Below are 72,089 nucleotides of genomic sequence, written 5' to 3'. Positions count from 1 at the left end.
TCAGAATGGTGCTTGTGTGGACATGCTGGAAGAGAGGGGGCACTTCCTGCTCCCGTCTCCTCCAACCCCACCAATCCGGGACTTCCTCCTTTTCTCATAGTCCATGGTATAGGTAGAAGTCATGCCCTCCCTGATACAAAGAATTCTCTCAAGTCATGCCCAAGGATCCTGCCACCTCCCCAGAGGACGTGCTTGTCAGAGTAAGATATATAGTGTCCCATCTGGAGACCATAAGTAGGGCAGTTGTCCACATTGCAGGAATCTATTCTCAGTCTGGGCCTGAGAATAGACTCAGAGCAAAGTGCTTGGGTTTTCTCTCCTTGTGACTTGGAAGGATCATGTGTTTGGTGTGTTCCCTGATATAGTCCTTGTCACCATGGGGAAGATAGATTTAGTGTGAGGCCTGTGAGAGGGCTGTCACTAGAACCTCACTGCGAGGTTGCCTCAAAAACTCCAGGACACTGGTCACAACCTAATCCTGTCTATTTTTACAGGTTCAGTTTGTGGAGTGGTGATAAGAGTTATCTTTCTGATGCAAGACAGGATCAGATGGGCCTGCCAGGTAATAAATGGCCTTGAGCTTCTGATATGTGAGAAGTCACACCACCACCCTCTCCCCTCCCAGATGGCTGCGTGTGTGGCTGAAGGCTCACCCACCTTGTAGAAACAGGGTGTCCTTTGTTAGAACCAGACAACTTGTAGAAGGAGCCCAGGAAGGGGGAGTTTTCCTTGCTCCAGAAGGAAAAGAAGCCAGGTCTCAGGTAAAATCTTGCCTAAGAGTTACCATGTCCACAGCAACAACCAGAGCAGACCTCAGTAATCAATCCCAGTTCTTTTTCCCACTGAACCCCCAAATTATCCATGGTAGACCATCCCTGGGAACCACTACCAATCAATACTAGTTGCTTCATAGAAGGAAATATTGAAATATATGAGTCATCCTCGGGCCTGAGAAACATTTTAAATAGAGACTTGATTTGGAAAGAGGGTCAGATGGTGCCAAGTTCAGAGGATGGTGGGAAACTTAGATAGTCTGGGTGCATTGTAATGGCAGAGAAGAACTGAATGTTGGGTTTGGGACACTCAAAAGAGTAGATGGTGCCATCATGTTTAAAACAGAGTTAGAAGGACTGCCTCTGTTATCATGGGACCCTGGGTAAATTCCTTCACTATTCTGGTCCTCAAATGTCTTACCTATAAAATGAGTGACCAGCACTAGATGTGATAGACAGTAATTCATGTTATCTTCTATAGCATGGAATCCAGTGACCACCACCGGCAGTGTCCATGGTTTCCTCTTCTTAATCATGTGAAAGAGACTGATAGTAATTTCCCAATGTCCTTCCCTCCTTCTTCATCAAAGAACTCCAGTTTTTAGTGAACAATAGCCACTCAGCCAAAGGCTGAATTTCCCAGGATGTCAGCAATGTCCCATCTGATGAGATATAAGAGGAAACATCATCAGAGAACTCTGCTTAAAAGGGAAAGACTGATGAATAAGATCGTCTCTTCTTGCATAGACTACAAACTACATGGGGTAGTTTGAGAGAAATAAGACAACACTGGAACAACTAACTAATGCATGATAAAGACACAAATGTCTTTGACGTGCAACAGTCTTGCCAGATGCTTTAGGCAGCCTTCTGGGGAGAAGAAAGCCATTGGAAAAGTTTTAATTTATCCATTCAATAAATACTGAGTATCCATGACATTCCAGATTCTGCTGAATTAATCAAATACAATATTTTATCTCAACATTCACTCCTAGCCTAACAATTGCACAGTGTTGGCCTAACATTTAAAAATCATATTTAACATTAAAATACAGATTTTCAGCTTCTATTGAATAATGGAAGAGATGGCAACGGGGAATTTTCATTCCCACTTGACAAGCACTTGCAGGAGCTGAATGACAATGTCTCCTTTCAAGGGGGTTGTGCTTTCCAGTTTATGACAACCGCCACCACTTCTCATCTTCCTAAACCAAACTATGCTATCAATTGTATCACTTCCTGCCTGGATTTGTAGGGCCTTAGGGAGGGTGAGCCCTGCCATAGAAGCTGGAATGCAAAGGAAGTCATGTGTTCCCTTCATCACTAGAAACAACACTTATTGAGAATACTAGAAAACTAAACCTGAATTATAGTAGACTATAAAATCTAGTTTGAGCTCCCATGTTATTATTTAGGGATCAGGGAGAAAGGAAAGAGAGGAGAAAAGATGAAGAGGACCTATTCAAAGAACAATGAAACCTATTTTGGCCTTTAAAAAGGGGGAGGCATAAAATTCTTCCTACCATATCTATTTGGATGCCTGGGGCATAGGTACAATAATGGCTCACGACCTTTTGGACATGATGGTAAAGTTTACACACACCCTAGAGATAAGGATCAGAGATGGGGAATCAGAGTCCCTGGTGATTTCATGGAACAGTCACAACTAGTGCTATGTGACATAATAAAACCTTTAGGGTATTTTGTGTGTTCCTGTCTAATCCTACTGATTACAAAGTTCAAGTCCAAATCGCAGATCTATCTGCATGATCTTCCTGGGACCCCTAATTTTCTGCAGGAGCACCATTCAGGTGCAACTCAACCAACAAAGCAATTTTCTTATCTCTAAAATGAGAGCATAGACTAGAAAATCTCTAGGGATCTCTGAGTTACTTTTCCAATTGATTACTAGTACCCAGTGCTCAGGCACATGATGATCCTTAACTGACTGACACTTAGGGATCACAGCAGCATCAATAATAGCCTAAGATGTCTAGAAAGGACTCATGTAGGTGGTAAGGCTGTTATGTGTGCCCCTGGTGACTACAATCTCCTCTCCAGGGAGTACCTTTATGATAAAAAGTTCCCTTATCCTCGCTCAAGATATTGCTCTTTCCAAGAGGGTGGTGATGCCCATCACTGACCAGACATCATCCATCTACCCAGTCACTTAATCATTCATTCATTCATTCATCATGAGGAAGGACCTGCTATGTCCTGAGCTCTGTGTTGAGCCTCTACTCTGCTCTACCCTGACCAGGGGATAAAGTGAGGAAAGAGATAAATGGAAGAAAGGATATAAAATCCAAGTCCCGGTTTTACCTCTGTCATCCAGTTAAATTCTAGGTTCAATTCATTTCTCCCAGAAAACTTGCCAGATTCCTCCAGCCCCAAGTTCAAACCAGGCATGCATAGCTCTGGTAGTTTGCCAGAAGAACAGGAAGCCACAGAACAAACACAGTGCATCTTTCTAAAGTATCAAGATAATATAAAGATTAGAAAAGAGGATGAATTAAGTAACAAGACTTGTCATTGATTTAAAACAATAATTTAGATTGAACTATGGACAGACATAACAGAAAGCAAAGATGGGGAAAATTTTTTGAAAGAAATAAGATTCTAAGGGACAGACATTTATCTTCTTTGGTCACTATGGGAACCATGAGAACCCACTCATTCAAACCCCTTGTTCTGTTACTTACCACTTGATAGTTCAGTGTCTTCAAGAAAACATTTAACCTGTGTGTGCCTGTATTCTTTTTCACAAAAGGAAATTCCATTGTTAAATAAGGATGTTAACTTTGCTTACTCCACTGTTTGAGTGTAAGGGATAGAAGTGATTTTGTCTGGAAATAATTAGCATGGAGAATCAGTAAATATTTATTTTTTTAAAGTAACAAATACTTGATGTCAAAAAAACCCCAAATAACTAATATGTGTTAAGCATCTACTATGTGCTAAGTACGGTAATAGGTGTTACAGAAGTACAGAAGATAACATCTTGCAATTAAGTGCCTTCTTTGTGTCAAGCACTGAAACAATGCTTTCACATACTTTTTCATTTAATCAAATGCACGCACACACACACACACACACACACACAAATACAATCCCTGGCTTTCAGGTACAAAGAGTTGTGTGGAGAGAACAGAGTGCTTGTTGCTTAAAACTTCATTTCATTGGATTATCATGGTTATAACAATAATTTGTGCTGCCCCAGAGCATCTTCTCTTTAAACTCATGCCCTTTAATTTATAACAATGCAATTTTTAATTCTTAGGGGATATGTGCTATCAATTACAAAATAAAGGGTCTAGTGACAACATGAGAAACTGACGGCCACCAAAACTCCTCCAGTTCTGATGTACTTAGCCATCTGTCTGCCTAAGGTGATACAGGAAACATGTTTGCACCTGGGCTCTAGAGTCAGACCACAGGTCACAGCTAGAATGAACTAAGTAACCTTGGGCAAACCACTTGACCTCTTCCCAACTCCATTTTTTTTCTTTTTCTTTCTTTTTTTTTTTTTTTTTAGTTGTAGTTGGACACAATACCTTCACTTCATTTATTTGTTTATGTGGTGCTGAGGATCAAACCCAGGGCCTCGCTAGGTGAGCACTCTACTGCTGAGCCAAAACCCCAGCCCCCAACTCCATTTTTGTGATTTGTAAAATAGGAGTTAAAATAGTTCCTTCCTCCCTCATAAGATTGAATGATTGTTGCTTATCTGTTAAGCAGAAGGAAAAAAGTTGCCACCTCATACAATTGAATGAGATAATACATCTAAGCCCTTCGCACATTGCCTGGGACATGGTAAGTGTAAAACAGTGAAGTTGTGGATGTTAACATAATAATTATTATTAGCTACTTACTGTCCTGAGTAACCTTGTTCCAGAGCTAGCACGCTGGTTCATTCTGCTACTCAGAATGATTCATCTCTTATCATCTCCCTTGGGATAAATATGAGGAAACCAGTGGGAGTCAGTGAAACATGGAAGCATATTAGTCCTCAGTCAGAATAATTCATCTTTAGGGATAATAACAGAACCACCCCTTACTGAGCAGGTTCTGTCCTGGCCCCCTTCAGAGGAAGCTGTCATTCTTTATGAGCCCCCTCATTCTTCCTCCAGAATCTAGAGGGAAACATCTCCCCTGACTTCAAGGGCCATGACCCACTTATGATGTTTCTCTGGGTAGTGGACATCCAACAAAATGACATCATCATATATGATCATACCTCACCCACACAGTTTGTCCATTCTAATTCTTTTCAGGGCATTTGCATGTGCATCTGTGTGTTTTTCTTTTTCAGCCCAAATGAATTAACTGTCCTTTAACTTATTAGGATGCACATGAGATATTTTTACTGCTGGAATGCTTCATAGATACAAAATCATTCTCCTTCAAAAACAGAAAAAAAATATCATTAACATGCATTTGTTCCAGAGACCCTTGGTTACCAGTAGAAATGGGGATCAGGTCCGCGGAGTTGAAGAATGAACATAGAGAATGCCGAGATAAGCAAGTAAACAAAAATTTATAAAAGAGAAGGCCAAGGTTCAGAAGTGTAAGAAAGTTCCCAGATGGAGAGTATGGGAGGGGTGAAGTGCCACCAAGGTCTCTTGGCATCCCTTCTTTTAGAATCACTGAAGGGAAGTTGACTGACCCCCTGTAACCTGTCCTTGAGATTTTGCATGCAGACTCAGCTTTAGTTGCATTGATGCAGTCTTTTGTCCCTTTGAGGAAACAGATATTGTTGTTGGACAAGCTAGAGCACATTAAACGGGGGAACACACCTCAAGCAATGGTCTGACATCCGTCCTTATCAACCCCCATCATTCTTTCCTACTCTGATGGACTATTTCCCCTTCCTCACCTTCAGAATTGAGGAAGAAGCTACTGGAGAAAGAGCTCATGGCAGTTGGCTCTTGTACAAGTGAATTGACATTGGACATCTTAACACTTCTGAGATTCAGTTTCCTCTTCTGCAAAAAGAAGATATTGGACCCCATGATCCTGAGGCTGCTTTATTTATCCATAATCCTGCTCTTGCTGTAGGTGTGCCAGGTGCTGGGACAGCACGGAGACCTAGACAAGGTCTTGCTCTGATGGAGCTTATGTTGTTGTCATGAAGATAACAGACAAAATATCTGTGGAATAATGATAATGATATGATAATGATAATGATAATGATAAAGAATAATGATAATCAACACCTTGGGTGGGGAAAGAAGAGGCACTCTTCATAGGTTAGAGAAGGCCAGAAAGGAGACACTTAGCCTGAGAACTGAATGAAGAGAGCGAGTCCTCCATGGGCATTCTAGGGGTGGAGGGCAGAGGGAATTGTTATAAAAGTTGTAGAATTTTCTTCAGGGAAACAGTCTGGGTCTCTAACACAGGAGCCAATGAGCTAGGCCACGTGAGGATATGCTGTCTTTACACACACTCTGATATGATAGACTCTCCAGGACCTGATGGGGGCATGAGCTGACTTCTCCCCTGCTAATATTCATGAGTGCCTACTGCATGCAAGGCTCAGCGCCTCTAAGTCTAATCAGTGCTCAGAGCCAAGTGTCTGGAGGCAAACGCAGGCATGCGTGCTGACCTTTCTGAGCAGCAATGACAATGATAAATGAAGGGGGATTTGGATGCTCGCCCTTGACTATAAGAGGAAACAGGCGGACTGAGAACTGGGGCTCATGTTCTGAAGCTTAAGTTTCACCCACTGTGCAGTTTCTGGAGCCGTTTTCTGCTGAAGAGAATGGCAGGAATGTGATCTTAAAGGCTGCTCTACTGAACTTACAGGCTACTCAGCTGTTGTACCAAACCTCTGAGCTGGGGGCACCAAGGTAGCATCTTTTCAGGGCAGGCTGACCTGGCAAGCCCCGAGGCAACTGAGGCAGCAGAAAAGTCTGTGATAGCAATCAAAATACGTGGGCCACAATCCTAGCAGAGCCCATAGGAGCCGGGTAACTTTTCCAGCCATCATTATAGAAACAGTGAGCATGTGCCAGAGGCCAGGCATGGTGGGGACATTATTTATCCATAATATTTATCCTCTTACACAGCATCCATTTAACCCTCAGAACAACCCGTTGTGGGGAAGCACAACTATCATCCCTAAAATACAAATGAGGCTGCAAGAGATTTTGTAACGTGCTCAAGGTCATTCAATGGCAGAGATGGGCTAGTTTCAAGTTGCTGTTTCATACTCTTAGGAACGAACTCCTCCATTAAATGGTAATAGTAATCACATATGTTCTCTGCCCTCCTGGGGTTGGTGGGAGACTCAGGTGAGATAAGAAGGTGCTTTGTAAACATTAATGAGCTGTGCCAGGGTCTGTTGGTCCTTGCACTCTTTCTAGCAGCACTGCTGTGTGCAGTTACCTGCTCCTCACCCCCCACACACCTACTCTTAGCCCTCCCTCTCCTGTAGTGAACACCCACCCACAACACTACTGCAGCTACCCTGAAATTCCTGCCCTTGCTTCCCCCTGGGGAGACAGTCCATCCTCTCCACAGCTGTACTTCTCCCCAGGCTTGCTGGGAAGTCTTGGCTCCAGGCCATCAGGGGTGGGGAGAGCACGTGGAAAAATGAGATGTTTTTCTTTCTTGGGAAGAAAGCCAAACTGCAGTTCACTGGAATTCTATAAATTATGCACCCAGAGAAGATTTAGTTTACAAAGAAAAGAGGGGGAAAAAAATCCCTTACTATTTGCTCAGGGATCTGGGTTGGCCGAGCCAGAGCCAAACCCCACATATTTGGCCTGACTCGCTGTGTTTGCAAAACAGCCTCATGTTCCAGGAGACAGCCCAGGAGGCCACAAAACAGCCAGGATTCTCTGCAGGCCTCTCTCCAGCCGACTCCCCGTCCCCTTGCTCCAGCCTGGGTCTGTCACTTGGTTTCTTGGTCCTGGAAGCTTGGAATTCAAGAGGAAAGTGGGCCACTGGGATCTCTCTCTCTGTACAGATGCTTTCTTAGTCCCTATTCCTTCAACCCTGTGAAACCCAACTGTCAGGAGAGCTGGCCAGAGGACACTACCTCCAGGGAGCCTTCCCTACCCAGAGGCTGCATCAAGGTTCTCTCCCAGGGCCTCCCACAGCACTGAGGCCATGCCACAAGCTAGTCTTCCACAGGCTCTTAGAGGGCAGGAACCCTGTCGGATTTACTTAACTGGTATCCTCAGTGTGGTATTTCAGTGAAGAAATCAATGACCTACTACCTCTAGCCACCAGTGGATCATCCTGCAGCTTTTCCCCAATTCAGATCCAGAATTCCTTTCAGGAGAAGAGAGACATCCTGGCTGTTGTGTTTGTACAGTGTTGTATTTTGTTTCTGTTTCTCTAGCCTTGTCTCCACTCTTCCCAGTCCCCACTAAATGGAGTGAATGGCTTGCCATTTCTCACCCTTCGGTTTCTGCCTCAATGCTTGGCTCACCCTGACCCCTCAGCACCCTCCTAGTCAGGCTTAAAGAATCGGTCCAACCTCCTCACAGCCAGAAGGTGCTTTAACATCCCCTCCCCCCACACACAGCAGATATCCCCCTGCCCGTTGGTTAGAGACCCGTTATCTTTGGGTCCCCAGACTCCAGGCTGCTGGACTTTAGTGCGTGACAGGTTGCAGCTGTTCAGTACATGCCTGTTGAATTAATTCATTAACATGCAGAAGATAAGAATAGCATGCGAAGTCATGGAGCAGAGTGTGAAAAAGATCTCAACAGATGCTATGAGTAAAGAGGAAGAAGCAATTGCTGTGGGCTGGCTAAACGTGGGTGGGGGAGGAGACAGTGGAAGGAGAAGCTGACGTGGGATAAAAGTACAAAAGCAGGATGCAGACTGTCCATAGGGGAGCAGGGGGCAAGTGAGAAAAAAATCTAGGCTTTAAAAAAGCAAATTGCATTAGGGCCTACTTCTGTTTAAAATGCCAATGGCTTCTCCTTGTGTTTAGGAAAAGATCCAAACATCTTATTGAAGCTTAAGGGTTGCATGGATCTAATTCAGCTGTTGGGCTTTGGAAGAAAAGGAAACTGAGCCCCACAGTGACTTTTTCAGTGAGGTTATGAATTTTTTTTTTAACCTTTAGAGATTTTCAGCAAATCCTATGCAACATTTTTACCATAAATGTATTTATTTGCCTTTGTTTCAAAATCTCTAGTCCAATTTTCCAGACCTTTTTTTCTTATGTGAACCAAGTCCTGCGAGCCTGCATTTACGTAACACAGTTGAGCTCTTTGTTTTTTCCATCATGACCCATTTGAAAGTTGCCCTATTTAATGCTGCAGGAACCTATTCTGGGGTTGTTTATCTTTTAAATTGCTATGAGACCTTAATGTAACAGGCTTCGATCAGGGTCTCCAGAGAACAGCAGGAAAAGAAGAGAGATTTGTATTCTCCTTCCCTAGCTGCAGAGGCCCCTCTTCCCCCCAGAACTGGGCCAGGGGTGACTTGGATGTGTTCCTGCCCACACAGAACTTATGGTCTGAGAGAGGAGAGGTGTGTGCTTAGTACCAGGTGATGATAACAGGCACTTTGCCTCGTACACTCCCCAAAATTGTATGCAGTAAATATTATTACCCTTATAAATGAGAAAACTGCAGTGAGAGACAAAAGACTCACCCAAGTCTAGCACCAAGTGTCAGAGTGGAAACTTACGCCCAGGAATGTCCCCACCACTGTGCTTTGCCTCAGTCTAAGGAAAAACAGGATTAGCTGTCCAAAGGAGGAAGAAAAATTGCTTCAAATGTTCCAAGAAAAGATGCCTTGCAACTCATCTAGTTTATCCCCCCCTCCCACCACCCCAAATGAGGTCAATGCAATAGCTATGTGTACCAGGCATTTTTGCAGAACTCTATTCCTCAAAATAACCTCCAAGAAGTCAATTCAATTCCATTTTATAGTGGGAGTCTTTAGAGATGCCCAGAGAGCCTAAAGAATTTATGCTGGGTCATGCAGTTAGAGGCAGAGCCAATATTCCAACCTTGACAGTCTTGGTGCAAAGCCTTCCCCCTCACTGCTCCCAGCTTTGAAGAAGCGACAAGCATCAAATTTTCAGTTTATTACCTATAACCCCAGGAAGATCACTAAGAAAGGACCTTGTAAATTGTGCTCTACAGAGAAGAATTCATACTGAGGCAGGAACTTATAGACAAATACAGAGGAGTATTTCATTCTCGAACAAGGCTGACAAGAATGGACCCTGGAGACAGAGCCAGACAGATCTCCTGGTACATCACTGCAAAACACAGGAACCCTTCCATCTGTCGTCACCAGCCCCCAAACCCCCACAGGACCTGGGCCAAAGTCAAATTATCTAAAGGTATGACTGATACCAAACCCATTCTAGATTTAATGAAAGCTTCATCATGTAGTCAAGGAATCCAACAAAAAAATAAAATAAAACCCTACACCAGGGGCCATCCAAGATGGGAGCCCACAAAGAATAGCAACAGAAAAGTCAGAGAGACCAGGAAGTGAGCTGACAGAGTAAGACTGGTTCCACCCGCCTGAGTCAGAACAGACTGGTGTTTGCAACACAAAGTCTCTTCATAGTCCAAGAAAACTGAATGTACTTGGGACAGTGGAGATGCAGTCAGAGAGAGGGAAGAAAAGGGGAACAAATTAAATAGCCCCTTTGACCTCACCATGCATTGCACTCCGTGAACACATGCCCCTGAGTGAATGTGAGAAGGTCTGCTATGCATCTCTGAGATGGGTCCTGGAGGCCTGCTCTTAGAGTCCCCCATGACATTTAAGATGATTGTTATGTTTATAGACAAATATTTCTCCTCCATTAGAACCTCTACATGCAAACCAACCAGCTCCTCCAGGGCTCATCTAAATAAAGTGTGAAAAAATGGAATGCTAGAAATAAGATCTTTGTGGAGGACCAAGTGAAATTCTGCAAAGGGTTATTTTCTCAATGCAGAGTCCTGGGGAATTTTGACTGCATAAGGTTTTAATCTTGTGTACTGTCTTTGGACACATTCCCAGGTTGATGAGACTCCATTGTCTGGATGCTCGATGTCGTGGGGCATCTTCTGAAGGCTCAGGCCCAGAAGCCAAAGTCTGGCATGATATATGGTTCACGAAAAGTGGTTTCATTTTAAAAATAAAGACAGCTAAGTTCCCGACCACTAGCAATTATAGTGTGGCAGGCTAACCCAACTGGGGAATATATTTGTGGAGGCTTTTCAGGAAACAAAGAAAGGCATTTTCTTTTCCCTACTCCTTTCTCCTTTATCCCTTAACTTCAGGAAATCTAAGTTTCTCTTACACCTACGGAGACTTTAGGGGTCTTTGTGTACTACAACCTAGCCCTGTTGGCAGATAGACAAGGCTGGGACAGATGGAGGTAGATTTTGTTGTTGTTGTGTCATTTAAATTATTTTAACATAAATAAAAATGGTACATATTTATGAGGTTTCTTTATGGTGAAAACATTCAAAATCCTTCCTTACAGATTTTTAAAATATGCAGTACATTATCATTGTCTGTTGTCACCTTGTTTTGCAATAGTGCACCAGAACTTCTTACTCCTACCTAACTATAACATTGTACCCACTGACCAATCTCTCCCCATCCCTCCCTCCTCCGTCCCTCAAGCTGTGTGAGTCAGCTTTTCCTCACTGTGACCAAAATACCCAACAAGAACAACTGAGGGAAGAAACAGTTTATTTTGGTTCCTAGTTTCAGAAATTGAATCCATGATTAGTCCAGTACATTGCTCTGGGCCCAAGATGAGCCAGGACATCATGGCAGAAGGGTGTGGCAGAGGAAAGCTGATCTACTCATGGGGCTAGGAACAGAGAGGGGGAAAAGGGACCACAGGGAAGATGAACCCCTTCAAGGAATTCACTTAGTGCCCCACGTGCCTACATTTACCACCCAGTAAGGCCATTCAAACTAGGATGGTTACAGCTCTCATAATCCAATCATTTTACCTCTGAATATTCCTGCATTAATACAGGATCTTTTGGGTGTCACCTTACATCCAAACCATAACACCAATCTTTGGTACTTACCATTCTACTCCCAACTTCTATGAGATTGACTTTTTTATATTCCACAAATGAGTGAGATCATGCAGTACTTGTCTACCTATGCCTGGCTTATTTCACTTAACATAATTATCTCCAATTCCAGCCATGTTGTTGCAAATGACAATATTTTTATCTTTTTCATGACTAAATAGTATTTTTGTTTTTGACACAATAAACTCATTTAATTTTTATTTTTAATTAATTTATTTATTTTAATTAGGTATATATGACAGCAGAATGCATTTTGATTCATTGTATACAATTGCAGCACAACTTTACATTTCTATGGTTGTATACAATGTAGTGTTACACCATATGTGCAGACATACATGTACCCAGGGTAATGACTCTCATTCCACCATCTCATTCTATCATGTTTCCTGTCCCCGTGAACCCTCCTTACCCTCCCTCCCCTTTGCCCAAAGTTCCTCCATTTTATACATGCCTCTCCCCTTCTTTTTATGGATTAGCATCCACTTATCAGAGAGAACATTCAGCCTTTGGTTTTTTGGGATTGGCTTACTTCACTTAGCATGATATTCTCCAACTCCATCCATTTACCTGCAAATGCCATAATTTTAACCAAAATAGACATGTAGACAAATGGTACAGAATAGAAGACACAGAAACAAACATACATAAATATAGTTATATAATACTAGAAAAGGTGCCAAAAACATACAGTAGAGAAAAAATAGCCTCTTCAACAAATGGTGCTGGGAGAACTGGAAATCCATATGCAGAAAAATGAAAATAAACCCCTATATCTCACCATGCATAAAACTCAACTCAAAGAGGATCAAGGACTTAGGTATTAGTCAAGAGACCCTGCACCTAATAGCAGAAAAATAGGTCCAAATCTTCATCATGTCAGATTAGGCCCCAACTTCCTTAACAAGACTCCTAAAACACAAGAAATAAAATCAAGAATTAATAAATGGAATGGACTCAAACTAAAAAGCTTCTTCTCAACAAAAGAAACAATCAATGAGGTGAATGGAGAGCCTACATTTTGGGAGAAAATTTTTGCCACCCACATGTCAGATAGAGCACTAATCTCCAGGATATATAACGAACTCAAAAAACTTAACACCAAAAAAACCAAACAACCCAATCAATAAATGGGCTAAGGAGCTGAACAGACAGTTCTCAGAAGTAAGATATACATTTGATCAACAAATATATGAAAAAATGTTTAACGTCTCTAGTAATTAGAAAAATGCAAATCAAAACTACTCTAAGATTTCATCTCACACCAGTCAGAATGGCAGCTATCAAGAATACAGACAACAATGAATGTTGGCAAGGATGTGGGGAGAAAGGTACATTCATACATTACTGATGGGACTGCAAATTGGGGCAACCACTATGGAAAGCAGTATGGAGATTCCTTAGAAAATTTGGAATGGAACTACCATTTGACCAACTATCTCACTCCTCGGTCTATACCAAAAGTACTTAAAATCAGCATACTACAGGGACACAGCCACATCAATGTTTATAGCATCACAATTCACAATAGCTAAACTGTGGAACCAACCTAGATGCCCTTCAGTAGATGAATGGATAAAGAAACTGGTATATACACACAATGAATAGTATTTTATTGTGTGTAAGTACCACATTTTTCATTCATCAGTTGACTGATGCTTAAGTTATTTACACTTCTTGGCTATTGTGACTAATGCTACAATAAACATGGGAGTGGCAGATGTCTCTTCACCAGGCTGATTTAATTTCCTTTGGATATATACTCAGTAGTAAGATTGTTTAATGATATGATAGTGCTATTTTTAATTTTTCAATAATTTCCATACTATCTTCCATAATATTTATGATAGTTTATGATGGAGGTAGACTAGAGGAAATGGTGGACAAAGGAGCAGGAGGTATCCAAGAGGTAGAGACCCACACTCTACTCCATGCTGTGTCCCACAGTGCCTTGACCTTGGGTGGGAGGTGACTGCAAGGTGCCTCTGAAGGCTAGGCACTAAGCACAGAGAGTGGCCTTGAGAAGTTCCCTGTGATCAAGCCTATGGACAAAAGAAAACTTCAGGTCAACAAGGGAGAATAAAACCAGAATAGTTGGAAGTCCTTTCCAAGATGCAGTGTTGTGCACATGACAGAGGGTCACAGCACCAGACACAACCAGGGAAGCAAAAGAATAATTCAACAACGGACCTTCCATGTGCAACAGTCCAGGTGCCTCCCTCATGTTCCCAGTAGCCAGTAATCTTGAATCACCGTCCTACTCTCAACTTTAATGGGAGGAAGAGAGGGGGCCCCACTAATAATCGATATTGAATTTCTTCTCTACCTAAGGAATAAAATCAGGGTACTCAAGCTGTGTTACTGTCAGTTAAAAAAAAAAAAAGTAATGTGTATATTGTTTCTTAAACCTGAGTTCTGCTCCATAGTTTCTTCCTGGATATTATTATTATTTTACCTAACATTAGCAGATGGTTTATGCTTCTAGGTACAAAAGTTCCTGACCTCTGGATACTTTTATCCTTTAGCTGTGGATTATGGAAGGGCTCATGCTCTTTGACTTTATCCTCAAAAGTTGGGATCTCTTCCACATCATCCTTCAGCAACATTTGCTATTATCTATTTCAACCTTATAGAGAACTGAGTTTCTTTAAATGACAACACTGGAACTCCCTCTCTGTGAACAAATGCCATAGATTACCCTAATGGTGTGGCCTGTGTGATGCCTGAAAAATGCTAGGTGCTCAATAGATTTTATTGGAAATTTTTTTTAAAAAGTCAAAAAATAAATTGATTAAGTTGGGTGTTTTATTCCCATTAGTAGGTTTATATTTTAGGTTTTCAGAAAAATTTAACAGAAGGTGCCTAGAGTTCCCATCTATTCCTTCCTGGTTCCCACTCCCACCTAACCCCAACCCTGCCACACACACAGTTTTCCCTATTATTTACATCTGCCTTGATGGGACATTTGTTACAATTGATCAATCCATATTGATACATTATTATTCATTAAAGCCCATAGAATATAACCTCTGTGGATTCTGCCAAATGTATAATGTCATGTATCTGCCATTACAATATCATTAAGAATAGATTCACTGCCCTAAAAATCCTGTGTGGGTCACCTCTTCATGCCCAACTCCTAACTCCTGCAACCCCTGACCTTTTTACTGTCTCTATAGTTTTGCCTCTTCCAGAAGGTCATATAGGTGGGAACTTCATGTAGTATGAAACCTTTTCAGACTGACTTCTTTGACTTGGCAAGTACATTGACGTTTCCCTCATTGTTCTTTTGTGGCTTGCTAGCACGTCTTTCTTTGTTATTGAATAATATTCCACTGGTGTACCATGGTTTTTTTATCCATTTACCTATTGAAGGACATTATGGTTGTTTCCAATTTGGGGCAATAATAAAACTGTTAGAAGCATTTATGTGAAGATTTTGTGTGGATATAAGTTTTCAGCTCATTCAGGTAAATACGGAGAATGATGATTGCTGGATGGAAAGACTGTTTAGCTATGGAAAGACTGGTTTTTAAAAGTGCTTTCTAGCCAGCATTCTCCCAGAACATAGACTAAGTGAACTAAGTGATGAGTTGACTTCCCACAGTGACAAGCCAGAAAGCAGGCCCTGTTTTTATTTGTACGAAACAAAGTATTCAAGCTTCAAGGTATATTCCTAAATTCTAGTCTACTTAAATTTAGTAGATAATATGCTATGTAGTTTGAACCTTTGATTTCTTTTTGGCCTATTTAACTTGGCGGCCTAGACAGACTACTTTGACAAGGTCACTACCTTCTCAGGTATAATGTTAATGATATTCTAGTGGGAGACAAGGTGAATAAACACACAAGTAAACTCTGTAATCAGCAGGAAGAACTAAACAGGAAAAGGTCATAACTACGTAGCCAAGAAAACAAAGTTTCCCATTAACTGAATGATAAGTATGCATGTGGAGCTAAACTAGGATTTGAGGAAGGGCATCGGGGACAGTGCAGAGATAATTTGGCTCCAAGAAGATACAACCAGAAGGAAGCACTCTTGAAATGATTTCCACAATGTTCAAGTGGCTGGCCCTGCCATAAGGGAAGACAGTATGTAAAAGGGAAAGATTGATGTTTGGGGCAAATAAAAAATTCAGAACATGAAAAGAGAAAACAGGACATTTAGATCATATACTTCACCTCTTCTAATTAAAGTGGGAGAATCTTGCCTTTTCTTAGTGCCTCTCCCATTGCTATTTTGCACACAGTAATGTTCAAGAAGAGCTCACTACATTGATGGGGGACACTTGCACCAAAATACACATTTTTTTAAAAAGGACTTTACTTTTGCCCTCAAAGTTCAGCTACACAAAAGTCAAACAAAACCAAAAATAGCATTCTCTGGGTACTCCAGGTTATTTTTTAAGTGGTGTTGGAATGAAATCAGTATATACATTTTCAGAGCTTTGTAATCATTATTCTCCACCATCCTGGGAAATGTGAACTTGGTTGAGCTCCAAGAATCTTAGCAACAAGACAGCAGCTCCTAAGCAGAGCCGCAGTCTTCTGATGGGGCCAGAAACCCAGAGACAAAGAACTATTTATCGACATGAACTGTCTTGCTTCAGAAGCTGGAATCCCTAGGACCAAGCTAATGAGGAGACTCGGTGCCAGGATGTCATATTGGATCAGGAAGGCCAAGCCATTAACAGTCTGTATGTCTGCGCTGAGGCCAGACTGGAGGAGATGCAGATAAAACATATACAGTGGCTTCTGAAAGACCTTAACACTTGACACTTGAACACCAAGACAATCACTGCGTTGAGCTGGGAGTGTGGGAAAGGGCTCAGGCTGCAGTTTGTTTCCTGAACAGATGGGCAGTGCTGATGTGGAGCAGCAGAAGCTGCTGGCTGCAGCCCCAGGCAAAGGAGTGTCAGGAACTCCTGAGCCTAACTCTCAGGGCTTCCTATTGATGTCCCTGAAGGTGAGATGCAATCTCTCTCCTCTTTTCTAGCCCCATCTCTTCCAAAGGCCTCACTCAGTGCCCAATTACTGGCTTACGAGGGAGACACGTCCTTGATGTAGTAAGAGGTATCCCTTAGTTTTACAATAATTAACTCCTTGAAAATCCAAACAGGAGGTGACATTTCTTTGCATGCCAGCCAGAATTCTCTTTGGATGTTTCCTGACTTTGGAACATCTTGGGGAGACTCAGCAGGTCAAGCACAGAAGAGGGCTTCAATCAATATCAGTACAGATAAAGACCACTGACATTCACTGAGCTCCATCCAGAGCAATGCACTAAGCCCTTAACATTCATTGCCTCACTTAAGCATCACAACTCTGTAACTTGGAAATACCACAAACCCCATTTTACTGATGGGAAAACAGAGGCTGAGAGAGACTAGGGTTTGGAAGTTCTCAAAGTGCTGGTCCCAGGACCAGCAATATCAGCATCATCTGGGAACTTGTTAGAAATTAAGTTTCTCAGACCCCACCTCAGCTGTACTGACTCAGAAACTCTAGGGGTGGGGCAATCTGTCTTTTGGCAAGCCCTGAACACTCTAGTATGAGGACCCATAGACCAGACAACTTTCCCAAAACCACACAGCCAGTAGGATCCAGATACCAGCAGTTTGGCTCAAAAGCCCTGCTCTTAACTATTGTGCTATGAATTTACCTGGACCCAAAAAATAAGAACCTACCTACAATCGCACACTCGAAATTTAGAGAATTTTCAGGCATTAAAAGATGCTTAGCTTTTTAAAATACCTGGTCAGATTCACAAAGGGGAATAAAAGGGAGAGGCAACCTTCCTCTTGTACATTAAGGCCTTAGCTTCCTGCTCACTTCATATGGTACTGGTACATTCCTCAGGGGAATGGAGATTTCCTGTCTGTTCAACACTCCACTCCACCCTACCCACAAGGACACTCCCAGAGACTACACCCAGGCCTCATAGAGTCATCATTTCACACCCAAGAGAATAAGAGGAACAACTCAAAAGGAATGAAATGGAGAGTGGCTAATATGAAAAACTTAAAAAAGTGGAAGCATCAGTACTAGTTTCCTAGGGATAGTGTAACAAAGAACCACAAGCTTTGTGACTTACAACAATGAAAATTGATTGTTACACACACAGTAGTTACAAGTCTGAAATCAAGGTGTTGGTAGAGCCATGCTCCCCTGAAAACAATGTGGGGGATGATGCTTCCTTGCCTCTTCCAGCTGCTGGTGATTCCAGATGCTCCTTGGGTTGTGGCAACATAGTTCTTCCTATGTCTCTTCATATCATCTTCCCTCTAGCTATGTCTGTCTTTATGTCCAAATTTCCCCTTTTTATAAGAACCTGCAACACCTTAGTTATTTTGAATTAGGGGCCCACTCTATTCCATATAAGCTCATCTTAACTAACTATACCTACAAGGCTCTATTTCTAAATAAGGTCATATTCTGAGGTCTTGGGGGTTAGGACTCAAACACGAATTTAAAGGGACTTAACTTAACCTATAGTAGCATCTATTTTGAAGTTGGGGCTTAAACTACAAAACTTCCCATGCAACATACTTGCTACATCATTTCAGAGAATTTTAGGCTGACCTCCATTGAGGCCATCTACGTAAGGGTGGTTTCTATCATGGCTGATGATTTGATTAGAATCACCTAGTATTTGTTAAAATTAGAGCTACCCAAAGCTTCATCCTATACATTCTGAATCAGAAAGGGACTGAATGCCTCTTTGGTTCTGATATGGCTAGCCCTTCAATGCCCTCAAAGTTTGAAAGCTCAGGTCTAGCCAACCATCACTGGAGGCTTGACATGCTGCCCCATTGTGACAGCCAAGTCTGAGGAGGTACCCCAGTTTCCTGCAACACCTTAGCCCCGGTGATGCCAATGGTGAGTTTTAAGCTCAGACAAGTCACTCTGGAATATTCAAGGGGAGCGCCTAGGTCTTCCCCAGATTTATCTTCATCTTTAGGCCCCATATTATTACCAACATATTGGTTCACAGAAAGGTCAGAGAAACCTGACTTCTGAGTCAGATGATTTTATTAGGTGGGAACCATATTAAACCAAATCCCCTGGGATTCATCCCCAATAATCCAATAACTTCTCTCCTTCAGAGAAGATAGGGAGGTCATTGAGAACTGGTGCCCAATCCAAGAAGGAAGGCATCAAAGATACTTTCATGATTCTGAAACGAACCTGGGAGAACAGCGGCATGAAAGTCACAGAGAGGAAATGTCAAACAGAATTACCTCCACATCATGCCTCCTATACCATACTTCCTTCTCCAACCACTCCCCAGCAGCCCTAGAGCAGAGAAAATAATCATTATAACTGCACTCATCAGACAAGGCAGCGAAGAGCATGAGCCTTGGACTGGGCATCCAGGCTGCTTAAATGCTTGCCTGTTAGAGCCCCCATCTCTTCATCAGCTCCTTAACATCATTGATCTTATTTCACAGAACACTACCTATGAACCCAGCCAAGAAAAGGTTTTGATTTATCAAAAGAATTTAGGTTCCATGGAATCCAAGGGCGGGAAAGACTCCATCTGGCCTAATGGGAACTGGAAAGCTGTTAACTGTGGCTCTGTTTTTTAAGAACTCTACAACACATCTCTTCTTATGCCTTCTCGCTTCTGTCTCCCTCTTTCTCCACCAAAAGGCTTCCCCTGTCACTATCTAAGCGTATACAGTAGTTATCATAGTTGCCCTGGTTCCCAAAACCATACAACCTTGTAGCTTAGTTCCCCACTGCTCAAGAGTTCAATCCCTTAATGTTCCAATTCCTAGGAGAGGAATCCAAGTCCATCATAGGCAAGGTGACTTTACTTCCCTAATCAGCTGTGTTTGTGATGCAGACCACATAGCACAAGTCCAGGCACTTCAGCTGGCACCTCCTCAAGGGTCGTGGGTAGGCATAGTCAGCATAGAAGGGTTCTGGGGAAGGCAGGACCCAAGGCATGTGAACTAAAATAGTGATAAAAAGTCATTTTTTTAAGCATCTACTAGATAAGAGATGCTGAGCTATATGATATATGATCCTTGCTTCAAACATTTAAGGTGGTTATTACAGATATGGCTACTGAGTTGAAGCAACTTGTCTAGGGTCACTCAGCTAGTAAGAGATGGATACAAATTCCAACTGAATTCTGCCGGTTTCCAAATGGTACCATTTCACCAACTCAGGAAAACATGAACATTAACACCATCTACTCCAACTATCCCACCAAACTATAATCAACATAAAATGAAATCACAATCTGGAAATTGCCTTGGGAAAGCTGAACAGAAGTAAATATGAAGTCTGAATGTACCTGCTGCCACCATCCCACAGTGTGGTGTTGGCTCAACAAGCGTTTCCCTAAGGACGGCAGAATATTGGTTCAGCTCTGGCTCTGTGGCCAGATGTGGCCAAGACCACAGCGGGGTCTTAGCAGCTGTCCAAGACCTCCTGAAAGAACTGCTTGTTGCTTACAATCCAGTGGTGTGACCCCACACAAACAGTATCTGAATTCTCAGCCCTGAGCTGGGCACACCAAGGTGGGCAATTGTTTGAAAGGGGGCAACTTCTGATTTTCACTAAGAAACCTAGCCAAGAGAGTTGGTTAATTGGGTTCAAGTTGGCTATAACAGAGCACAGACCACAATCACTGGCAACTCTCAAACATTAATGGCATCTTTTAAACCCCAAGATGAGGGTCACGCACATGGAGACTCTGCCCCACAAAGGAGGTGGGTTTATAGGGATTTCTCCACAGTTGGCTATGGTAGAAATGAAAAGGATGACTGAGACTGTGAAGCAGGCCATGCTCTTTGGTGCTTATGTTGGTTCATTTTTTGTGTCAACTTGCTGGGCTACGGTGCCCAGTTGTTTGGACAAACACTAGTATAGATGTTGCTCTGAAGGTATTTTGCAGATGTGATCAACATCTATCCACGGACTTTAAGTAAAACAGATTACCCTGTCTAACATAGGTGGGATTCATCTAATCAGTAGAAGAACATCAAAACAAACTCAAAGATTTCCCAGGAACGAAGGAATTCTAGCTTATGAAATTCTGTCTGAGCTTCCAGCCTGCTGGACCACCCAACACATCTCAAGCTAGAGACTTCAATAATAATACTCATCTGAATTTCCAGCATGCCAGTCTACCCTACAGTCCCTTAAAATAAATCTCACTCATTTTCTCCTTTCTTTCTGGAGAACCCTAACTGACAGAGTCCTCAATAACTGGATCATTACTGGTAATCTGATGATAGTCCCCTCATACCGACTGAGTAGCTAAGGCAGATGGGACACTGGTCCAGACAAGGAGAGGGCTGCAATGTCCAGTGCAGGCATTATAGAGTGAGTCTCTTCCACCTTCCACAGGCTCATGTCTCTCCCCCAGAACTCAGGTAGAATCAGAGAGCTCACTCAGGCTGGTATATAGACCCTTACTTCTCAATATACACACCAGGTGCATAGATCATCACCTAGATCAACTGAACTAGAACCTGCATTTTAACAAGATTTCTAGGCTATTCAAGTACACATAAAGTTTGAGAGGCATTGTAATTGAAGGCAGCCTGATTTTCCCAGAATGAGCACTGAACCCAATGTTATAGATACGGGTGGAGTTCCTGATTGGACTCCAGCCAGCTCTGAGCACTTGGGCAAAACTAATGAGGAAACAGACATGTTTAGAAAAGTACAGATCACATTAGTAGTTTTACTACGTCCAAAGCACTGAACCAGGCACAGTGTTTATAATGACACTTCCAATCTTCCCATCAAACCTATGAGGAAGGTGCTATTGATAGTTCCATTTTACAAATGGCAAAACTGAAATGCAGAGGGGTTATGGAATTTTCCCAAGGTCAAATGAATAGTTGATTCAGGATTTGAACTCAGCGGGCCTGGCTCCATAGACACATACTGCCTCTCAGATTCAAAGCACAAAGTGTCTCCCCAATGTTTCATCAGGGGTATAAGCCAAGTTCTAGCATGAGAGTAATTCTGTCTGTAGGATTCAAAGAACACTTCATAAAGAAGGTAATTTTTGAAACAGTCTTTGAATGAGAGGTAGGAGTTTGCTAGGAGTTATAACCTGTGGTGACTGTTGCCATAATCAAGATGGAGCTGTTCATGCAGCCCAGTACTCCTGTGTCAATGCTGGTCCCTACATCATTCCCCAGCTTTCACCTGGTACCTGGTTTCTCCTCCTGGTGAGGGTTGTCCTTCAGAACATAGCCTTCCAAGACCCCCACACTATGTCAGGCTTCCCTCAGAATTCTGCTAACACCAACTGCTTTCCTTCATGTCACCTACACCAGTGTATAATTAAACACTTATAATGGGAGACTGTCTCATTAATATCTGCCTCTCCCACTAGACTGTGACTTTCTGAAGGCAGGGACTGTACCTGTTACACATACTTGTGAATCTTGGGTCGAGCCCAGTACCCGGCACCATTCAGCATTCAGCAACTATTAAGCACAGGCACAGCAAGGATAGTGTGCAGCTCTCAGTGACCACCACCTCTCCTCTTGTCTTGCACAGGAGTCAGAAAACAAACTGGGACCCAAGGCAGAAAACCATCCTCCCTTGATTAATTAATGACAAACAAAAATGCTGCCAAACCTGCATATCTTGGGTTTATCCATTTCGACTCATTCCTAATTTTGAAGCCACAATGAGCACAGACAAATAGCTGTTGATCATCCTAGTGGCTGTTTGTTATACAAGGTTGCACTGTTATCCCCAAATATAAATCAAAAGAATAAGATAAATGATGTGTTGAAATTTAAAATGTAGAACATACCCCAATAAGACTGTGGTTTCTTCAGCATTCAAGATCAAGAAGGAATGAAGCTAAGTCGAATCCTTCCATGTTTAAGGGACCACAAGGCTAGTTCAAACACAGCAGTGTTGACGTAAAGGAAAATTCTTCTGAGTTATATAATAGATTCAACCAGGTTTTTTTGCAAGTAAATTCTATTTTCAACATGAAAACCTTCTTTCAGAGGCTGGTGCTGTTTTGATAAAGGACTGATTTAGTGGCAAATGAAAGGATCCTTTGCAATTCAGAGCCGTACCTCATGTGGTCTGCTCAAAGACCCATTGCAAAGTCTTCATCCCAGGCCACTTGGCTATGATGGTGTTTAAATAAAGGCATCTCTTTTCCAAATCAAGTTGCCATTTATCAAAGCTGCAATTCTTCTCCTTTGGGTCCAGTGTCATGTTCATTTACTTGTTTACCAAGTCTCAGTTGGTCATTTTTAGCCCCAGATATAAACATGTCTCCAACTCTGATTTAGGGCCAAGGATTTCTAAAAGCAAGTCAGACTTCAGAATGTTGTTCTTTCCTGTAGGAAGGGCTTATCTGATCCCATCACACACAAATTGACTTGTGAAAACAAACTCACTTGAAAACCAATAAGAAACACAACTTTGGGACTGGTGACAGTGAAAACAAACCAGAAGGGTAGCTGTGAGTGCCACTGGCAGACATTCCCTTGATTCCCCAAATACAGCAAAGGATCTGCTAAGAGACATTCAATTCTCCTGCAATTCTGAATAGCCCAAAGCAAATGGAATTAAATCAGGGATATCCATGAAATCTCTGGGTTGATTTGAATTAAGGAATAATTAATTGACTTCAGAAAGTAGGGATTCTCTGTACAAAGGAATGATCATGTTTACAGTGGCCCTTTGAGATGTTTTGAGTTTTGTTTCCTAGTTTGCTCAGAAAAAGACAGAAATTCTAGAAAATGAGAGGGAAAATTCCTCAATGCTCATTGTTAATATCCCTGCTAAGTCTGAGACTTCTTAAGAGAAATGACTCACTTATGCTTCCGTTCAGTCATCTGCTTGCTGGCCTCATGCACCGAAGACAAGAGAAAGTTTGACATTTTCTCTGCTAGGCAAGTTCTGCTAAATATTTTTAATTCAGGGCGAGGTTATCTGTTTCTAGGAAGCCAACTCTTCCTCATTCAGCACTTTTCAAAAGGCTTCCAGCCCTTAAACTTAAATTTAACCACTTAGACCAGGCATCTCACAGTGGCAGCCTACTGGCCAAATCTAGCTGGCATATGTGCGTCTGTTGGCATGAGAGCATTGTTTAAACTAGATTTCCATGTCTTTGGACACACCGCCCCTTTTATTATATATGCCTGGTCCACTTCACTAATAACATTATCCGCTCACTGGCTTTGGAAGACATTTGAGCTCATTACCCCTCATAAAGATGGAAATCATTCTGAAAAGCGTTATGTCCTTCCTAGTCTCCTTAACAGAATATCTAGAAAATAACATAAGTTTCTCATCAAAACTTAAGGTGATCACTGTGAAAATCAGTGATTATGCCATGCAGAAATGCCCTCATGAGTTATTTGGCTTTTATCTTGTCCTTTTCTCTCTGATTATTAATTATTTCATTTCACTGTTGCTAGTGTGACCACCACCACCATTTTACACACACACACACACACAAATAAACCCACACACATACTGATTTTTTACACACACCAACACTTTCTAACCCTCCACTGTTCTGTGAGCTAAGACAAAGAAGATATTTTAAAGTAATTAGGCTCTAAGTTAGGAGATCCTTAAGGAAGATGTCTCCTTATAATAGCTAAAACTTAGTGCAAGTTCCTCATTCACGATTTTGAGTGCTCAGAAGTCATCATTGTTCACTTACATGCTCTGAAAAACAAAAAGTAAACACATGAGTCCTTTCTGATGAAAGAGTTGGCAATTAAAATTTCTGCAAATTGGATTCCCATGAAGAATCAAAAACTCACTCACCGAACCAAATCAAAATCATGGCATGTGCGCTGACCTTCAGTTCTTGGCCATCACCATTTACTATATAAAACAAACAACTAGAAGCAAACAGCCACAGATGCTACACCTTCAAGTTGATTAGGAGGCACCAAAAGCATATTTCACCCAGCACTATCCTCTGGGTCATTCTCACAAGCAGCAAGCCACTTTGTATTAACTGGACAACAATGGCCAAACCAGCTCAGCCAGTATTCTCTTCTCATTCCATACTCAAGGCCCCAAAATAGCTAGTGCAAAAGAAGAGCTGGGGCTGCCTTGCTCCCCTCATATCTAGTCAGACCCACTGCACACCCCTGGCCCAAGTGTCAATCTCTTCTCAGCTGCTTCACCACCATGACTCCAGAACTGACCTTCAGAGCCCCATCTCTCTCCCTCAGCCATCCTGGCCAAACCTTCTAACCCTCTGCTCTCATTGCATTGCTTCCATGTAGAGACACTTCAGTGTGTTTCCCTGTTAGAGAGACAGTGAAAGACCACTTTCTTCAACTTCTCTCACCTGGCCATATCTTAGCCTCACTGCAGCCCCCAGCCCTTCTGGCCACCCATGCTTATCTCTCTGCTTTCCCACCACACCATAATTATTGCCACTTCATGCCCTTCTCATGCTCTGGGCCCTTCTAGAACACCATCTCTTTTCTTTTCCATCTGTGCAGATTCCATCTTTCATGTCTCCACTCAAGAAGCCATTTTCAACCACCCATCCCTTAAGAACCCTTTCATTCAATTCCTTATAGTTCCCAGTGGTTTAAGCATTTCCTTTGCTCTCTACTGTCCTGGGTATAAGCCCTGGAATAGAGCAGGGGTCTTATCTCAAACTTCTTTGGTGGCTCCTGCCTAACTTCCTTCCCTCTAAATACAAACATGCTCAATGGACACAACTGAACCTGCACATGAAGACCCAAAGAGGGGCAAGGTTTAAATTTGGAGGAATTGCAGTGACTCTCCGAGAATGACACGTTGCCCTTCACATTTCGTAAGAGAAAGCAGATGTGGGCCAAGTTCCCAGATACCTACCAAAGAAAAGACAAGTCAGCTCCTCCCCTCCCCGCCACTCCAGGCTTGCCAGAGATCATTTGAAATGCACTTCGGTGTGCTCCTCTTTTCTTTGGAAAGGAAGCAAGTCCTGACATTCTGTTTTTCCATTTCATTAAGGATGAAGGTCATCCTGGGAAGGGTAAGAGTAGTTTCCAAAGAGAACTTGTGAAGGAATAGGGCTGGGCTAGGGAACGCTCCCATCCCTGTCGTTAGACAGCTTCGCCCTTTGAGGAGAACAAGCCCAGCTTTCACAGTGAGTCACTTTCAGCGAGGCCTCTGCCAGGACTTGGCTCTCCCTGCTGAGGCTATACAGAAGGACTGGGTGATAGCTCAAGGTCAGACAGGGTGTCCAGACAGAACTGGCCGGAGAAGGAGGCACTAAGACAGCTGGAAGATACAGGAGTGAAGAAGGGGCTAAGGAAGATGGCCAGGAGCGGGTGTTCAATGGAAGCCTGAGAAAAGCTGAACCTGAATATCTCCCCCAGCACCTTACCTTCTCTCTGTCTATCCCATTCACACTCCTGCACAGAAATACATTCTTACTTCCTTCCCTTCTCTACTCCCCATGGAATTTCTATAAATAAACAATAAGACCCTGCCAGAGGCCCGTTATTAACTCTTGCAGTGTTCTGGCTATAAATACATAAATCCTCACACTTTTATTCACTTCGTGCTTTGCAAAACACTTTCTCATATGTAATCTCCTCCTTATTTATACATCACACACTTTAAAAGTCCAATAGGCTCCTCCTTCTCAGTACCATACACAGCACTGGGGACTTCGCTCTCCCCACCAGCTCCTGAAGCTCTTAGCCTTAAAATTACAAGCTTTAGCATGTGCGACTCAAAAAGTCTCCTATGATTTGGGTCACATATATCTTCTTTTTAATTTTTTTAATTGGAAAATAGTAATTGTATATATAGTTATATATACAATGGTAATTATATATACAATGGTAATCACCTCACATGCTTACCATTTGTTGGTGGTAAAATCATTTAAAATTTCTCTTAACAATATTGAAATATATATTATTATTAATTATAGTCACTATGCTGTGTTGAAGATCACTGGAAATTTTTCATCCTGTGGAACTAGAACTGGACACCTTGACCAACATCTCTCCGCCGCCTCCCTCAGCCTCCGGTAACCACCATTCTGCTCTCTGCTTCCATGGGATTGACTTTTTTAAAATTTCACATATAACGAGGTCATGCACTGTTTGTCTTTCTGTGCCTGGCTTATTTCACTTAGCATCATGTCTTCCAGGTTCCTCCATATTGTCGCAAATGACAGAATTTCCTTCTTTTTTTATGGCTGAATAACATTCCATTGAGTATATATGCCATGTTTTTTTATCCATATTGGATTGTTTTCATATCTTGGCTATTGTGAATAGTGCTGCAATAAACATGAGAGTTTAGATATTTCTTCAACATACTGGTTTTTAATTCATATGGGTTTATACCCAGAAGTGGGTTTGCTTGAATATATGGTAATTCTTCTTAGTTTTTTGAGGATCCTCCTTACTATTTTCCAAAATAGCTCATTGATGTTCCCACCAACAGTGTGTGAAGGTTCTCTTTCCTCCACATTCTCACCCACACTTCACCTTTTATCTTTTTGATAATAACCATTCTAACGAGTGTAAAGTGATGTCCCATTGTGGTTTTGATTAGCATTTCCCTGATGATTAATGACGTTCAGCTTTCTTTTCATGTGCCTGATGACCATTTGTACATCTTCTTTTGGTAAATGTCTATTTAGGTTCTTTGCACATTTTAAAAATAGTGTTATTTGTTTTCTTGCTATTGAGTAGTTTGAGTTCCTTACATATTTTCAAGTCCCTTATCCAACACATGATTCATGAATATTTTCTCCCAATCTGTGGGTTGTCTCTTTACTTTGTTAATTGTTTCCTTTGCTATGCACAAGCTCTTTAATTTGATGCCATCCAATTTGTCTATTTTTACTTTTATTTCCTGTTATTTTGGCGTCACATCCAAGAAATCAGTTCCCAGACCAATGTTGTAGCATTTCCCCCCTGTGTTTTCCTTTACTGGTTTTACAGTCTTGAGTCTTACATTTAGGTCTTTAACTACATATGCCTTGAAATGTAGTCCCCAATGTCATTTGCACCTCCCTAATAATCAGAATCCACTATCTATCAGACATTTTCGCTGACCCACATACTGCTCTAAGGTCTTTACATGCATGATCTCACTTAAATTCTACAATAATCCTGAGAGGTTGATATGACTGAGGCAGTTCATAGATAAGGAAAGGGAAACTCTGCATGCCTATGCTGCACCTTCTTAACCCCTGCCCTGAGGTCTTCTTGCTATGAGGCCCTTTGCATCTAGGATTCCAGAGCATCTCCTGGGATGAGGGCTAGTCAGACATCAGGAATACCAGGAGTAATAACCACTAGAATTTCCCCAAGCCTAATGCCGTGTCTTACTTTTTGCTTCAATAGAACTTATTTTGCTGGACTCTGTACTAGGCACTATGGACAGAGCAGTAAATAAGACAGTTAGGTCCTGCCCTCATAGGGTTTACAACCTAGTTAGGAAGATGGTCGGAAATGAGTACATGGTTAAACACGTGGACCAGTTCACCAAGAGGTTTCAAATCCACAGGCAATAAATATGATATAGATTTGACTCTTCACACTGTCCTCTACTGTGCTCTGTCAAATCACCTCCTTCCCTTTTTCCTCCCTTTTAAAATATCTCAGACACATTCCATTACTTCCTATCACTTTCAGTTATTCAAATTTAGACCAGACCACTTTAAATTCCCATTTCTTATCTAAAGTCCTCTGCTATGACTTGCTGCTGGAGGGCCTTAGATGATTGGGGTGGGGTCTGCTCTGCATTCCCCTCCCTACCTGGCTCTCTGGCTGTGGTTTGCTCTGCACTGAGGGCAGGAAGGGGAAGGGGACTTGAGCAATTCCTCCCCACCCCCAGCTCTGGCTACCTGATATGTACCTCAGAGACCCTGGCTGTAGGACAACCCCTCATCCAGAAGCAGGACGCCTTAAGTGGGAGCCAGCAAGTCATCGCAGGCCCAGCACTTTCCTCAGTGTCCTTCTGACCCATGTAAATTCAACCATCCTGCTGTGGCAAGCCTTGGGAGAGAGCCAGGCCCATCACCAGGGCTTCTCTCAGGCCTGCCTTCTTTCTCCACTCTTTCTTCCCCCTAGATGGAAAAGACAGCAGAACCGTTACCCAGGAAGATGTTCAGGCAGACAAGAAATATGCTAGTGATTCCTTTAACATGCCCCCAACTCTTCCTTGGTGTGGAGGAGGGGGAAAACAGTCCTTCCCCAACCCCTGGGTGAGTTCTATCACCAGGAATTCTGTACCTACCACAAACTGAGGACTCTGAGGATCCCAGCCCTCTTCTCCAGCTCAGCCTTCTCCTAATAGACCTGGGACTGGGGGCAAGTCAGTGATATTCACACCAGTTCCACACCAATTGTTGAAGACTGGTTAAGAGCTCTCTTTAGAATGAGGGCTAAGCACGTCTAGTGTCACCTTTGGGTGTTGGCAGCCATTCCAAGATGACAATAAAAAAAAAAAGTCTCCCTCAACCCCCTGTAACACATACAATTGTCATGAGAGACATGTAATGAAGGAAAAGAACAGGAAATGTCCACGCTCTGGAATCACACTTCTTGGGATCAACTCCAGATCTGGCCCTTACTGACTTTGGGCAGTAACTTAACCTCTCTGTAACTCAGCTTTCTTATTTGTAAAATGGTGATGATAATAGTACACACCTCATAAGATTAAAATAAGAAAATGTAAATATAATTCATGACACACTGCCTGATACAGTAACAAATTCTCGATAATTTTCAGTTTCATAAGGACATGGATTGAGGGATACAGGCACTTCCTAGCCACTCAACAACATTTGGTGAAGTAAAGAATAATGGACAATTGGTTATGAGATTGGTTAGTCAGAAAACACCAATCTGAAAAGGGACACTTAAGCTTTGACGTGACGGATGAAGGAGAAGTCAGCCAAATGCAGGAAGAACAAAATGAACACTGAGGTTAGTTACTTTATGCCACTTTGTGGTAAAATTTCTCCAAGTACAATTTTGGCAGATTGTACTAGGATCACATTACATAATCGACCTAGAAAAGTTGCTTTTGGTATGTTAATACAATGTGTAAATACAAGGTTATAAGATATTAATTCTTTCTGGACCAAAGATCTTGAGAACTCCCAGAAGCCAAAGTCCTCCATGTGCCTCACCTACATCATGCAGCCAGTGTTTCCACCATATTCTCTGCTGGTGGACTGGTCAGGCATCTTCTAGAAGCCCCCAGCTTTCCAGGACACGCTTCCTATCTGTAGAGGAAGTCCAGAGACCAAATCTCTCCATTCCCTCTGTAATATCACTCCAGGACATGGTCTCTGCTCCCCATCCAAGGTGAACCTGTAGAACTCTACAGAAGCCTGACTCCATCCACTGGGCCATGTCCCCACAGTGTTCTATACGGATAGCAGACAGTCGCTACTCCACCTTTTAAGAGATGAATGGAGAACAGCCAGAACAAAGAACCAGGATGGGGAAGGCTGTGGAGCAGAGGTGAGAAGAAGTGCCTGGGCTTGTCACAGACCACACTCAGCTGAGAGTTCCACACACCAAGAATGATGGCTGAAGATGGAAAGAAAGATGCAGACCATTGTAAAACAACTAAAGTACTGAAATGAGAACAAGTGAGTGGAGTTGAAGGGCCCCACTCACAGAGCCCAGGGCAAGAATACAAATGGAGACCCCAGCCTAGCCAGGGCCCTTCTCTACCCTCCCTGCCTTTATCTGCTCTGCTGGGGAGTCCACCTTCATGCAGTAGGCACTCCAGCTCACTTGTCCCAACCCTGTCCATATGCACTCCCCCAACCCCATCCTCCAGACATCCATCTCTCAGGCTCAAGAGGGCACTTATGGTATGGGAAGCCATCAGGAGGCCATACTGAGAACAGAGGTGAAGAGTGCTCTGGAGGTAAGATGGAGACATGTAGAGAAGCAAGTCCAGGGTCCAGAGGTGCTGTGAGCATAGTCTAGGAGGGGGATGGGCACAGGATCCAGGTTGGGGACACATCTCCAAGACAGAGGATATGGCTAGAGGAAGGTCAGAGAGGAGCCCTTATTTAAGGTGCAGGGCTAAGGGCAGGAGTTTGAGGTGACATGGTGCCCTTATTAGTAGAGTGCCGGAAGGTAGACCTGGAATAAGTGGGTAGGAGTTAGGAGGGGAAAAACTCCTAAGAGTACTTGCTTCTGCACCCTCACTGATAAATTTATATGCACAGCTCTAAACTCATCTGCATTTTTAATTATTTGTAGATAATGTCTGTGGATGCTATACTCTTCTCACTCAGTATATATAAAAATACCATCTTTCCAGAATTCACAGAAACAGTGATGTCATCTTTCACCCTACCCTCTTCACCTTCTCCAGTATATAATTGATCTGTCTGTCTGAGCCCTCTAGCTAAAATTTTAAAGTGTGTGTGTGTGTGTGTACATGCACACGTGTGTGTGTGTGTACTGTGTGTGTAAGATAAAACCTGCTTTTAGTGTGAGATCAGCCTTTAGAAATTGGAAAAGCAAAACCCAGCAATTCAAAGCAGTCTCTACCTTTGAGAAATCAGAACCTACCTTCCCATCCTAAATGGCGGGCATCCAGTGGCTACTGCCACCTGCAGCCGCCTCATCAGTCTAATGACAGCTCAAATAGTATTTCAATGCCAGCAGTGGTTACTTCCAACATAAAGTTTTAAGATCCAAAAACAATTTAATTACAACGAAAGTCTACATATAAATAGTTTAAATGTGCATCGATGAGTTTTCCATTTTTTTTTTAAGCTGTTAAGAACTTTGGTGGTAACAAGATCAAGATTCTGGATAGATGAGAGGCCTGACTCCACATGATCTTTATAAAGGTCAAGGACAGAGTATCAGCTCCCAAAAGGAAGAAAGTATATCATAAATTCAAAGGAGACACATGAACAGTGTATTGCCCAAGGTATACAAAGATTAATTTTGAAGTTTGCCTCATCCAACAGTGGACACTTGAGTCTTTGTGTGTCTCTGGTTACAGCCAGTTTTAGTTACTTTGGATCTGGTCAGCATTATAAAGCCTGGGATAAAATATCTGCTGGAGGAGTAAGGATTAGCATGTGACTCACCTGCTCCTAGGACTCAGTGGGCCCACAGTTGTCATGGGCTGTTAATACATGAGCTGTTAATCCACTAACAGAGCATGAATGGGACACAAGAGTATGGGAAGCTGACCCAGCAAACAGCCTATCTTAATGACGGTCGTCTTTCACGATGTGTGTCATCTGGGTTTTGTTGCCAGTAAGTTTGGGGCAGAAATGTGGGCTCATCATTGTTTTAAAGCACAGTGAACCTAGTCAGTGGTATAACAGGACTGTTAAAACTGTCCCTGGTTTGATGAAATCCTACTATAAATAAATAAGGACTGGGAGACTGTGCTGGGATCACAAGGGCAGGGCGAGGGAGGTGCCTATAGTTGTAGGTGGTGATACCAGCAAGGGGCTTTCCCTAAGCCGGTGCCACTCCAAATGTCAAGGGAAGGTGGCTATCACATTCAATAAGACTGTGCATTCTGAAACCCACAACCTCAGTAGAAAGCACTAAAAACCTGGAGAGAGGCTGGTTCCTTACAGAAACCCATAAGAATTTTCGTGTCTGCAGCATCAGTAAGAGCACAATAGAACATTCCACACAACTTGACACAATCTGCCATCTCCAAATCATGAGGTTTAGAAATAACACAACAGAACAGTCTGCTGTCAGGCATTTAGGCCATATCCTAAATGATGCTGTCAGAACAATGCTACCAAATATCAGATGTTCCCAAACAATTCATTATTCTTAAGGGTTATACCAGGGAAGAGATTGCCTCCCATCCCTAACTCCCCAAAAAGCTAAGGAAAAGAAAATAAAAAGATGTTAAATGGGAAAGCTCATATTGTGCTTGTAGGTACTAATAAAATCTGTTTAAAGATTTTATTATAAAATACTATTGGCATATGAAATAACATATGCAATATATATAAAAGAAATGTTCACTTAGAAAATATTAGCCATACTTTTGGATCCTCCTTTGTATTCCCACGCCCTACTTCTTCCATAAGCATCCCTTGAAAGTAGTCTACTTATTACTCTCTTGCCTGCCTTCATTATTTTCACATATGTGAAATATACATATATTCATTACAAATTTATATATTCAGTTTTGTGTGGTTCTGAACCTTATGTAAATGAGAGATGTATGTATATATTTTCTGCAATCTGCCCTTTTTTTCAATTTTATGTTTATGAAATTCACTCACACTTGTAGGAGTAGAAACCATGCATCTTCATTTATGGTTTATGTCCCATTGAAATAATATAATACAATTTATTTATCCAATCTACCCTTGGCAGATATTTGTGTTGGTTGCAGTTTTTGCCTTTTATACAGGACACTCTTATAAACCTATATAACTCCTTACTTGTAAACTTCCTGATATACATGTGCCAGAGTTTTTCCATAGGAACAGAATTGCTATGCCTCTTCAACATTATTCCCAACTGATCACACCAGTTCACACTCTCACCAACAGGGTATGAGATCCATTGCCCACAAACTCATGACACTTGTTATTTACAGATGTTTTAATTTTTGCCATTCAAGTATGTAAAATAGTATATCATTATAGTTTTAATTTGCATTGCCATGGTTATTAATGAGATTGAGTATCTTTTCATAAGTTTATGGGCCATTTGGTTTTCCTATTCTGTGAAATGCCTATTTAAGACTTTTGATTATTTCTCTATAGGTTTCTTTTTGTTCTTATTAATTATTGAAGTTCTTCACACATCCCAGAAACTAATCCCTCATCAGTCGTAGCTTAAACTTTTTACTATCTTTATACTATCTTTTTTTTAAGAGAGAGAGGGAATTTTTTAATATTTTTTTTTAGTTTTTCGGTGGACACAACATCTTTATTTTATTTTTATGTGGTGCTGAGGATCGAGCATGCCAGGGGATGTGGATGTGGCTCAAGCGGTAGCATGCCAGGCGAGCGCGCTACGCTTAAGCCACATCATAAAGACAGACCATACTGTCTTTATGCTATCTTTTGATTTAAAAAAAAAAAAAAACTTAATTTTAATATGGCTAATTTATCAGTTTTTCTCTCTTAGGTTGGGTCTTTCATTATTTTAGAAATTCTCTCTAGTTCAATTTTAAAAATCCTTACCAATTCAAGATCCTAAAAACCTTCTGTAGCTTCTCTAATAAGTTATAAAAGTTTTCCCTTTCACCTTTAGTTATCAATCCCCTGAATCTGCCTTTTGTGCAAAGCTCATGGTAGGAGCCTGGTTTCAAGTTTGCATGTAGACAACTATTTGCTCCAGCACAGTGACTGTGAAGTCCTTTCTCTCCCCACTCAGTATCTTTTCCAGGTCTATTATAGCTACATGTCCACATATGTATAGGCTTGCTTCTAGACTCTGTATCTTCACCTAGAAATTATCCATCCATAAGCTTATATCATATTGTATTAAAAGCTATAATTTTATTAAAAATCTTGGTATTTGTGGGCTGGGTCTGTAGCTCAGAGGCATAGTGTTTGCCTAGCATGCATGAGACTCTGGGTTCAATCCTCAGCACCACATAAAAATAAACATATAAAAAAAAATCTTGGTATTTGTAACAGCAAGCCGCCCCATCGTGTTTTTTTCTTTTCCTAAGGGACTCTTGACTTTTTGGCTCCCTCTGCACACAAATTTTAGAAGCAATTTGTCAAGTTCCTTTAAAACAAATAAAAAATTATTCATATTCTGGTTTTGATTGACATTCATAAAATAGATAAATATCTTCATGGTATTAAGTCTTCCTAACCATATATGTGGCATAGTTTTTCCTTTGTAGTTTTCTTTAAATGCTTTTGAGTGCATTTTTAAATAATTTTCTTCATAAAGATCTTGTTGAACTTATTTGATTTATTCCAAAGAATTGTATACTACTGCTGTTATTGCAAATACTCCCTTTTGTGATTAATAAATAAATAAATGTACATATATATATATATATATATATATATATATATATTATAATTTTTATTGCTCACATAGAGATATTTGGTTCACTTTTGAGTGTTGATCATTATATTAGTCACCTATGGCTAAATAACAAATTATACAAAATTCACAGGTTTAAAATCTCAAACATTTGTTATCTCATAGTTTCTTAAAGTAAGAAATTCAGGAGCTGCTTAGCTGGGAGTTTTAGCTTAGGATTTCTCATAAGTTTGTGGTCAAGATGTCAGACAGGACTGCAATCATCTGGAAGCTTGACCACGGCTGGAGGATCCTTGCCAAACTCACTTACATGGTTGCTGTCAGGAAGACACTGTTCCTCTGTTCCCAGTAGGGCTGCTCTTAACAAGGCTGCTGGTTTCCCCAGCACAAGAGTGAGAGACAGCAACTAAAATGAAATCCATCATATCTTTTACAGCCTGATTTTGGAACTGGTATACTAATTATTTCTGTTGTATTCTATTGTTCACAGAGAATAACACTGGTACAATATGGGAGGAGATTACACAAGGGTGTGAATTCTAGAATGTGGGCATCACTGGGGGCCATCTTGAAGGCTAACTGCCACAATTTTACATCCAACAAACTTGCTAAACTCTTATATTTCTTTTAATAATTTAGTAATATATTCTTATGGATTTTCTGCACAGGCAAATATATTCTCTATTAATAATAACAATTTTATTTCTTTGCTTCCAATCCCATTTTTTTCCTTTCCTGTTTTACTTCTCAGGCTTAGATTTCGGCATAATATTTTTTAAAATATTTATTTCTTAGTTGTACACAATATCTTTAGTTGGCTTATTTGTTTTGTTTGTTTGTTTGTTTGTTTTATGTGGAGCTGAGGATTGAACCCAGGGCCTCGCACGTACTAGGCGAGCGCTCTACCACTGAGCCACAACCCCAGTCCTTGGCACAATATTTAAAAGAGGTAAAACAGAAGTGAATACTTCTGTTAGTTAAGGTAGTTAACAGAAGACTTTATCTTAAAAATAGTTTCAACACTTACCATAGCATGATATTTGTGGCACATTTTAATTGTTTTAATTTTGGGGGAGATACCTTGTTTTTAAATTCAGGGAGTTTCCCTTTATTCCTAGCTAGAGATTTTTTCATTAAAGATGGAAATTTAACTATGTATTATTTCTTTAATCTATTTATGTGGTAAATTATGGTGATCACTGTTCTACTGTCAAATCAATTTTACATTTTTTTTTGGTGGGGGTTACCAGGGATTGAACTCAGGAACACTCACCCACTGAGCCATATCCCCAGCCCTATTTTTTGTGTTTTATTTAGAGATGGAGTCTCACTGAGTTGCTTAGCACCTCACGGTTGCTGAGGTTGGCTTTGAACTCATGATCCTCCTGCCTCAGCCTCCTGAGCCACTGGTATTACATGCCTGGCCTCAATTTTGCATTCTTGAAATAAACTTAAACTGATCATAATACATTATCTTTTATAAATTATTGGATTTATTTAGAATTTTATTATATATAAATTTTGCATTTACTTACATGTGAGATTAGCTTATAATCTTCCTTTCCTATACTGTCCTTGTAAAGTTTTCTTATCAAGTAAGAGGTTATGAAATATCACCTTTTTAAAATATACTCTGGAATATTTTGTATAAGATGAGAAATATTTTATCATTGAATATTTCATGCAACATATCCAGTAAAAATACCTAGGCTCAGTATTTTGTTTGTGGGTAGATTTTAAAGTACTAAACTTAAATGTTTATAGAACTTGTCAGATTTTCTATTTATTCCTGAGACCATTTTGATACAATACACTTTTCTAGACATTTATCCATTCTAAGCTTTTAGATATATTAGAATAAAGTTTTTCTTATTATTCTATTAATTTTTTTTATTTCTGCATTAGCTATAATTTTAACTTTTTAAAAATCTTCATTTTTTAAAGCTTTCTCACCTTCATCTCTGTGCATCTTATCAAAAGATTGGTCTTTCTGTTTCTTGGAATGTGAACTCATGTTTGATGAGAATTTTTGAGACTCAGGTCAAAGTTGCACTCTTACAGAGAGCTTATGTGTCTACCAAGCACCTGTGGGAACTGCAACCAAGGACCATTTTTTAATAAATTGTTGGTTTGAGGCTTTTTTGAAAAATATTTTTTTTTTACTGTTGATGGACCTTTATTTTATTCATTTATTTATATGCAGTGCTGAAAATTGAACCCAGTGCCTCACACATATGAGGCAAGCGCTCTACCACTGAGCCACAACCCAGCCCTGGTTAGAGGTTTTCAGAATGCAAAGAATGTGAATCTGGATTACAAATCCTTGCGAAGACCATATTATAGTTATGAATTTTGGGAGGTTTTTTTTTTCCTCCTCTACCCAGAACCTATGTTCAGACACCTTTCCTAGTTGAATTTCATTATAGGAAAGACTATGTTCTTTTCTTTCTGAAGATGTATCAGTTCCTGGTCCTGCTACGCTAAATATTCACTGTGATATCTCTTCCTCACCTTAATGGGCCTTAATTCTTTGTCTCTATCTCCCTAGATGTCACAACTATTATGAACAAATGTTGGTTTTCTGAGGATTAACAAGTGACTTCAAGACAGGTGCCAGCTTCAACACACACTTAACACCCTGGAGACCTGCTTTTGGTCTTTATTTAGGAGAGCAGAGGAAGCCTTTAAGTCTACCCCTACCGAGATCCCCTACCTAGAAATCTACATCTAGTGAAACTATTTTTCAGAAATGAAGACTTAATAAAGATGTTTTCCACCACACACAAAAAAAAAAACCTAAGATATTTCCTCATCACCCCATTTGTATTAAATACTAAAGATATCAGTATTTAATACCAAAATATTAAATACCATAAGAAAAATGATCCAAGATGGAAACAGAGAAATACAGAAAGGAAAGACTAGCAGGATGGGTAAATAAACAGAAAAATATGAAGTAAGACTGACTGAACAAAACAACAATAACAACATCTTATGGAATTTAAAGTATATTTAGAATTGAAATGCATAATAACAATGCAAAAGATAAGAGGATGGTTAAGTGTGTAAGGTTCCAGCTTTATCAAGAAAGTAGTAAAAATAATTTATATCTCACTACTAATCCATGGTTTGTTTTATAATCACCAAAGTAATCACTACAGAAGCAATAAAAGAAAATATAAAAAAATTAATGAACTAAAAAAAGGCAATAAACAATGATTAACCTGGAAAAGCCAAGAAATGAAAAAGAACATAACCAAGTGGGTCAAACAGGAAACAAATAACAAAGTGGTATATATAAACTTAATTATATCAATAATTGGATTAATACAAATGGACCAAATATTCTAAAGAGTATCCTGTGAATAATAATTTTGAAACGCAACACAGTGTAAAGTTTTGACCACAGATTCTAAGTCTGGGCTCAAATCTTAGCCCTAAAACTTATTAACTAACTATGTGACAAGTCCCAAGTATTGTCTGTGCCTCAGTTTCCATATCTGTAAAATGAGAGCAATAAGAGAAACCACTTCATAAGACTATAGAACTGTTGTGAGAACTGAGTTTTATATATATCTTATATAACTATAACTATATATATCTTAGAACCATGCTTGCCATATAACAAGTTCTATATAAGTTTTAGCCACTATTATTAAACCTCACAGGAAACTGGTAAATAACCCATTTCACAGAGGATTAAGTTAAGGCAACAGTGATAGCACAACTTGCCCAAAATTACCCAGCTGAGGTATCACTCCAAAGTGGTAGAGGTATGTAAATACCTCTACGTAATTAGTTAATCCAAAACTCGTGCTCCATGAGAGCAGGAAACATATTTGTTTGCTCATCACAACATATTCAGTGCCAAGCAGAGACGTTGCTCTATAAATATTTGTTGAATGGATGAGTGACTCATTATAAAATTCTATTTCAGGTACTCTCTTAACCAGCAACACAGAATACTAATATTAGTACTAAGTCCTTGCTCGAGAAAGGAATCGCAAGCACCAGTGTTCATTTCCAACTACAACCACATTAGAAGGGAATATTTGTGGGAAAACATTTTATCATTAGGTAAAGTCATCCACAAAATAACAATGCTTTAGTCCAAGACAGACTTCATGTGATCATGAGTCCATAAGATTAGAATGGAGCTGAAAACTTCCTAGTGCCTGGTGACATCATAACCCTCATGATGTCATAGCACAACAATTCCACATTTGTGGTAATGCTGGTGTAAACAAACCTACTGCACTGCCAGTGGTATAAAAGTATAGCACATACAATTATGCCCAGTTCATAATACTTGATATCATGAACAACTATGTTCCTGGTTTATGTATTTACTATACTAGAATTTTTGTTGTTATTTTAGAGTACTCTTTATGTTTACATTTTTAAAAAAAAAAAAAAGGTTACTGTAAAACAGTATGTTCTGCTATGCTGGCAAGAGCCTTATTCATCTTGTCTCCATGGAGTCTCTTGATGGCATCAAGAAGCCACATAGAGTGATTGACCTATGCTGTCTAGGTTTGTGTAAGTTCACTCTATAATGTTTGCACAATAAGCAAATTGCCTAATGACACACTTCTCAGAAATTATCTTGTTAATGGACACATGACTATTAATATTAGAAATAATTGTATTTATTCATCACATATTATTGGCCAATAGTTGGTTAAGTACTTCATCTCCATGATCTCATTTTATTCTCAAAAACCACTCTGGGAGGTTAAGAATTGTTATCATTCCTAATTTTAAGATGAGAACATAAGCCTTGGATCATAATCAGGAAGCAAGTTAGTGTAAGAACAATCAAAAGAAATGAAATAGTAGAAAGAAAGTAGAAATAACCAGAATCTAAGCCACTGAATTTACGAACTTTGAAAACACCCTACCTAGGACTTGTACTGTGAAATAATAAATTTTCTTTATTGTTGATGCTGGTTGAGTGAGGGATCATGTCACTTGTACCCAAAGGCATCATCATTAACATATGCATAAATGCAAAAGATCAGAGAAGATAAGAGAATAGATTCTAATGTAAAATGAGGAAGTCTGTTTTCGGGTTGTTTAGTAGAGGATTTGGCAGTGGTGGTGAGGCAGTGTTGGGAGAAGGAATCAGGAGATCAGGCTCTACTCTTTCTGTGATCTCAAGCAAGTTTTAACATCTCTCGTACTCCATTTCATCATCTATATATTCTTTAAGGTGAATGGGATAATCTGAGCCATTATCGGACTCCATTTTCAGAAATGGGGCAGCTAAAAACACTTCCCCAGATTAAACCTGAAGACTTCAAATTTGATGCACATTGTAAATACTTGAAGAGCTCTGAAAACTGTCCAACATGGGTTATACCTCAGACCAACTAAATCAGGATCTTGGGAAGTGCAGGGGGAGGCATCAGTATTTTAAAAGCTCACCTTCAAACTCAGAAGTGAGTGTCCACTCATTGGCAGAAAGAAGGAATGGTCAGAAGGCCAGAAGTCAGCAAAACTACATGTGAGGACTACTCTGATTTTGGAATCCCTGCTCACTAATGGGAGAGTTTTTCAAGTCATAGTTCACAGTATCTGCTAGAAAACTCTGTGTGGAAACTGGAAATGAAAGCTAAAGAAAACTCTCCCTTTGTGAACTGAAGGACCACCAAATGTGGATAGAACTTTAGGATTCCCATTAAGGAAGATGCAAAGTTCCCTTCCATACTAGAAATTTCCAGCTTTGGGGGGAATAAACTAAAAGAAGAGTCGTGAATTTAGAACAGAGTCCTTCCTTAAGCAAATTAAGCCTTCCTTTTTTTGGAAAAGCACATCATGTACCCCATTCAAGCCATTCTTCCAAGTTAAATTTTAAATAGCAGAGTTGCTTCTATTAGGTGAGATATCAGGATGTGAAATGTGGAAAATTCCATTCAATATTAAAGGCCCAGAAACACCATGTTCTTTGACCAAGCTCTCCTTCAGGAGCAGCCCAGGGATGTACCAACATTGAGTCAAACTGGAAAGATGACCTGTAAGAACTTGCCAGAGTCATGCCTGCTTGGAATTGGCGTCCTCTTTCAGACAGGGGTCTCCTGAAGAAGGAGGGTCTCTAGGGGAGATTTAAGGAAGAAGTGTAAGGAGCAGGAAGGAACACTAAGCCTAAAGCCACTGGCTGCTAGGCATTTGAGCCGGTGCAGTGGCCCACACCTGTAACTCCAGTGGCTCAGGAGGCTAAGGCAGGAGGACTGTGAATTCAAAGCCTGCTCCAGCAAAAGTGAGGCACGAAGCAACTCAGTGAAACCCTGTCTCTAAATAAAATACAAAATAGGGCTGGGAATATGGCTCAGTGGTTGAGTGTCCCTGACTTCAATCCCTGGTACCCAAGAAAATAAAAATTAAAAAAATAATAATAAAGTTAGGCATTTGAGTCCCATGACTTTGAGTCTGTCCTTGTCAGACCCAAATTTGAATTTTCTCCATCTGTTGGAAAGAGAGTATTTTTCACCCAACCATTGGCATGAATACAGTGACAAACAGGAGGTATGAACTCCAATACCCACAGAGGCCAGTCAACAGCATAAGAGAACACAGCCATTCTTTGGGGTCTTAGGCCAGCACAAGGCAGCATGCCCCATCTAGGGCAGCAGGCTTCATCTAAAGGGAGCAGCTGCTACCCGACACCACATAGGTGTTGCCATGAGGAAGACTCTTACAATTTTTAGAGGAAAAATATAAAATCCATATTTTTATGTAGTCTGCTGACTTTTATATCTCTGCAAAATTTTTTTTTAATTCTGTGTTAAATAAAATACATCTGAGGTCAGATACAGCCTGCAGACCTATAGTTGACATGATCCTAATAGAGGATGTTATGATTAAAGTTTATCCCTCATAATTGGGCTTTTCCAATAGGCTGATCATTGATTTCCCCTTCAGTTTAAAATACACTGTACAGAAGCCCTTTCTGAAATGTTAGGTAGAGCGGGAATAACAACTGAGGTTCTTGGACCTGCTGCATCTTGCCTCAAGAAACTGGCATCTCCCTCCAGTCCAGGACTGATGCCCACTGTCCCTCCCTGGGCCCCTCTTGGCAGCTCCAAGCTTAACTCTCAAGAAGGTGCTGGAGGGGCTGGGGTTATAGCTCAATGGTAGAGCATTTGCCCAGCACAAGTGAGGCACTGGGTTCAATCCTCAGCACCACATTAAAATAAATAAATAAAATAAAATGAAGGTTAAATTTAAAAGGAGGAGGAGGAGGAACGGGGCGAGGAGAAAGAAGGGGGGCAAGGAGGAGGAAGGGGGGTGAGGAGGAGGAAGGGGGTGAGGAGGAGGAGGAGGAAGGGGGTTGAGGAGGAGGAGGAGGAAGGAGAGCGAGGAGGAGGAGGAGTTGGAGCTTAAGAAGTAAGAGCCTCTCCAGCCCTTTCCACACTAACTCCTTCCCCATTTTAAAGTTGACATGTGACCTCCAAAATAACAAATGTGACCCAGCAGATAACAAATGTGATGAACACTAATTGCTGAAGGGGATGGTCCCTCAAGTCACTGGCCCAGGCACCAGCCCCAGAGGTCACAAATGAGACTAGAACCCTTGAAATACTCTCAGATGGATCTACTTCCTAGTCCAAACTAACTCTGCTTGGCTTTTCCTAAACAAAACAGGAGAATATCGGTTGATATTTTGTTTTTGATTTTTTAATTAATTGTGCCTTTGAGAAAGAAAACATTCTTGGATCTTATATCAAATACATTTATTCTTTAAGTGAGAGGTTCCTAAAGGATAGCCAGAAGAGAGTGAAATATTTACAGCAGAAAAATTATGGATGTCAGCCAATCCTCAAATACTGTCACAGTGGAGTTTTTCTAATAGTACTTTTCCAGCATGGCAGATCACACATGTTAAAATTAACTGCATTCTCTTAACACCTCTCAGCGGTTGTACACAATGACAGAAGCAAATATTCTTGTCTCCTGTGCTTAAGAGCTTATGTACACATGAAAACAATTCACATCTAAAACAATTCAAATCCATTTCTTTAAAAAAGCATTTTTACTTCAAAGGAAATTAAAACAACAAGACAAAAAACAGGCAAAGAGATTAACTACTACGTCTAATGTGCACAGTATCAGATTCTTACGTTGAGAATCCTAGTGTCAGTCCTCACTTCAAACATCACATTGAAAAAGTGTGGCAGAAAAACAAGTCACCTTCAATATGAAGGATGTGAGCTGTGTACACTGACAACACACTCAAAGATACACCATATTACAGGAGGAAGACCAGTGTACAGTGAACCTTCTTACAAGGCTAAAAACTCATGAATTATCAGATGTTTGTTCAGACATTTGGGGTAAGCTACTATGGGCACTTGCAAAGAACGATCTTGGCCATGACCTGGAGTCCCTACATGTCATTACCATTGGTGATGGCATGGGTTTTGTCAGATAGCGTTCTGTACCAAGAACCCCAGCATAAGGCCTTGATCACAAAATCGCTTACCAACATTAGGAATGCAAAGCCAGATTTGCTTACACTTTCCCCCAATTTTTTGATCATGTTTGAACAGGAAGGCTTCACTTAAGATCTTGATTCTCCAGGATACAGTTCATCATCCCCAAATACCATCCAACACCCCTAAAATTTGTTTGGCTTTTCTTCACAAGAATACATAGAATGGATCTCTTTTCCCCCATGAGTTACTTCCCCAGGAGGGAACTGTAAACCAACTTTAAAACACAAAATAACCTTACATTTTTTCACCAATAATTAAGTATCAGACCTCCCACTCCTACTCTGACTTGAGCTTCAGAGCCCTTCATGTACACCTTTCACACATTCGCCATACCATTAACACAGCTTCCCATCACCATCAATTGTCCTTCCTCGACCTTTCCTTGCCCAATGTGAAAGTTAGTGAATTGAGAGGGAAGGAGGAAGGGCACTAAAAAAAACATTACTTTTATAAAAATAGATTCTAGGCTGTTACCGGGCCCTCCAAAGCAAAATTGGGTAATATCATCCATATAGACCCCAACACTAACTTCTCAAGTGGCTGTATATATTCTGAAACAAGTCCACAAAAGCTCAAACCTAAACCTACTGATGGAAAGTATCAAAAACTTCCTAATATTGAGCAATACAGACCTAGAATTGCATGGGGACTATGACAGGTCAAGACCAGTCACTAGGTTGCTTAATTCATCGATAAGAGGCCAAGTTCTCCATTCTCCCCCAGCTCTGCCATTCTGGGAAGAGCCCGCTAGCCAGCCTGGGACTACCAAAGATCATTGATTCTAACTCGGTCTTCGGGGGCACCTGGGGGAATGCACAGTCTTGGAGTGTCATCTGCGTCTGCACCCCATCAGGTTTCCATTGCACGTGGACAATTCTGTAATTCTGGCCCTCATTGTTGTCCCAGAAGACCCGCCCATTAGCATGGTAAGAAATGCAGAACTCAATTTTCTCCTCAGTTGGAATGACAGGGGGTAAGTCAATGGCAAATGAGAAGGTGTCACTATCAGAGCTGCCATACACATTCTTCATGTAGACACAGTCCACATCTGTATAGCTTTTCCAAGTGTCAAAAGTGATTCGGACCTGAACTCTCTTCTCAAAGCTCATGTTTTTCACTTTGACAGTCCCAGTCACAGTTCGCTCTTGCAAAGAACAGTTCTCCAGACACACAAAATTCTTCTGAAAGTGTTTCCGGAAACTTAAGTAATCAGATGAAGGCTGAGGAAAATCTAAAATCAAGTTTTTCTCCTCATGAAGTTTTAAGCCAGAGGAGATATCATTAAGGTCCAAGAGGTCAAACTGGAGATCCCAGGCTGGTTCTTCTGGGAGGTCAGAGAAGACATGGATAGCCGTGAGAGCAAGACCCTTGGAATCAGCAAACACAACCCGCTTCTTGGTTTGGTTGTGTGAGCGCTTCCATTCGTTCTGTGATTTGGTTTCCTGTTTGAGGTTGAGACATGGTTTCAGAGGCTTTAATTTATTCACAAAATTTCTTTTTTGAAAGTCATTGTAAGGGCCCAGGAAACTCTTCAGAGGCGGTGAATGAGCCAAGCAAAGTCTCATGGCCACATCCACTGGCATGACTGAACTGGTCAAAGGACGTGGATCTAAAACCTGGATCATTCTGTAAAGCAAAAGGATGGAGGGTTAACACCTAGATCTGGAACGCTCTTCCCCTGTCCCAAACACACAGGTACTATTTCTGTACTGACTGAATTGCAGTCAGTGCAGCAGGGAGGTGCTACTATATGTAGTAAGAAAACAGTATCGGTAAATCAGATCCACATTCTCCATCTACCTATGCCCTTGGTTAGCTACAGGGCTGTGTGTAACTGCTTAAATCACCTGAAGGGGGATTCAGTTGGATTTGATGATGTTTTATACAGCTCTAAGAACCATTTGCTCTGTTGTGAACCAATGTTCTCAAATCTCAAATGGTTCTCAATGGCCTATCAAATTAATTTCTTTCTTTTTTAAAAAATTCAGATGCCTGGGACTTTGAGCCACTAAATCAGAACCTCTCAGGGTAAATCCACAGAGGTGGATATGTTCTCAAAGCTTCCCGAGAGATTCTAATGACCAGATGGGTTCTTTGAGTACCATAGTTTCAGACCTCTGTTCTCTGTGGCTATTATTGCTTATTTTGCTGTTAAATTGATTCCACTTCTCTGGAAGGTAATCTTCTTGAAGATAAAAAGTAATAATAAAAATCCTTAAGCAACAGTTCTAAGAATAAGAAGGCAGGAATGGAGTCAGAATTAATTTTGCACTTCACTTATCATTCTTTCCCATTTTTCACAAATAACTGACTGAAACACAAGTCAACCATTCATATACTTAAAGAAATATTTTACATAATCTAAATTTCCAATAGACAGATGCTCATGACAATTTCACATTTAAATGGAAAATCTGATTGCATATATGAGATTATGTATGTGTTAATTTGTTCCATTATATCATCATTTTACTACACATGTATTTTATAAAAGCATGTTGTATGCCTTGAATATACACAATAAACTTTAAAGAGAAAAAAAACTGGTTATTTGAAAATTGAACTATTCTTAAATGTATGTTAGATTACTTACAAATACTGAAAAACTACAGAAAATACACTAAAAAGTTAACTCTCTCTCAGTGATAATGATTAAGATGATCTATTAACTGTACTTTGAGGGTATTTTCTAATGTTTTGGCAATGAGTATTTATTAATATGTAGAAAGATATGTATAAATAGTAGAAAGACAATAAAGCTATTTAAAACTTAAACATAACTATGCTCAGCAATATTAAACCAAAAAGCAGCCATCAAGATGATTTTTTTTTTCCTGGTCTTTAACCCTCATTTTGCCAAGCTATGTAATTAGGATCTCCCTTCCTGCTTCCCCACAATCTTAGCTTTGCAGATAAGAGGTGTGTGAACACTGCACATGACATTTCTCAGTGTGGTTTTAATAGCTCTCTTCATAGCAGCTCTAAGCACGTAGGCAAGTGGTCATTATCACAAAATGGACAACGAAGAACATTCACAGAATTTATTAGCTCTGGAATTTTTCTGGAAGACCTACAAACTGAGAGCAAATAAATGAATGCTAAAGTTATATTTGTGGATCTAAAAATAGTTAACAGGCAGGGTTTTTAGAGAAGTCTGCCTAGTTATGTCTGGAGAAGCCACTTTAGTAGTTTCATGGGAGAGGTTTTTTTTTTTTTTTTTTTCTTTTTTTACTTTTTGCATTTATAGAAAGACAGATTTAATATTGGGCGATTTCCCTGGAATTTTAAGTCCTGGCCAAGAGTTTAAAATAATAGTTTGCTCAAACTCTGAGACTTGAGTTTATTATGGCAAACTATGATAAGGAATGGAGGAGAACGAATGAATGCAAACATCGTCCTGTAATTTTTGTCCCAGAGCTAAACTGACTAGCGATGTCATAGTGCTAATCACAAGTTAAATGTCTGGGATATTAGTGCAGGACCCAAAGATTAGAGTCGTTATCAATGAGGAAATCCAAACTAAAGCTGACTCACGTTAAAACAGTTTCTGATTTAGGATGCTGATTATGAAAATAGCTTCTGCCTAAGAAAAATACAGCGCAAATTTCCACACCTCCAAGGCCTCCCGGGGTGCCAGATTTAACACAGCAGCCAGTCAACCAGCCCTTCCCTGGAGGCTACATTTGCAGGGAGGACAGAACTCCCAACTTCTCTACAGCTGCACCTCCCTTCAGTTCCGGAGCGCGAAGTTGCAGCAAACCTACCTGGTGCAGCTCATTGGGCAGAGAGGCGGCGGCGGACCGAGAGAGCCCAGCACCCCGCTGTCTGCACCCAGCCCCGAGCAATACCAGCTCTGCACTCCCCCTCGGGCCGACTGCGGTCAGGCCCTAGAGAGGCCACTTATCAGCGCCTAACCACGTGAACTCATCCCTTGGACCAATCACCGGGCCGCGGGTCCAGTGGCGCGACCAACCAGCGCCCAGCAAGGGCTCGAGCCCAAGTCCAGGGACGTGATCGCTGCGGGCCAGGATGTGCCGGGAGCTCCCGGGAGCCCCGGCTGGGGGCTCGCGTTGATGATTCCTAGGTCAGCAGGACATTGCCGCGAACCTTGAGCAAGGAAGCTTTCAGGCACGTAATGCACGGGGCCGGGAGAGAAAGCTGCAGGCCTCACCCAGGACGGGGCCAACTCTTCTAGGCTTGCAGAGTTGAATCTGAGAATAGAAAGTTGTGGCGGGATCCAAATGTGTACATTATTTTAAGTGTTTCCTTTGCTCATTTGTGTCCTCCCACCTTGGCCAGAGCGAAGGGAAGTTGGCTGTTCGTTGTTTGGCTTCGAGTGAATCCATAAATGCACCACACAGGAGGAAAAGGCTGCCAGAAATTACCAATTTCTCCAAACAATGTTAGGAAAGCATGCAAGCCCTATAAAACAATGAAGTGGCATTTAATTTAAAAGCACTTTGTGTTTTAGTCCATTCTGTTCTCTCCTTGGAAGAGGACACTATAGCCAGAAATGAAATAAACTTTTTCACCCACGAGGCAGGCAGAGCCAGTAGTCGGCCCAGACCAGTTCTGACGTCCTTTGGCAATGATGTAGAAAGTAAAAATGTTAAAATGTCACACTACATTTCACGACCTTCCCAAGCTAGTAACGTTCATGAGATTTCTTGGTTTTGTTTAATTGGGGGAATTTTTAGACCATCAGTTACAACCACAAAATTTAATTTCTAACTTAAGTATAATAATTATTTTTATAAAGCCCACCCCCTATTTCTGCTCTACTAAAACATCCAGCAGTATATTAAAATGTACAAAAAGCATTGTGGCTTTTAAATAACTGTCAAACAATGGAACTGTTAAAATGGTGCTATTGAAGTGAAGATAAATAAACCCATGCTGAAGATCGCTGAGAAAGATATTTAATTCTTGGGCTTTATTTTTTTAAACGGAATGAATGTCCAACCAATGGCAGCTATTGTAGCCCCTCAGCTCAGCTAAAACTAGCCAAGAAGTCTTAGTCTTTGGGTTTGACTTTTACTAGCTACCTGAATCCAGGCAAGTTCTAACCTCAGTTTCCAGGTGTGTAAAGTAGAGACAGTAATTTTGTTTTGAGGATTAAATAAGATTGTGCAAATGACAAATTTAGTAGAATGTCCAGCTCATGTGCTCAGGCCATGCTAGTTCTCAAGTTAGTACTCAATTCCTCAATGTTAGTTTTTACTCTATCACCTCAGGAAAGCTGGCACCTGTGCTTTTGATATCAATAGTAGCTGTTGCTTGTTGAGTCTTTACCTTATGCTAAACACTGGTCTAAATGGTGTGTGTGTGTGTGTGTGTATGTGTGTGTGTTTAATTCTTACAAGCCTAGGCGGCGTCTTCTACATAAATCCTATCACAGAGAAAGGGAAACTGAGGAATTGAGAGGTCAAGAAACCTGCCCAGGATCTTACAGGTAGAGTTTGGATTAGAACCTGGCTGGTGCCTGAGCAATATCCACTACATCATACTGTCTTCCTAGTCAGAATGAGATGAACAGTGTCTTATGTATTATTGGCATTAAACTCTTAATTTCATAGTTGAGGGATCTAAAACTTAAAGAAGTTGAGGGGCTTTCTGGGAACTGGTTAGGCCAAAACTAGAACCCTGGTAGAGTCCTAATCATACTTTGAGCTAAAATGTGAATATTGCCAGTTAAAGTAATGGAACAATAAAAAATAATAAGAATTCACTGTGATCCTATTTGAGGGGAAAGATATGCATACATAGAAAATAAAATATGCTCTACCAAAATGTTAACAGTGCTTATTGGAAGGTAATGAGATTGTGGGGAATAAAAACATTTTTGTTGTCTTGCTTCTCTGTACTTCTTATTTTGTTCTTTACAATGAACATGGAAAACTTCTGTAATTCATAAATAATTTTAAAGGATTTTTAAACTTTCAGATTCAACTAACAAGTAGATTTCAAGAACTATGTTGGACGTTTCACATAAACTGCTTGCTCACACCATCCTTCTGGAGTCCTACTTGTTTCCATCCACTCTCTCCTGCCCCCTGGTGTTGATTAACGCCATAAAAGTTACTGTTTGAACTACTTAAAATGAAGGATTCAGAGAAACAGCACACTCCTAAGAGTCATGCTCAATACACCTCTAACCTGGATGATCCAGGCCCCTCACTTTAATTTTCTTCCTGGTTTTTACTGTCCTTTATTATGGAATGAGAGAACCTGGGATGGAATCAGTGTTCTTAGTTGGAACCGTGGGGGTTTTATCATTATCTCCAACTGTGGTTTGCCAGCATCAGAACACTGCATTGTTTTACCTTTTATTTTTGGTAGTTGTAAATGAACAGAATGCCTGTATTTTATTTGTTAATTTTATGTGTTGCTGAGGATTGAACCCAGTGCCTCACGCATGCTAGGCAAGTGATCTGCCATTGAGCTACAGCCCCAGCCCTGTTTTACTCTTCATAACAATAAATCTTTCAACTAGAGATTATTTAGCAACGCAATGTTTCCACACTGTGCCAGGGGATTGAAAATCCATAGCCCTTTAACCTTGAGGATGTTATGATCTTCATTAAAGAAATCCAAACTCACAACATACCCAGGGAACATTTAAGGAGCTACTAAGCAAGGGGCTGATAATCGTGTGAGTCCACCAGACTTCACAATGTTTACACAAGCATTCACTCCACATATTACCAGAGAATTGCCCTAGTGGGAAAAATGCCTTGATGAGTTCCCAGGTACCAATTCATTTTCTGTGACTTTGACTTTTCTCAGTTCCCATTCAAGAAAGTGTTTGAGAATCAAACCTTGCAGTCCTTGTATCTTTATTATAAAAATGTCAGCACTTTTACCATGATTGATTGTAATTAGGATGAAACTCATAATAATCTTCTTGCCTCACAATGTAGCACAGTGAGGTTGAAAACTGCTCGTTTTGATTAAAAGGACCAGGATTTCTATTTTTGAAAACAGAAATGTCAGTTCACATTTCTCAATGACTAGCAAGCTATCTCTCTCTTACACTATTTCCTTCTTCCTTCTTTAGCCACATTGGATGTGGTTAGTAGGTGAGAAGGAGCATAATTTAAAAAAAAAAAAAAACTTTTATAGAGTGCTTACTTTGGGCTAGGCACTGTTTTAAACACTTTACAAATACTAACTCATTTAATATTTATAAGCATCCTATGAAGCAGATACTCATTTCCCAGATGAGAAAACCAAGGAGGTCTGGAGACTAAATTGTCTAAGATCACACAGCTACTAGGTGATAGGACCAGGTTTTAAAACCCTCTGGAATTCATGCTCCAAGTATATAAGTTGATCTGAAAAAGATAAGCACCAAACTGGTACCTACCAACACCAAAGAAAAGGAAAAAAAAAAAAAAAGCACCAAAAGGAAAAACAGGCACCAACACCAAAGAAAAGATGGCCCGAGAGATTCAGAAAGGGGAGGGTTCCCTCTGACATATCTGCGGATGCCTCAAGAAGATAGTGGAACTTGAGAAGGCCAGGAAAATGGGAGAAACTCACATATGGTACAGTATCACCTTTGGGGCATTTAGATAAGAATCTACATTGTGACTCAACCAATGAGGGAACAGATGAGATGACTATCAAAATGGTGCCACCAGCCCACTCTTCCATTCCAAGGGCATATTTCAGGAGGGCAAGAGGAGAAATTTTAAAAGTTGCTGAATAGACTATGCTACAAGCCATTCAGTTGGCACTAAAGGAATTGTCAAGTACACTATTCACTATCTGAATATTTTCAGGTTTTTTTTTAACCTATGTCCCATCTCTTTTTAAAAAATAGAAAGAAAATCTGTTAAAGAGCAAAGAACAATCTGGATGCAATGTAAAAGCACAGTTGTTGTGAATCACAATAAGGAAATAAAGAAAGTGCAGAATGATCTCTGAGACATGTGAAGTGTCTCTGGTGAGGTGAGAAGAGGGGAGTGGGGACCCAAAAGGAAAAAAAAAAAGCAGATATGCCTTAATAGTATAGCAGAAAGAAAGATAGAAAGATTAAAAAGATGTGTAGCCATGTCAGGTTGGCTGAGGGGCAAATGTATCCCTTAACTTTTTACACATTTGCTACATGTGCTTCAAGACTAGAGAAAAAAGAGGCATCTGAGAGTGAAGGTGGATGAAGAAGATCAGGACCTGTGGAACAAGGAAAACAACTTGGCTACAGGTGAGAATTCTAGGGGAGCGGGGCGGGGGGGGGGGCGTCTTAGAAGAAGGATCAAAGGAGAAAGAATTTAAATATTAAAAATTATTTTAAGAGGGCTGGGGTTGTGGCTCAGTGGTGGTGCACTTGTCTCACATGCATGGGGCACTGGGTTCAATCCTCACATAAATAAATAAAATAAAGGTATTGTGTCCATCTACAACTAAAAAAAAAAAAAAAGATTTTAAAAATAATTGTTTAGGAGATGACGTCTCACTATGTGGCCCAGGCTGGACTGCACTGATGTTTACAGGCATGATTCCCTTGCTGATACTTCATGTGAACACCAAATTGGCATAGCGCGCTATAGCCCCAAATTCCTGAGCTCAACCAGTTCTCGTGCCTCAGCCTCCCAAGTGTGCATCACTGCCCAGACAACATTAAAAATTTTTTTTTAAATCTCTTGGATTATCTTGAACAAAATTAGAGATCTGACTGCCGCAAGATGAAATGAGCTATGAATGCAATAACAATCTGATGACCGGGAAGGAATCCTTCTCTCCCATTGATAGTGACATCTGCAAGTTGCAGCAATTTCTTCATATTCATGGGAGGATTTGGGTGAATAAAAGCACAAGTTACAAAGAATCTAAGGTGAAACACTACTGAAGGACATTTCTGTGGGCCTTAATATGATTATATGGAAGATGAGAGGGAATGGCTTATGCAGGAGAAGGAATAGAAACTCGCCAAAATGTACTAAAGTTCATAGGAAAGTTCCATGAAAGAAAAATAAAAATGAGAAAAAATATTCTGAACAAGAATAATGATAAAATATTAGCCCTATCAAATTAAAACATTTTATAGAATTAGAGTTCAAAAAACAATAAACATATATTGGTGCAAAAATAATCAGTGAAGTGAAAAAGTCCACAAAGAAACCCACTTTTGTATCAGAAGTTAATACAGGATACAGGTGGTCATTTCTAATAAGGGGAGGGGGAGAATGGATCACTCAGTGACTGGGCAGCTAGCCAGCCTTGGGGAAGCAGGTATTGGAAGTATGTGTATAATAAATTGTTTTCATTCACCCCTCTGTAGACTAAAGTGTTTTGAAGACATAGTAACATGGACAAATAAAGCACCTCAAGAGTGATGTCTTAGTCTGTTTTATGTTACTATAACAAAATACAAGATGCTGAATGATTATGGATAAAGAAAAGAGGTTTACTTGGCTCATCATTCTGGTGATTAGAAAGTCGAAATAGCATGGCACAGACCCCTAAAAAGGACCAACTGACTGCATCCCCATATGGCAGAGGGTATCACATGGTGGAGCACATGTGAGAGCCAGCAAGCAGGTGCATGCAGAGGAGACATTACAAAACGCAAGAAGAAGCAAGAGACAGGAGGACCAGACTTTCTCTTTTCTAATGAATTTTCTGGCAAGAATTATCCCATGCTTCTGAAACCTAACCCACTCCAAGAGACCAGAATTAATCCCTTCATGCAACCAGCCACGCATGACCCAGTCACCTCCCACCAGGTCTCACCTCTTCAAGATCCTACCACCTTTTAATATCAGTATGTTGGGAATCAAACCTCAACATGAGTTTTGGCAGAAGCACATTCAAACCACAGCAAGGAAATTGTGCAAGGGGACCGCTGGTCTGGTTCAACCTACTTTGGTGACTTGAAGAGTTTCCATTTTAGCTCAGGAAAGAGAATTATTGGGGCAATAACTGAATCCTTCAGGAAGAGAGAATGGATACAATGTATACTCTTAAGTTCTGTTCCTCCCTATCTCTAGTTCTTCCTGGCAAGAAGCCAGGAAAACCCTTTCATGGCTGATTGGCTTTGTCTATGCTGGGTGGGCCCTGTGTATATTATCATTGCTATGACTGGGCGGGTTTGTGCACCCTGGTTTAGTCCCATATTTTATTAAATATTTTTTGTGGGGTGGTTCTGGTGATTGGACCCAGGAACTGGCAAACACTAAGCACATGCTCTACCACTGAGTTACACCCCTAACCCCTTGCTAAATCTTCACATCTTATGATTTTATATTCTACTTCTTTGCTTAAAAAACAAATAGTCTTTAAAAAAAAAAAAAAAAAACAGCCTGTGAGATACAGCAGCTCTCTGTCTAACCAGACCCCTCCTTACTCACCAAATTCACATCATCCAGAAATTACTATTTTTTTCTGCTCTATAATCTGTTTTTTTGACTCAGCTATGAACTTTGGCTATGGAAGAACACCTTTAATAGAAGGAATCCAATCTTAGCAGAGGTCCCTATTTGTAAAGAACCCAATATTTCTTCAAATATGACAAAATTAACCTTTTCCTCCTCTAACCATCTCCGTCATGCATACGCATACATATAAATGCATCATATCACCCTACTCCCAACTCTACAAAACCATTACTAAATACAAAACCAATGTTCAGAACTCCTTGTTCCTTTCTTTTAAACTAAAATGCTATATTAACTTGCTAACCATAGAGACAAAAAGTAGAACTGACTTAGGCCAGGGGTTTGTGCCAATCAGAACAGTGTTTCCATGTAGCCACTTCATGTCCAGGAAGTGGTGGAAAGTTCCAGCCGGGGAAGTTGTGGAGGATGAACACTTTTCCAGATCCCACTCAATCAACTATTTGTACAGAGGCTTCAATAATTTGTTTGAAGTGTAATAAATCTTCTAGAATGTCAACCACAATTTTCAAAACACATCTCAAAGCCAACTTTCCCCAAGTCTTATTTTTCTATTAGCAAGGTAATGAATTTTTTAAAATGAGCAACTCTTAAATTTTTAAGTCACTTAGTAAAATTAAAAATTATTTGAGGGCCATCAAAGGATGAAAAAGTGCTTCAAAATGCCCTCACTTCCCTAATTAAAAAAAATAAACCCACCTCCTATAGATGAGTGATGATTTTGGGCATGAGGACTTGCTTTCTTGTACGCATTACTGAGTTTGCATTTTGCAGAGTTTTGGAGTTCAGACAATTGGTGATTAAATGAGAGTTTTTTTTTTTCTTTCTGAAGAAAGGACAGAAGAAAGAAAATTCACATTATTAAGAACAAATTATGCATCCAGTACTGCCAGGTCCTTTTACATAATTGATGATATAATCACTTCAACAATAGGATTACAATACAATGTTTATCTAAATAAAAGTTATAAGTTAAAAACAAAAGAGAGTTATCATTTAAAACAGGGCAAAAGATAATTAAATATCTTACTTACTCTTGTCTTGTTTCCACACAGCTTCACCCCCAAATTCAAAATTTGGATGCTATTTGTGAAATAAGTCTTCTCCCTGGGTGATATTGGAAGAGGTGATTATTTTGCAAACTCCAAACAGAAATGCAAAATTCAACTGGTAAAGATCACAGAGGCAGCACTTGAGCAATAACACTGTATGTATGATTAGCCCTTTCAGCTTTTCAAAACCTTTAAACCTTTTTTTCATTTAATCCTCAAAGTCACTTTTATAATTCCATCCTACAGACAGGGAAACTGAGACTCAGTAAGACTAAAACACTATGGTGAAATTCACAGTATGTGGTGGAGTCTATTTTCGAAGCCAAGACCAAATATCCTGTGTACAGCTTATCTGAGGAATTTGCTGGTTCCTCCACAGATATTAAATTAGGATCTGAGCCTAAGCACTCTTTTGGATGCTTGTCTCTTTCTCACCCTCTCTTCAGTCACCAAGTCCTGCCTGCATTTACCTCCTTGGTATTTCTCAGAATCTGTGTCCTCTTCTCCACTGCATTTGTCCTACCAACTCTCACTTCATTAGTTGGAGTAGTTGCCTTCTGGGTGGATTTTCCTTACAGTGTGTCATTCAAAGGCATCAAAATCAACAAAGTATCTAAAATAGAGCTCTGACCACAAAATCCCACAATAGCTGTCCATAATCTAAATGTACAAAAATGAACAACCCAAACAAATTGCTTTGCTCACAGACCTCCATGATCCCTGCCTCTCTCACCAACTTTGTCTCCATCTGTCATCCCCTGCCCTACCTGGGCTCAGATGATCCCTCTGCCGGGAGAGCCCTCCATGTATTCATCTTTCCTTGACAAATGTCTAGATCTTTCTGAGGCTCTTCTCAGATGTCTTTCCCCAGGATGCCTTCCACCCCCTCCCCTACCTCAGGAAACTTCGTTGGTGTTTTTCATAAGATCATGAAGCTATTTGTATCATTTCATTCACCATCTACTTTGATAAAAATCTGTTTTGGGTTGTCTACTCTGCTCAACTGTGAGTTCCTTGCAGGCAAGAACAGTACCTTATTCATCTGGATTATATCCAACACCTGACCCAAGACCTCATACAAGTGACACACACCCCTGCTGGAAAAAGTGGATGCATTAATCATGAAAAACTGTTGTTGACTTCAGAACCCTGCACAGATGATAGAGAAATTGAGAAGGTGACATTGAAACGATGTGAATGTGGTGAATCAACAGGTGGCAGTAACATGAATTGTCAAAAGATTCTTTCAGAAATAGTCTAGAGAAGAGTGTTGACAAAAATCCTAAATAAAGATAGTGAACTATTAAGTTGGCAGACAGCAGGAAATGTTATTTCAAAAGTACCACAGGACAGTGCCAACCAAACCACTCAATGCCCTAGACCTAGGATTCTCAGCAAAAGTACAAGTTGTCCTAGGACCTGGCAGATTTGTTTTCAGATCACAAGCCAGACACTAGGACTAATGGAAGCTTGGGTTCTTTTAAGTAATAACTTATTAAGAATTCTTTTAATATACATAAAAGCATTTGTCATCCTTTGATTCTCCTATGCTACTTTTGGCTATTGTCCAACTTACCATTTTCTTCATGGTCCTCCAAATATCTCTTTCCCTCCTCTATCTCCCAGTGTCTCATTGTTTGGTCTCTCACTTTATTGCTTGTGTAAGAACACCATCGACTAAAACCTCCTGGAAATTTATGCTGGCTAATGTACCCCTCTAATTGTGGAAAGTACACAGGTCAAATAAGTCCCTATCTTGATGTGCCACAGTCTCCAGTTTGTTCTTGCTGTTCCCTCTGCCTGGAAGACCTTCACCTGACCAAACCCTACCCATCCTCCAAGGTCCAGCTCTAATATCCACTAGAGACAGAGACAGAATGCCCTGTTCTCTTCCCTGTGCTTTAGAGATGAACTTGTTTAGATAGCTAGAATAGTTGTTGCACTGCATGAGTTTATTTGTTTACATAACTATCTCCTCTATTAGACTATGAACTCTTGAGGACAGGTACCAAATATGGCCCATCTCTGTATCCCTTGCATTTACCAGTGCCTACAACATTGAGTCTTAATCTTACTACATCCTACACATTCAAAAGGTATTTGTTTAGATATCCTGTAGTCTTGTTTGCCCACCATGGGCTCTGACAAAGCATCTATGATTAAATAAGTGATTGTACAATTAATTATTGTGAAATTTCCATATGCATAGCAAAAGATAACTAGAGGATACCAACAAAATATGTGATGAAGTACATAATCTAAAATGGAGGAAATCAACAAAGGCTTCATCCTTAAGCCTACTCAGGTTGAAAGTAGAAAAGCAGGGATCAACTAGGCTAAGGGACAAGTACAGGATACAGAAATAAAGCAGCGCATTTCAAGTACAGGTGACATAAAAGCTACTCAAGGGCCTCTAGAGACTTCCAAGGGGCCCTCCAGATTTTTGCAACATCATTTGTACTTAGGGCAGCTCATCTGGCTATGGTGGCTGTACCCCTCTACTCATGGCCATACTTCTATCAGGTGATCATCTCCATGAAGCTACTTGGTAGGCCAGACAATGACTCCCTCCACCTGTCATTCAGAACTATAGGTGCTAACAGCTCCCTGTTGTTACCGATCCAGGACTGCACTTGGTATTTTTCTCAAATCCCTTCCACAGCCTTATACTCACCCATTTTGATTATGCTCTTTTCCTGCCAGAATGCTGAGCCAAAGGATAAATGAGAAGCTAGATCCAGCAGGTTTTAAATTATGATAAAGGTTTTAGATTTTTGGCATAAGTACCATGCAAAGCCATAAAGGGGTCAAGCAGGCAAAGCCACTAATCAAGTTTGCCTTTTGACAAATCACTCTATCAGTGGTATGTAGAGAACTATGGGAAGAGATATAAGAGGAGGAGAGGGGAGTCCAGTTAGGAGGCAACTGCAGTCCAAATGTTGGCAAATAGTGGGCCATGATGGAATAATCTGAGATTGTGATGCAGAACAAGGAGAACAAGGGAGTTATGAATGCCCAGCAAAATCTTGAACACAGTGCATAGGATGGCATGGCCTCATTGACCAGAGACTAGAACTCCACCCAGACTCCTCATTCTGACTTCCAAGATCACCCAGCTCTGGTCACTGAACTCCCTTCTTCCCTTCATGCAGCCTAGATGGCCCAGCTAATGTGACCTTTTTACCAATCACAGTGTACTTTGTGCCTGGTATCCTCTATCTGGAATGTTCTTACTCTATCTAGAATGTTCCTTTCTCCCAGATCCTACTCATCCTCCAAGGCCCAACTCAAAAGATAATAAGTAACCAAAGCTAACAGGACCTGAGAACCTATCCTTTGTAGTCATTAAGTTGCTAGCATTAATTGACTCATATAAGCCACCTACCTATTAAGTAGTATTATCATTCACTCTATTCTACATATGAGGAATCTAAGGCCAAGGAAATTAAGTGTTTGTAACTACACCATGTTGGATTTGAACCCAGGCCTGAAAGACTTCAAAACCCCATATTTGATCCTGATCTAATGCTATGCCTCAAATATAGCTAACTTTACTGAGGATTCACTAAGCATATTAAATGTATTAAACTTCCTTGAATTCGTTTATTGGATCCTCAAACAACCCATTAAGAATACTCTTTAAATACCATCTTTGGAGTGTGCAACTGAAGCAGAGAAAGTAAGAAATTTGCTTAAACGTAACCTCCTCTGCAAAGCTTTGCCAGATTTCCCGCACTCCTGAAAGCAATTCCTCCCTCTGAAATGTGAGGCACTGCTATGCATCTCCATAGCATCACCACCTTCTGCTTCATGCCATTGATGGTTAACCTCTCTCATCTTTTTTGATAATAGGCTAGAAGGGCAACCTGGGTCTTATTCACCATCCATTCCCCCCAAGAACCTACCCATTGTTCTCCCACAGCCATTCCCTAACAGTTCCTTGCTGTAGATAAACACTTGCAACATATTAATGAATGAACACTGGAATGCCAGCAGCACTCCATCAAGGAACTCAACTAGCGATGAGGAGTAACAAAATGTCACTTGGCCTTTGTTCAGACCACACTTCTGAGCCCTGAAGCCAGTTATCTCTCAGCCACTTTCTGGATCACATTCAACTTAAACCCAGGGATTGTATTTAAAGAAATAGTTCTACTCATTATAACTAGCTTGTTAGGTAATAAAAAAAATTATAATAATGGTAAAGAGTTGTAGGTTTGGGAAATCATCACATCCATCTCTGTTCTTTACCACTGTGTAATCTTGAGTCCATTAATGACTTATTTGAGCTATAGACTCCTTATCTATAACATAAAAGTAGTAAGAACTTCCTGCATGGGACTATTGTGAAGATTAAGTGAAATGATACATAAAAAGCATGTATAGAGAGGTGTATGGCAGTAAATGGTACTTATAATTAAGTGTAAAAGTAACATATTCTGCTCACTACATTTTAGAAGAAAATCTACAAACAGAAAGTCTAAAAGAGGACAGAGGATTATCCCCCACACTGTAAAAGGAGCTGGAACACTATGTCCTACCAAGACTGAGAGAATGCATCTTTAAGGATCTACATAATTCACAGAAACAAGAGACAAGAGACTTCTCTGTGGCTTCAGAGCTGAACTAGACCTGACAGGTGAAATGATGAAAGCAAAAATCTTTGTTCAATATAATGGAAGCCTTCTCTCTCTCTCTCTCTCTCTCTCTCTCTCTCTCTCTCTCTCTCTCTCTCAATTTGTTATTTTTAGTTACACATGACAGTAGAATGTATTTTGACATATCATACATACATGGAGTATAACTTCCCATTTTGTGGTTGTACATGGTACAAAGTTATACTGGTCATGTATTCATATATGAACATAGCAAAGTTATGTCTGATTCAGTCTACTGTCTTTCCCATTCCCATCTTTCTCCCTTCCCCTCATTCCCCCCTGTCCAATCCAGTGAACCTCTACCCCTTTCCCAGCCCCCACCTATTGTGAGTCACCATCTGCATATCAGAGAGAACATTCAGCCTTTGGTGTTTTGGAATTTGCTAATTTCTCTTAGCATCGTAGTCCCCAGTTCCAACCATTTACCAGCAAATGACATCATTTCATTCTTCTTTATGGCTGAGTAATATTCCATTTTGTGTATGTGCCACATTTTCTTTATTCATTTATCTACTGAAGAGCACCTAGGTTGGTTCCATAGTTTAGATATTGTGAATTGAGCTGCTGTGAACATTAATGTGCTGTGTCTCTATAGTATGCTGATTTTAAGTCCTTTGCTGAGGAGTGAGATAACTGGGTCCAAGTTTCCATTCCAAGTTTCCTGAGGAAGTCTAAAAGAGGACAGAGGATTATCCCACACACTGTAAAAGGAGCTGGAACACTATGTCCTATGAAGACTGAGAGAATGCATCTTTAAAGATCTACATAATTCACAGAAAGAAGAGACAACTGCTTTCCAGGGTTGTTGCACCAATTTGCAGTCCCACTAGCAATGTGTGAGTGTACCTTTTCCCCCACATCCTCATTAACATTTATTGTTACTTATATTCTTGATAATTGCCATTCTGACTGGAGTGAGGTGAAATCTCAGTGTAGTTTTAATTTGCATCTCTCTAACTGATAGAGATGTTGAACAATTTTTCATATATTTGTTGATCATTCATATTTCTTCTTCTGTGAAGTGTCTGTTCAGTTCCTTTGCCCATTTATTGTCTGGGTTATTTGTTTGGGGCATTAAGTTTTTCGAGTATAAGAGAAGCCTTTCTAACAACTGGATTGTTCAACAATGGATTGGAAAACTAGAGAGTTTTCTCACTGGACTTGCTCACGCAAAGCCTATAAGATACGTCAGAGATGCTAAAGGCTGATTGCTCTGTGTGGGGAGGCTGGCTTCCATGGTAAGGAAGTGTCATCCCAATGCGAAGAGTCTGTTATTCTATTGTCTAGAAACCCAAACACACATTGGAAAGCTGGATAACAAAAGGCTCAAGGATTCCAGCAACTAGAGTATTCATTCTAGAGTGGCAAATTAATCTATCAGCTGCAATGACTCAGTTCTACCCACATACATGTAGGCTCCTTTCCCTGAATATCTATGAAAATGATTCAGGGCTATTATCTTGGCATTTATTCAGACAATATATGCATAGTTTCCTAAAATTGGATGGAACCTCTGAGTCCTTTTAAATTCAGTTTCTGATTAAGTACCTTTGATTAGGAGAGTAATTTCACAATGCTTAGTCAATCACAATCACATTTTGCATGAGACTTAAGCAACAGACCGCATTTTACATTCTGAATTTTCTATTTGGGGTACTACATATGATTGATGAGAAGCATTTAACTAATTTTTTGCATTTCCCATTTTGTGAATTATCTCAGGAAATCCTAATTAGAAAAAATTTAGAATGGACTTCTAGGCTATCTCAGGGTACTTAGCCCATGGATGTGTTTTCTTGTTAGTTCAAATTTCTAGAACAGGAAGTCCTAGTGAAACTAAATGAAAAAGGTGTATGTGAGCAGCTTTTCCCACAGAATCTTCTTCAATTGAATTAAATGAGGATCCCAGGAAATGTAGTCCCACAGTGTCAATGAGTAGAATTCAGGCAAATGCAAGTAGGGACAGTGGACATGGTGGTGAGTGGTGTGGTGAATTTGAGAGACTCACAGAGGGACAATCCCAAGATGGGAGGGAAATTATGGGAGAAAATCTATAAGAAAAGAAAGGGACTTCTGTCTCTCGCCCTGCACAAAAAGTTGGCTCAGTGGATTTAAGATTTGGAAATTACACCAGAAACTGCAACTACTAGAGGAAAATGTAGGCCCAATACTCCATCATATAGGCACAAGAACCAACTTCCTTAACAAGACTCCTAAAGAGCAAGAAAAAAAAACTAAAAATCAATAGGTGGGATGCCATCAAACTAAAAAGCTTCTACCCAGCGAAGGAAATGATCAAGAGTATGAAGAGAGAGCTACAGACTGGGAGAAAATCTTTGCTACGTGCTCCTCAGTTAGGGCATTGATATCTGGGATATACAAAGAACTCAAAAAATTTAACACCAAAAGAAAAACAAATAATCTAATTAATAAATGGGCACAGAAACTAGACAAATACTTCTGGAAAGAAGAAATACAGTGGCCAACAAAAATATAAACACATGTTCAACATCTCTAGCAATTAAGGAAATGCAAATTAAAACTACATTGAGATTTCACCTCACTCCAGTCAGAATGACAATTATCCAGAATATAAATAATAATAAGTGTTGGTGAGGATATGGGGGGAAAGGTACAATCACACATTGCTGGTGGCACTGCAAATTAGTGCAACCACTCTGGAAGGCAATATGGAAATTGCTCAAAAAACTAGGAATGAAGTCTGGTGTGGTGGCCCATGCCTGTAATCCCAGCAGTTCTGGAGGCTGAGACAGGAGAATTGTGAGTTCAAAGCCAACCTCAGCAAAAAACAAGGCACAAAGCAACTCAGTGAGACCCTGTCTCTAAATTAAAAAAAAAAACAAACAAACTAGGAATGAAACCACCATATGAACCAACTATCCCACTCCTCAGTATATATCCAAAAGATCTAAAAATCAGCATACTATAGGGATGGAGCCACATCAATGTTCATAGCAGCACGATTCACAATAGCTAGATTATGGAGCCAACCTAGGTGCCCTTTAACAGATGAATGGATAAATAAAATGTGGTATATATACCCAATGGAGTATTACTCCACTATTAAAAAGAATGAAATGATGTCATTTTCTGGTAAATGGATGGAACTGGAGACCATGATGCTAAGTGAAATGAGTCAAACTTAGAAAGTCCAGGATCAAATGTTTTCTGATATGCAGAATCTAGTCTAAAATGGGGGGTAGAGGGAAGGGGGAGAAGTCCATCGAAATAAAAGAAAAACAAGGGGAGTAGAAGAAGGGGACTGATGGGGAGGGAGGATGGACAGGATAAGGGGAAAACAGTTGAATGCATCTGACCTAACTTTCCAACGGACATATATAAATATGTACGGTGAATATCATCGTTATCTTATATCCACAAGACATTAATTCTTGTTAAAAATTTAAATAAATAGAGAGATCAGTAGAGTAGAGAAAAAGAAACAGGGGGAGGGAGAAGGGAGAGGGTAAGGATAAGTGCTGAGTACTTAATTGGAGCAAACTATATTCCTATTGCATTGGCCACTATATTTCAAAAGCTGTCAAAATAAATACTAATATTATGTGTAACTATCATGAACCAATTTTTAAAAGGAAAAGAAAGGGTCTGGTTTTATGAGGTAGACCTGGCAACAGGGCCTGGGGTGCGAGGTTTCATCCACAGGATGGTGGCTGCTATTGCAATTCACCCCAACACAGTGCTTCTCCCTGCCCCCCTTTTTAACTCTAAGAGCTGTGATACTGAGCTACTTTTCCACTAGACATTTCAATGGAGCCTAACTCCTGGGAGAAACCATTCTACCTATTTTTGAGTGAAATGATGTGCACCTTCCCTGAGCCATAGGCTGGTTGGTGGCTTCCTAATAAGAGTGATCAGCTACTGGAGCAGTTGTTAAGAGTTTCCAGAGCAGAGCAGTAGGAAGCACGCAGCAGTGCCAAAGGAGCATGAAACAGGCAGGTAAAATCACAGGCAAGAGTCACAGCCCAGGTATGAGTGACAAAGACACCACAGGCAGGGTTTATGAATTGGGTCACACTGCAATCCAATGAGACATCCCTGTGAATGCCATAGATATCCAGTGACTCCCTGACTTAGTCTGCTTAAGCTGCTATAACAAAATACCAAAGCTAGGTAATTTATGAAAGCCAGAAATGTACTTTCCCACAATTCTGGAGCCTAAGAAATCTAAGATCAAGGTACCAGCAAGACGATGTCAGATGAGGACTGCTTGCTGCTTCCAAGATGACACACGGTTGCTGCATCCTCTGGAGGAGAGTAATGCTGTTTCCACACATGGCAGAAGGCAGAAGGGCAAGCAAGCCGAACAGTGTGTGGCACCTCTTTTCCAAGGATTTTAGTTCCATTCATGAAAGAAGACCCCTCATTGCCTAATCACCTCTTAAAGGCCCACCTCTTAATCCTATCCCATTGGTCACTACATTTCAACACCAGACTTTTTGAAGATATAGTCAAACCATTCCACTCTGTGAGCTTCTAGAAAGAAAAAAGAATCACAAAAGTGATTGAGAAGCAAAAGTAGATGCCTGTATTGAAAGAATTCCCCACGCAAAGACACTTCGCCGGGAGAATTCCAATTTTATTGCAAAAAGCAGTGTGCTTATATAGAACTAAGGGGGAGATGGTAGGGCTTAGATAAATGGCAGGCAACCCGTTTATTGGCAAGTTCTTTCAGATATCAGCTCCGGAGCCCAGGAATTAGTTCTCATTGGGGCTAAGGTTCCCCGCCAGCGAGATTTGAAATTGGCGCCGGCGGGAGAGTTCACACAGGCGGGAACTTTTCGCGCCACTGCAGAAAAGAAGAAGGTAGGAAGAAGAGGTGCTTAGGCGCCATGTTGGGGTTTTTTCTCTGGGGTATGGCTGCCGTTTATACTTTTCCCAACATGTATTGTGCCTATAAGAATAAGAGCAGATAGTCCTATTTGTCCCTACATACCATTAGGTACAGAGTTTGCTGTGTTATTGCAGACACAATGTCCTTGCCTGAAATTTCCTTTATCTGATATTGGTAAAGGCACTTAAAGTTTTCTTTCATTCTTTTATTTTATTTTATTTTATTTTATTTGTGTGTGTGTATGCATGCTAGGAATTGACATCAGGGCCTCAGGGCCTCATACATGCTAAGCACTTGCTCTGCCACTGAGTTACTTTACCTGCCCAATCAAGTTTTTGTTGTTGTTGTTTGTTTGCTTGTTTGTCTGTTTTTATTTGAGATAAGTTTTTCATGGTATATAATTTTCTACATTTTTACTTTTACAGAGTATAAAAGTATGACAGTCTCTTCCTTTTAATTGGAGTGTTTAGATCATTTTCATTAATACCAATATGGTTGGATTTAAGTCTACCCTCTTCCTATTAATTGTCTATTTGTCTGTTTGCTTATTTTTATTCTCTCTTGTAGGGCATGATGTAACATGGGACATGTTGCATCAGAAAAGAGGAAACTTAACTTGCAGGCTGCTACTCTCTTCCCAGTCCTGGGGCCACATGTGGCTAAGAGCATCTAGTGATTAGCCAAAAGGCATTGCCATGGGTTGTGATGAAGAATCGGACCACCTCTAAGATAGGCTCAGAACCCTTCTGCCCTTACGGACAGCTCCTGTCTCCCATTACTGCCTGTAGGATGGGTGTAGATGTAAATTCTCCCCACCCTGCTGACCTTTACCCTGATTGGCTCCTGTACATTATATTAGCTGTGTGTGTTTTCTCAATAAAAGAGATCTTGCTTTGACTGTTCTCTCTGGTGCATCTGATTGTTCTCCTGCAAGGGAAGGCTGGGTGCGGGCGACCTTTACCTTTCTTGGCCTGTCCTGGTCGGTCGTGCTTCCCCAATCTCTCCCGCAGGTCAGGAGGGAATAGAGGGCTAAAAACTCCGACACTCTCTTGTATCTTTCTTGCCTTCTTTGGAGTCAATTAACTACTTTAGGGACTTGTTTTATCTCAATAAAAGATTATTTCCCATACTTCTTTGTGTTTATTTTTTGAGAAGCTCTTATAGAATTTACAATATGCATCTTCCCCTTTTTGCAATATACTTTCAAATACTTTTAACCACTTCATATATCAAATGTTCAACAGCATATTTCTATTTCCCTCTCCCATTTTTATGCTATTGCTGTATTACTTCTACCTTGTATGAAGTCTACAATGAATTGTCTTTTCTTCTGCAGTATTGAACCTATTAATCTTATCTAGTGAATTTTCCACTTCAGATACCATAGTTTTCATGTCTAGAACTTCCACTCAGTTCTTTTTGTATTTTCTATTTCTCTCCTTCTATTTCATGTTTTCCTTTAAATATTTGAACATAGTTATATTTGATGGTCAGAAACAGAAGTCCTTCTAGTTGTTTTTAACTCCATAAAAAGAGTAGTATGCTATACATAACCCTTGAGAACTTACATTTTTCTCATTTTCTGTTGCTAAGATTTATCCATATTTTTACACGTAGCTATGAATCATGCTTTTGACTACCATATAATAGTTCATTGTATGAATAAACCATAAGCTATGGGTAGTTTCCAGATTTTTGTTATTAATGCTCTAACACAAGTTTTCTGATATATTCTTGTAAGGGTTTCTTTTGTACATTCAATATTTTAATTAATTTTTTTAATTAGAAAGGGCTGCTGTTTGTATCAAAACTTTTTCTAACTTTTATTGATTGAACCCAGAGGATCACGCATGCTAAGCTCTACCACTGAGTCACATTCCCACTCCCATTTGTTGTTGTTGTTGTTTAATTTTTTGCTCTGGGAATTACATTACAGAGTTTTCTAATGATAACTCTTTCTGTCACTCCTAACACTTTGTTAGGATCAATTGATTTTCCCACATGACTACTAGACTTACTAAATTTTGAATCCAGTTTACCAAGGTATAATTTTTAGATATTATAATTCATTCTAGACATTAGGAAATACTGTCACACAGTGACTTTCAAGTTTGGGGAATAATTTAAAGAAGTCTTCATGACATCCTTGTGAACAAGATAAAGTTTTAGGCAGCTACAAAACTTGCTTAGCTACCTTACCCAAAGAGAGCTCCATCTTTCACTGGTCTTTTTAAAATCCATCAAGAAAGAGAATAAAGGACTTGACACAGAGATGCAAAGACTTAGATAAAAACATAAAATTTGGTTCCCAACTTTGCAAATGATATGAGAGTTCATCTTCACACAAGGAATAGCTTGATGGTACGATGAAACTCAAAAAAAAATCTACACCACTATAACAATCAAACAAATATAAACTGAGTTAACCATAGATATCACAGGATCAAAGATAAAATGTTTTACTCATCAATGTAAAGAAAGCCTATAGAAAAATCAGAGTAGTTGAGTATTTATGAATGTTCACTGACAGAATAATACATACTGTTAGACCAGGACGCAAGAAAAGACCACTGACTCCAATTAAAATCAAATTAAAGCAAGCTTATTATTTCGACCGGCCGGGCTGCCTTTCCCTCCCAAAACGGCGGGAACAAGACAGCAACCCCACCTTTCCTACAGCCCAGCTTTATAGCCCAGAAAGTTACACAAAAGGGGGGTTACAGATAACAGAACTCTGACAAGCATCACACTAATGGTAGCTTACATTTTTTTTTTTTTTTTTTTGCTGGCCCCAACATCAGAATTTTTTTTTTTTTAAGAATTTTAATATTTATTTTCTTAGTTTTCGGCGGACACAACATCTTTGTTTGTATGTGGTGCTGAGGATCCAACCGGGCCGCATGCATGCCAGGTGAGCGCGCTACCGCTTGAGCCACATCCCCAGCCCCCCAACATCAGAATTTATGAGGACCTTTTTAAGAGCCTCAGAGAGGGTCGTTGTCTGGCCAGGGAAGGCCAATATTTATGAGGTGTCACTAAGTTTCAGAGAGGGCTGCTATCTGGTCAGAGAGCCAGGCATGGGTGAGTTCAAGGCACGGCAGGCTTTCCAAGCAGATTCAGAATTTGCAGTAATTTATAGTAAAGCCGAAATTATCTTTTTCATGGCTTTGTGGCGAGATTGCTCCCAATTTTAAGAAAAGATCAGGTTGGGTCTATCACATACATTCAATAACAGCATGAGTTAGAATGCAAACCCTGAGACACGTAGAAAAAGAAATTTTGATTAACCACAGGTCAGTATGAATCAACAGGATGATGATGTAGGAATGGCTTCAGAAAACTCAAAAACAGACTTGGTTCCAGGACAAGCCACTTAAACTCACAGTACAATTAAGTTAATAATGATTCAAAAGGTAGTTTAGAGAATAAGATCACGTAAATGAGAATTTTTTTGCAAATTACAAATGTCTGTTATTAAATACTGTTATTATTAGATAACAAATCCCTATCGTAAGTTCAGAAGTACCTTGAGTACAACTGTAATTGCCCAATTTTTTTATGTTCAAGATTCAAAGAAGGATATATATATAAAGTTTATAACAGGATTCTGAAGTAAACCTGTAATACATTTAGCATAAATGGATTAACTTTTATATACAAGAGACTATAAATATATAACTATATTACACATATATGATGTTTATATATATATATATATGAAGGAAATATATTAAAATGTAAAGAGATTAGTCCTAGTTATACCCAGTCACTATTCTAGATACTAAATATACAATGGAGAATTAAATGAATATTATGCCACCCTAATTTTTTGTTATTTACTCCTTTTCAATTTCTCCCCCTTTTACAACAATCACTTTACCAGGAATAAAATAAAAGCCAAACTATAGAGACAAAAAAAAAAAAAAAAAAGGTCAGTGGTTGTCAAGATCTGGAAGAGGAAGGGGAGGAGCACAGGGGATTTGTAGGGCAGCAAATTACATTATCATTTGGCAAAATCCATAGCTCTGTACAACACAAGGAGTCAACCATAATGTAAACCCTGGATTTTAGTTAATAATGATATATCACCAATGGTTCATCAGTGGTAACAAATACAACGTATCAATGCAGAACTGAGGGGCAAGTACATGGGAAGGCTCTTTATTTCTATAAAATTTTTCTAAAAAAAAAATCTTGCTCTGAAAAATACTTTAATTTAAAAAACTAAAGAAAAGAAAAATCAGTGAAAGTCCTGGTTTGCTTAGATGGACACATTCCAAATACTGAATTGATTTACTCTTCTTGACAGCAAACAACTTGCAGATTTTTTTTCTTTTATGGCAAGAAGTTATTAGCTATAGCTCCTGCCTCAAATCTATTGAACAACAATAATTAAATGTCTGATCAGTGGAAAAACTCTCTTGTTACCTGTTCTATTTATAATGTGTGTTTTAAACCTTCATTGGTTATAAGCTAATAGTAGTTGCTTGGCCATTAAGCTTGGAGCTGTGTTCCAGGTAGAAGTGAGTTGTCAAAACAAGTACTACATTGTCTTCGATGCTGGGTTTCCAAAGCCAACCCAGCATGCCCAAGGCTATGGCTTGACAGATGCTTAGACATGGTTCTCTTCTTATTCATTCACTCGGTAAATCTTTATTGATTATTGACTATGCATCAGTCACCTTTCTAAGTACTGGAGATAGAATGGATACTGAAGTGGACAGAGTCCCTGTCCTCAAAGACATTGTTCTAGTGGGGCAGGAGAAGAATAAGCAAATACAATTTTTAAGATATATTGCCAAGATCTGTGTGGCTGTTAATTCAGGTAACCTGACAGGGGTGATGAGTGGATGGAGAAAAGACAAACAGGCATACAAATAGAGCAAGCTGGGACTCATTGGATCACTGAAATCCCTGGTGGGTAGACAGTGACCACAAATAAGCTCAGCACATTTATTATATAGGTTTAAACATCAAAAGGATTTACCGGGAGAAAGTTTCTTCAAAGTAAGCAGAACTAAGGTCTTGAGTCTGAGCAGCCCAATTATGATTATCAGCTTATGCCCATAACTTTCTCCCCGCCCCCCCCAGCTGGCATCTGAACCCCAAGGTCAAGAACTAAATAGCTCCATGGCTGGCACAGAACCTCCTATTGAACAGGGTGTCACCAAAGCAACTGGGCAGTCTCAATCAGCACCTTCGCTGGGAGAGTTCCTAAGACAGGCATCACCTCTGTCACAGAACAGTTTAAGACCCATAATTCAGTTGCTGCTCCCAACAATATAGCATTCAAGTAAAGATAGAGATGAGTGCTATGAAGAAAAGTAAACTAGAATAAAAGGCTATAAAGACTTTGGAAGAAAGTTTTATCAGTAATTAGTGAAAGTGTTTCTGAGAAGGTGATGATTAGAAAGAGCTGAATGATGTTAGAAGTGAAACATGGAAATGTGTGGGATTATATTATATAAATGATATGTAAATTGTTGTTATACTGCCTGTGTAGAGAATAATGACAAGAAAAACACCTGTCCGTGTTTATGGAGATGCATATTTTAAATATTTTTATCTAAGGTTGATTGGATCCATGGATGTAGAGAGCCAACTATATTACTAAAAGAAAAGGCATCCCACACTAGTGCTTTCCAAATGTTAACATGCACATGAATGCAGGGATCTTGTTAAATGCAGATTCTGATTCAGAATTCCTAAAACAGAGCCTGCATCTACATTTCTAATAAGCTCCCAGATGATGCCAATGATGGTTGAAGATTCTAGAGCCTTCTGACAAGGGAAATCCCTGACAGAGAATTTTTAAGAACCAGTTTAACAATTGATATCTATTTTCAGAAGAGTTGTTACTCTTACTACTTACATGAAATTTGCAATAGGGAAGAGATGGTTGGCCCTTAAAGGATAAAATATGAATTTAAAATAGTCGTATCCAGGTCAGTGTTTCACTTAATTAGAGTCAAGTGTTGCTCTACAGGAAAGTCAAACCTTAGATGGATAGAAAATTATACATAAATAATAAAGCAAAAGATCTTGTGGTTAGAGTTCTTTCAATGACCTCCTACTCAATATCCCACCTAAAACACCCATCAAAATGAAATACCCCCAAATAAGATATTATTTCAAAAAGTAGGATGAAAGGCTTTTTAATGTTTCACCACAAAGGAATGATAATTGTTTAAGGAGATATTTAACTTATTTAAAGATTATACAAGGTATACATGTATTGAGACAACATATGGTACATTGTTCATATGTACAATCTTTATGTTTTATATATTTATTAAGAATAAATTTAAGCCAGATGCAGTGGCTCATGCCTGTAATTCCAGTGGCTTGGGAGACTGAGGTAAGGGAATCACGAGTTCAAAGCCAGCTCTAAAAAACATAGTGTGGCCCTAAGCAACTCAGAGAGACCTTATCTCTAAATAAAATATAAAACAGGGCTGGGGATGTGGCTCAGTAGTTAAGCACCCCTGGGTTAAATTTCTGGTATTAAAAAATAAAATAAAATAAATAAATTCAATTTTTTTAAAAAGAAATATCCCACATGAAAAACATGTGAAGTCTGGAAGAAACTAAATGCAGTACGCTACATGTATCTTTCCCATGATGCAGCTATTTCTCAGCCTCACTTTCCCAGCCTCAGAGAGAATCATCACCTGAGGCATTTGCTCCCACCTCTAGATCTTGGGAGAATTCATGGAAAGGTGAGGAAGAAACATAAGTCTCTGTGTTTCTAAACAGAACTGCTTGGAGCAAACCTACCTTATTGGACTCATCTTCTTTCTATTTATAGCAGAGAAGAGGTACATATAGTGGACAGGGGTTCTATTATAAGAAGAACCAAGTGACAATCTGCTGTGACACTCATGTACCCTTGAGCAAGATCCTACCTCAGTCTGAGTTTTCTCAAAAAAAAAAAAACAAGAATAATACAGGCTTCTACATACAGTCATTACAGAAATTAGCAAAAATAATGAATCTGACCACTATTTATAAACCCAATACAAATGTGATTTCCATAAATGCATTACTATGTAAAAACTTCATTGAACAAAGCCATGGAGATATCCCTTAGGCTTTATTAGTGTGAAATTGTATCCACTTAACCAGGGGCATTTGGTAAACTAAAGCTCAATGTGACATAAAACCTAAATGGATATAAGCCTAACTTTGCTTTTTATTGTTTGAGCCACCTGCAGAAAGATGACAAACTTCTATATTCAGGAGATAACTCTGCTCCCCTCTCAGAGCGGTTGAGATGCTTTGTGAATTGTGAAATCTGAAGGTGTTTTGTAAACTACAAGATGGCATAAACATTTGAGGCTTGTTCCTGTAAGAGATAGAAAGGGCAGGGCATTAGTTTTGAGATCCACTGATATCCCATCTGTACGTCACCTACCCCACCTAATCCCTGCGCCAAAAGACCAGAAGACCAGCTGATAGGCAGGCAGGATCTCAAACATGACTTTCCATCAGCAGGTTAAGAAACTCAAGGGGCTATGGGGAGATGCCGGTCAAATGATATAAACTTTCAGTTAGATAGGATGAATAAATTCAGAGATCTATTGTACAACTTGGTGGTTAGAGTTAATAACAATGTATTGTATTCTTAAAAATCACTAAGAATAAATTTCAAGTGTTCTCACCACCAAAACAATAAATATGTGGGATAATACATATGTTAACTGGATAAAACATATGTTAACTAATTTAGCCATTTCATATTTCAAAAATCAAGCTGTATGTGATAATATATGTGTATGAGATACAATATGAAAAATAAATATATAATATGCAAATTTTCTCAATTAAAAAAATTTAAA

The 72,089-nt window shown here is 40.0% G+C and overlaps 1 protein-coding gene across 1 annotated transcript; it reads right to left on the bottom strand.

The window, feature by feature from the left end:
- Window positions 1-42,154: 42,154 nt before the first annotated feature.
- Window positions 42,155-47,133, bottom strand: Ppp1r3c (protein phosphatase 1 regulatory subunit 3C). Its single transcript, XM_027939874.2, has 2 exons — window positions 47,036-47,133; window positions 42,155-44,897 (listed from the first exon to the last, which is right to left on the bottom strand). Exons 1-2 carry the CDS (start codon window positions 47,047-47,049, stop codon window positions 43,958-43,960), a joined length of 954 nt encoding a protein of 317 aa, XP_027795675.2. The 5' UTR covers window positions 47,050-47,133; the 3' UTR covers window positions 42,155-43,957.
- Window positions 47,134-72,089: the final 24,956 nt, after the last annotated feature.

This window comes from Marmota flaviventris, chromosome 4, assembly GCF_047511675.1.
Source record: "Marmota flaviventris isolate mMarFla1 chromosome 4, mMarFla1.hap1, whole genome shotgun sequence".
Classification (NCBI taxonomy): domain Eukaryota; kingdom Metazoa; phylum Chordata; class Mammalia; order Rodentia; family Sciuridae; genus Marmota; species Marmota flaviventris.
The sequence above is the reverse complement of the archived record's forward strand: the minus strand, read 5'-3'. Positions and strand labels throughout refer to the sequence as shown.